The sequence below is a fragment of the Petaurus breviceps genome, unplaced genomic scaffold (assembly GCF_028583685.1).
Source record: "Petaurus breviceps papuanus isolate PSGF00001 unplaced genomic scaffold, PetGlider_PUasm1.0 90417, whole genome shotgun sequence".
Taxonomy (NCBI): Eukaryota; Metazoa; Chordata; class Mammalia; order Diprotodontia; family Petauridae; genus Petaurus; species Petaurus breviceps.
In genome coordinates this window covers 869,587-937,170 of record NW_027187245.1, presented here as the reverse complement: position 1 = coordinate 937,170, position 67,584 = coordinate 869,587, and the positions used below count along the sequence as shown (strand labels likewise).

General features: G+C 37.5%; 1 pseudogene; it reads left to right on the top strand.

The window, feature by feature from the left end:
• The first annotated feature begins 6,869 nt into the window (after positions 1-6,869).
• On the top strand, positions 6,870-66,234 carry LOC138177485 (m-AAA protease-interacting protein 1, mitochondrial-like; annotated as a pseudogene).
• Positions 66,235-67,584: the final 1,350 nt, after the last annotated feature.

Here is a 67,584-nt window from a genome sequence, read left to right as displayed (position 1 = left end):
TCTGTCTCTCTCTCTCTCTCTCTCTCTCTCTCTCTCTCTCTCTCTCTCTCTCTCTCACACACACACACACACACACACACATACACACAAACACACCACACATGGTATATAGATATATTTATAGAGAGTTTGCCCATCATATATGCATATATGTATTCAAAATTTCTTTGATATTTAATTGCGTTTTTAAAATTTGTTGGCTTTTTAGAAGTTTTTTTTTTTTAATTTCAAGCCCAATTCATTGATCTCCTCTCTTTTGTTGATGAAAGTCTAGACATATAAATTCTTTCCTAAGGATCATTTTGGCTACATCCTCCAGATTCTGGTATGCTATCTCATTGTTGTCATTATCTTTACTGAAGTTATCTATTATAATTATACACACATAAATTATACATACATATACATATATATATATGAATGATACAGATAAGCTATATAAGTTGTCCACTTAATTGTTTGCCATGATTTGGACATAAACACCTATACACATACATACACAGTATATGCTGTATTTATGGATGTATATACATATAAATACATGCATATACTTAGATGTACATGTATCCATACATATTTGTATTCATTAAACTATATAGGCTTTACATTTAATTGCACACCATGACCTGGACAATAGATATTTTTCATCCACTTTTCTTTTCCTGCATAAGTTATTAAATCATATTATTTTCTTGAGTTATCACAGATTTCTTTGAAGAGATTCTTAAATGCTTTTCATATAACTAGTGTGATGTCATCACAATGATAATAATACCACAAAGAATGCTAACATTAATCCAAAAGCACAGTAACACTAATATGCAATAAAACAGACAGCAGAGCTAGTGGATGGATGGTTAAGTGAACCTGATACCAGGAAATCATGGGTGTAAATCCTGCTTCTCATGCATTTTAGCCATGTGATAAATGCCAAGTTTCTCTTTCTTACTATTTTTCTTTCTTGGTACATTTTTTTTCTCTTTTTATCTCTAAGATAAGCAGATGTTTCTTTTTTTTTCTTACTCTCCTATACTCCCTCCTCTCTCTCTCTCTCTGTCTCTCTCTCCCCCTCCTTCCCTCCCTCCCTCTCTCTGTCTCTTCTGAAAGTGTCATGTAAGTTCTAGTGTTATACAAATGCCAGGTACAAAGTTATTACTTATCCCTTCCCCCCACCTGCTTCAAGAGATCTTCCCCTGATCCCTTCAGTTATTAGTGACTCCCCCCCCCAAAAAAAAAACCCTAAGTTATTCTGTATTATAGAAGGAGAGATGGTTCAGTATATAAAGAGGTGAATATGAAGGCAAGAAGATGTGGTTTTCCTCCCTCCATTAGCTGCACGGCACCTACTTCACAAGGTGGCTGTAAGGATTAAGTCAGATAATATTTATAAAGCACTTGGTAAACCCTGAAGTATACGGAAATGTTACTTTTAATTATTATTACTACTACTACTGATTTTGTGTATTTCTTTTATTTACTCATTTGTGAACATGTTTTATTTTTATATCTCTATTACCTGAGATTTTTCAAAGATATGTACAATGTCTGGAGTATTAAAGCTCAAAACGAGGAGAAGCTGATAAGGAAGCCCATGAAAGCAATAAGAGTGAATTCTGTTCCTTTCAGAATGATTTTTTTTTTCTTTTTCTTTGCCATTTGGAGGAAAAGAGCTGGCTTAAAACAGGGATGGGACCATGGCTTAGAGTATCTAGGATATACTAAGTGGATTTCAGTAAGGCATTCTGAAGCCATTCCACATTGAAAGGGGCAGCTGCTCAGGCCTCCAACCCTTGATCAAGATGTCACAAAGGTAAAATGAAGTGTCAAGGTTAGAAGGGAGAAGGACTTCACTGAAGTCCTCTGGGGCTCATGGCATATATTTCATTGCAGTTCTCCATTTCTTCCAGAATTTTTTCTTACAGAAACACTTTTATGGCCCAAAAAGTACAAACCTTGTTTGTTTGTGACATAGACTGTAAATTCCAGTGGGAGTTAAGGGGTAGGATATGAGCCCGCTATCAGAAGTATCAAACATGCTGCCTGCAGACAGCATCCACTGTACTTTCAAGTAGGCCCGAACCAGACTGAAATGTAATTAGGAAATATTTAACAAAATAAATAAAATTCAACAAAACAAAGATAATATATTTTAAAACTCAGGCAATATGCAGGTGGGGGGAATCTTTATGTAGGGATTAGAAGCCCCCTTTTTCTCTGAGTTTGACATAATTGACCCAGATGGTCCTGAATATACAATTAATATTTAGCAAATGCATACTGAATTGAACTGAAATGAACGTGCATAAAAAGTGCATATGGATGGGGTCTTGAAATTTCACAAGAGAAGGCCAAAGAACTACCTGCTGAAAAGGACAAATTCTCTTATGGAGTTTCTTTTCTACTTGAATGGCAATGTTGAGTTCCTACAGATCTGAGGACTATGCATCACTGACTTATTCTTGTAAGAAGCCAAGATATGCCATTAGGAAATAGCTCTTTTTCAATCTTAGCTATTTTTCCTGTGTTCTGCATTTTGCATTTGATAAAATTTAATAACAAAATGGAATTTTTAAATTGGTGATAAATTTTGCACTAATAACTTTTAAGTTATAATGAAAGGTACATAAAACATAAACAGGTTACAGGATAATAAATTGAGTTACAGAGAAATGTAGTTGTAATATTAAGTAAGATTTAGTTATTTTTAAGTTTAAATGAGGTAGCCCCTTAATTGCAGCAATTTTGAATTCATGCTAATTAAAAAGGTTCTATAGTACTAGCAAGTAGACTCAGGAATGCTGATTAATAGAAAATAAAGTCCAGAGAAAATTTTCATCCATAAGTGACATAGAACTTGAAAATAAGGTTTTGAAGAAGGGGTTAACTATGCCTTATTGCCATTTTTAGCGTGACAAATCTTTGAGCCAGTTAGAATTAAGAATGTCTAGGTATACCAGGGATTGTTCTCTTGACTTCTCAGTTAAAAGGGATGGTTGTTTATTTGTTTTGCTCTTCCTTTTTTTGTTAGGAGGGATGTTTTAGACATTTCATCCTGGTTTCCATTAAGCATCTGTAGGAATAGATGAAGCATATGCACTAAAACATTCTGAGAACCCCTTCATTAACACCAAAGGAAGAGAAAAAATTCCAGCCACCTGTCTTCTGTATGTCAGAGCCCCACGATCCAGGCATGAAACCTTCACATTCTTCCCTGAAATTGTTACCAGCCTAAGGTAGTGGTACCCTTTGCCTGTGATTACACAACAAATACACAATTATTTGAAACATGAAGATTTTAATTAAATTCACATGGAATTTTTTTTATCTCTGCAATGCTCATTCAATAAATCAATCAATAAACATTTATTAAGTTCCTACTATGTGCTATGCACTGTGCTAAGCATTAGGTAGCGTTTATTTTTTTAATTTTTCAGTAAACTGAGCACATATTTTTCTTGCATTGTATAAACATTCAGTGTTCCAGGTTACATATATTACACATATCATATACATATATCATATATACATATATATATACACATACATATATCAGATATTGCTTTTTGGTTCATTCTGGCTCAGTTATAGGAATGGCCATAACTTCCATATCGAATATTTCTTTTTGGTTCATTATGGCTCAGTTATAGGAATGGCCATAACTTACATATCGAATATTGCTTTTTGGTTCATTCTGGCTCAGTTATAGAAATGGCCATAACTTACATATCGAATATTTCTTTTTGGTTCATTCTGGGTCAGTTACAGGAATGGCCACAACTTACTCAGACTCCTATAAGTAGGAAAACTAGCTATCTATTTTGCCATTGATTTATACAGGAATTTATGATTCCAGGAGAAGCAGAGTTAGACTTTAAAGTAATTTCATATTAAAGTTTGGAATTTAATTTTTATATTGTTGTTTTCTAATTAATTTTCACACTGTAAATTACAAGAAGAAAACAAACCAAAACTTTCTGACCATTTATGTGACAAAAAGAAAAAAAAAACTATGCAGAGGCAGTACTTGAGGATGGAGGTATTACTGAGTCACTTATAAGAATTTTTTGGTATTATTATTTTTTCTTATTATTGTCCAAGGGTCCCCTAAGTCATACATAAAGTGATCCCCATTACAGGGGTCAGAGAGATAGAGTAGATTGAACATCTGATTTTGTACCAGAACACTCAGGTTTCACCTCAGCTCCACCATTTCCTAGCTGTGCAGGCATGGATACTTAACTATTTTGCATCTCACTCTATGCGGGGTGTCCCAAGCCTTAAACCTTCAACTATATGAAGACTTTGGGGATACCATACAGAAACATAGGCTGTTTTTTCCAAAACATGACAAACTTATAAGATTAGTTAAACAAAGATATAACTTGTGTTTCCTCAAGATTAATGACATCTATCTTGAGCATTTTAAGGTGTTTTTACATGAGTTTTTGGGGGCAAGTGGAATACTTTTACCTGGGATCTATATTTTGTTATACTATACATTTATTAACATATCTATAACATAGGCTTTTTGTCTTTAACTTTTTCATACACATATTTTTTGCAGTAGAAGATGAAAAATCTGAAGACCTTTTCATATTTCCAATCCATTATCTAAACAGCAAATAGCTAAAGAATGCTCACATTTCTATGAATTATTCATAACTTTATGAAATACCTCAAAATGTAAAATGTATAAGGTTGATGCAAGATGTAACTTATTTCTAAAGTAGAAATTAATTAGCTACTAAGTTCAATTTCAAAACTCTTTTAGCAGTAATAGCAAACTTATGCTCTAGATACAGAGGTTCCCAAACTTATTTGAACTACCGTCCCCTTTAAAAAAATAATTACTCAGCACCCCCCTGGAAACTGATTTTCCTTAACCCTTTACTTTTTTTTGTTTTTTTGTTTTTTTTTACTTTTTTTTGTTTTTTTTTTTGTTTTTGTTTACTTTTTTTTGTTTGTTTTTCGTTTTTAAATTTGCATCATTTCAAACTACTACCACCCCCCAGGAGGTGGTACGGACCACTTTGGGAACCTGTGCGTCTAGAATGTGATGTTCTTCTTGAAGTTGTTTTAATAGGAAATCTTCACTTAAGTCAATAACCAAAGTCAATACATGTTGATGAACTAAACTGTTCCTCACATGAGTAAGTCCATAGAACTCTTCTGGGCCGTATGATGACAGCAAACTGCTCGAGGAAATGATGTCTTGTTTTGTCCTTACTCTCAAAACTGAAAACATGAGTCTGAGCATAAGGAAAGTTCAAGTCAATGTAAAACATGCAACTCCAAACAACTCTTAAATGTGTAAACTGTTCAAAACAAGTCAGGAAAATTTTCACTTACATCAAACTACGATGAATATTTTGGATTGATAGGTGTGGACGTTGGAAGGGACCTCACTTTCAATTTTCTCTCCCTGTGCCCTATTCTTCTGTTCCAGGATGGCAGGTCTTAACAGGGCCCTACCCACTGTTTGGGTGGTTGGATGCAGAGTTAGTGTCTGGGGCTGGCACTTCCACCTGAGTTTCTTCTGGGACCTTGAGCACAATGAAAAACTGCTCTCCGAAGGGCTGGACAGACTGGATGGCTTGGAAATTCACAGGGTTCTCAACGATGCTGGCTAGGTTTTCTGTTGTGTCTGAGATTGGGTTATCCCGGTACTTCTCACTGGCCTCCAGCTTTGTCAACTGGGTGATCTGTTTTGAGGCACCCAAGGTCTCTGGGTCAGGCCCCACCCACTGCACAATGTTCTTGTCCTTCTTCTCCAGGAGGTCAACACCAGCTAGCACGTTGGTGATGTCATACACCCGCCGCTTGTTGATATTCAGCATAGATGCCACATCATTGAGGTCCAGCATCCCTTGAGGGGCTGATTTGAAGAGCTTTGTGAATTTCTGGGTCAGGTGCAAAAGGGATCTATTTGTCTGGTTTCTCTTGACTGGAATCTTTCTCTTGGCCTTTTGCTGCTTTGGAAAATCACGCTGTGGCACAGGCCTCTGCTGATGCCCAGGCTGCAGCACAGGTTCTTCTTTCAGCCTGGACTGTATCAAAACCCCTTGCACCTGCCCAGGCCGTGGCAAAAGCTCCTCCAACTGCCCAGGCTCCATCACAAAGCCCTCCTGGTACCAGGGCTCCAGCACAAGCTCCTCCAGCTGCCTGGGCTCTAGCATGGGCACCTGCATCTGCCAAGGCTCCAGCTTAGTCACCTCTATCTGCTCAAGCCCTTCTATGCTGCTGCTTCTAGCACTGGCCTCCACACTCGGCAGCCAAATCACAGAGGAGGGCAAGACGCCCTTTTTTCCACATTGGGCCACATCACAGTTGGCTATATTGTGGCTACCTAGGTTGCAAGGGCCCAGCTTGCAGTCGTCTACGTTGCAGCTGCCCATAACACAAGCACCCGTATCACTAGAGTCCATAGCGCTAGCCTCCATAGCGCGAGCGCAAGCACAAGCGTCCATAGCGCAAGCACAAGCGTCCATAGCGCAAGCACCAGCATCACAAGGGCTCACCACTCCGCTGCTGGCCAAGTTGCCACTGGTCAGCCCACTGGTAGCCTGGTCACTGCTAGCCAGGTTGCAGGTGGTCAGGCTTAAGCTGCCCACATTACTGCCTTGTGAGATCAGGGTCTCACACGTGGTCTCGGGAACGCGTCCTGCCGGAGAATCCCCGGGGCTTGTGGGGGGGGTACTGAGTTCAGTCTCCGGCACATATATTTTCCCAGTGGGTTGGTAACTCATTGTGCCAAAGCAAAGGGTAACTGGGGTTTAGGGCCCTTGAAGGATTATTAAGGGGATAGTACCTTGGTCTCTGATCACCGCCTGGCAAGGTTGCTTCCTTCTTGGTATTAGCGCCTTCTCGGGATGACGGTCTTCCCCAAGGCTCCGGATCTCGAGTTCTCGGCTCCCAGGACCAGCGGCTTTTTCTCGATTCTCAGGACCCCCAGGCTCATTGGCTCCCGGGCAATGGAGTCAGCAGCCGAACAGCCGAGCAGCCGGGCAGCCAGTCCTCCCCTAACCGTTACCCTTTCACCAGAGCTTTCCCAGACTGCCCCGGGCACAATGCGGAGGCACAACGCTGCTTGCTATAGGGTCTTTGGCGCCCTTTCTCCGCCCCCAGGCTCCCCGAGGAGGATCCGCCCACCACCCCTAACTTCTGTAGAACCTACTCAGCGGTCTTGCATCTCCAAGCTGCATTTGCTTTTGCAAATGTTAGCACCCCTGCTTGCCGGCTCTTTTGCCCATCCATATATAATAGCAGTGTGCCACTTTCACTGACCATTCAAATGCATGCAATAATTTTTGCATTCCAATACTTGAAAAGCACAAAGCAACCCCTCTGGCACAGGGGAAAGAAAATGAGGTAGCTGCATACCGTGTTTCCCCGATAATAAGACACTGTCTTATTATATTTTTTTGGACAGAAAAACACCAGAGGGTTTATTTTCAGGGGAGGGCTTATTTTAATGAACATTGACAGCAATTTTAATAAACAGGTAAATGTGAACAAAAAAAATGTACCTTTATTCAATAAGCAAATCACTAGGGAAGAACAGGATGACGCACTGACTGCTGCAGCTCTGATTGGATGCAGCTCGGAGCGCGGTGTGCGTTTCACCGGAGGGGGGGGGAGACGGTGCATACAGAGGGTACCGTAATGTAGCGTGTAGCGCAGCGGATCACCTTCACTACAGTAGCAGTCTCAATAGGGCTTATTTTCGGGCGAGGGCTTATTTTAGAGGAATCTTACACAGTAAGGGGAGGGCTTGTTTTCCGGATAGGTCTTATTATCGGGGAAACACGGTAGTTCTGTAAACTTTCACACAGAGAAGTTTACTTCCAAACTTATAATCACAAATATTCCAACTTGATTTTTCATGTGGGCTTCTTGACTTATGAAGATTGATGGGTTTGGTATCAGAGAGTCTGGGTTCAAATCTCATCTTTTCCATTTACTATTTGCACAACATTGGGCACTCAGTTTCTCATTTTTTTTTAAAGCAATTGGGGTTAAGTAACTTGCTCGAGGTTACACAGCCAATTATTTCTGGGTATAGTGTTAAGTATCTAAGCCCAGATTTGGTCCCAGGTCATCCCAACTCTGGGACTGGTACTCTTACTCACTGTGCCACCTGGCTGCCCCAGGTTTCTCATCTTTAAGTTGAAGAAGCTGGACTAGATCTCCTTTGAGTACCCGTTCTCCTCCAAGTCTCTATCACAGATCCCATTTTACCGATGAATAGAGGTACTAAGGTCTGTCCGAGGAACCTTGCCTATAGCTACAAAGGTCTGAAATACCAGAGGTGGGGATATAAAACTGGGTTCCTGACAGCCAATCTAGCACCATCCATTGCACCACAATGAGATAGAAGGGGAGGGCAGTACAATATGATTATTTAATCAAAGGAACTGAAATCCAAGAATCAAAAACTTTCAGGAATCCCTGGGATTACTGGAGGAAACTTCCAAGTGTGGTCCTCCAATTGAGACCAGCATTTACACAAACTAGATCTGTCTTCTCAAATTACATCCAATTTATATGATTAATCAAACCCTAAGATAAAATCTAATGCTCCTTGTAAGATGAAGTTCTAGGATTTCACCATCTCTGATCTCATACACCTTTCTGGCCCTCCTACCTCTCACTCTTCTTCCCACCTGGTCAAAAGCTTTATCTCTTGAAAGGCTTTGTCCCCCATTCCACTCTCAGCCCTCCACAGTGTTCCTGTCAAATGTCAGGACCCATAATATAGATTTGCAATGCTTCAAGAGTCCTGCCTTATGAAGACTCTGTCTTCAGGGCTGTTTCACTCTGCAGGGCGGTGTTCATTGGAAGTTTTGTCATTCAGTCAATTTCAGTCACATCTGACTCTCTGTGACCCCATTTGGGGTTTTTCTTGCCAAAGATCCTTCCTAGAGTGGTTTGCCATTTCCTTCTCCAGCTCATTTTACAGATGAGGAAAGTGAGGCAAACAGGGTTAAGTGACTTGCCCAGGGTCACACAGCTAGTAAGTGCTTGAGGAAAAATCTGAAGTCAGGAAGATAAGTCTTCCTGACTTCAAGCCAAGCACTCTATCTACTGTATCACCATTGGAAGTAGACACCACAAATAAAAATATGACAAAAGTTAGATAAGTAGCAAAATATTATTTAAGCCAATATGGAGGGAAACTGCCCAAGCAAATTTGCATCTGGAAAGCTTTTGTTTTTGCGGTTCAAAAAGAATGACAATTTACTTTGATATGATGAAAAGGAGAATGATCAATATATTCTCAGTAAATAAACTATTTCGAACTCAGCTCCCATCTTGGTTATGGCTGCCGTCTCTTCATCCCTGCTCCAAGGCAGGGTCTGGGCAGTTACACTGCTTTCATGCAGATGGCTGCCTCTTCCTGGGAGTCTCTCGGCGAGGCAACTTTCAGCTATAAGTTTTTCAGCACTTCATCTGCACATGACCAGTGAGGCTATGAGAGCCAGTCAGGAAGATTTTGAAAGGGTAAAGGGGCAATTGAAACTCCTGACGAAGGATGCAGGAAATAAAGTGAAATTAAAACTCTATCTATGTACTATTTAAAGAGGCTACTGAAGGGCCATGTACCTCACCTAAGCCAGGTATGCTCAACTTTGTCTATGCAAAATGGGATGCATGGAATGCTCTGGGCAGCTTGCCAAAGGACACTGCCAGGCAGAATTATGTGGATTTAGTGGCAGGTCTGGTTTCCTCTCAATCCTTAAAACAAGAAGAGACTTGTTCTAATTATAGGAAATCTGAATATAAAAACCTGGTAGTCACCAGGGAAGGCAATATTACAAAGATCATGTTAAACCACCCCACCAAGAAAAAAATCCTATTAATGTTAAGATGTATAATGAAATTATGCTAGCCCTTAAAGCTTAAGGCAAGGATGATTCATTCCTAATCATTATCACAAGAACTAAAAGAAAAGCTCAAACTTTGAAGATTGTAGATGATCTACCCTACCTGTTAATAAAATAAAAACTGAGCATCTTCTCTGTGGAATAGGACATGCTGGATGTCAAAGGAAACAAAAAGGGAATGAGCCCCTCCCCCAAGAAGCTTACAGTTTAGTAGGGGAGATGAGGCATAGCATTACATACTATTCATATATATATATATATATATATATATATATATATATATATGTGTGTGTGTGTGTGTGTGTGTGTGTGTATGTTTGTGTATATATATGTATGTATGTATATTAACATAACTAAATAAACTATTTAATATGTACCATAAGAGTGGATCTCTGGGGAAAGGAGGGAGAAGAATATAGAAGCAAATGTAGTTAAGATAGATACTAATAGATACCAATAAAAATTTATTCCAAAACAAAAAATGTAGGCATTAGACAAGCTAGAGATCTCTGCTGGTAGGGGGAGAGGTCTTTGAACCAGGCCTTGGGAGATGGGCAAGATTTAGACAGGAGGAGCCCTGGGGAAGTGCACAGAAGGAGTGTAAGAGAAAAGTACAAGAAGGCCCAGTCCATGTTTAGGACATGACTGGTGTTCTGGATGTGCAGAAGACAGGTAGTATTGAGAGATAAGACTAGAAAATGAAGATGGGACCAGATTATGGGAATATTAGGTTTAGGAATCTGGACTATGATTAATGGACAGTGAAGAACCAGTAAAGGTTTGTAAGAGACACTATTAAGATATTTAGTTAGAAAAAAATCACCTGGCAGAAGTATAGGGGGTAAATAGGAGGCAGGCAATGAGGCAGAATGCTCTTGTCGCCTTGGGTTAAGTACGCTATAATATGAACTTAAATTCAAGTGAAAGCTGTAGGAACAGAAAGGAGAGGAGGCAAGAGAGAAACAATTACAAAGGAGGAATTGGCGGGACTTGGGAACTATTTAGCTAGAGGAAACAAGGGAAAAGGAAGGGTCAAAAATGACTTAAGTACTGAATCTGGGTAGTTAGAAGAATGGAGGTCCCGTTGACAGAAGTATTTGAAGTAGATTTTCTTTGGGAATATGGGAGGAAGAGGTAGTGATAAGAGGAAAGATGATGAGGTCAGTTTTAGGTCTTCTGTTTTTGAGATGCTAAACTGGAATTCGAAAGAGAGGACTGGTTAAAGACAGATTTGAGGATCATGCACGTGGTAGTAGTATACTGAAAGTTATGGGAGTACATAAGATCACTGAGTAGAGAGAGAGAAAAAAACCACTAAGGACAGGATTTTCAGGAAATAGGTACATTTTAGGGCTAGGCAAAGGAAAAAGATCTATCAAAGAAAACATTAAAAAAACAGTCAATGAGGTTAGGAGATCCAAGATCATGCAGTGTCATAGAAAAAAAGGCAAAGATTTTGGAGAAGAGGGTGATCAGTAACCAGTTCTAGAAAGATTAATTTTTCTTTTATATGTTACCACCTTAGTTTGCATAGAACATAGTATAATGGGCCCACTTTTAAAAATCTATTAGAACAAGTTTTGGCATATGATTGTGATGGAGTACTACTAATAATAATATTTCTGAGATTCTCTCAGAAAAACCTGGAAAGACATACATGAATTGATACAGAATAAAATAAGCAGAACCAGGAGAACATTGTACATAGTAACTGCAATACTGTACAATGATCAACTATGACTGATGTAACTATTCTGAACAATACAATGATCCAAGACAAATCTAAAGGATTTATCACGAAAAAAATGTCATCCATCTCCAGAGAAAGAATTGATAAAGGCTGAATGCAGATCAGAGCATACTTTTTCTACTTTATTTTTCTTGGGTTGCTGGTGGTTTTTTGGTCTATGTTTTCTTTCACAACAAGCCTAATATGGAAATATGTTTTGTATAACTGCATATATATAACGTATATAAAATTATTTAACTTTTAAATGAGGAGGTAGGGAAGGGAGAAAGAGAATTCGGAAATCAAAATTTTCTAAAACAAATGTTAAAATTGCTTTTATATATTTAATTTGGGGGAAAATAAAGTATTATGTAAAATTTTTTTAAATATAAAAAATAAACTATTTCAATAGGATACATACATTAACGCTGGGGGCAACAGGATTCCATAGAGTGCTTCCTGAAAGAGTTTCCCAAATTTGAAGACAACACACATCACACACACACACACACACACACTACACACACACACACACGGAAAAGAACTAAAGGCTAAAAACTAAATCTGGTAATTTAATAACTGATTTGTGCTATCCAATTAATTATGGCATATAAGTCAGCTTAACAAAAACAAAGAAACAAACAAAATCTAACCAAATATCATGCCTTTGATAGCCTGTATAAAACAATATCATTCACTGTGAGGATCACTCTGAAGATTCCTTTTAAGGAGAATACTACCTAAGCAGGCTTTTTTACCAAACAGCAAAAATCTTCCATTCGTCCAACTTTGGCTAATGGCAACCAGAGAAATGCAGTTAGTTAATTCATTAATTGGGAGGGGTTTCTAGTTTTATTATGAAGGATAATAATTCATTAGCTCAAATCAGATAATAAAGAGTTTGGGAGGAGGTGGGCCTGAGAAGTGGAAAGTGCTGAACTTGGAGTCAAGAAAAGTAAGTTGGAATTCTACTTCTGAAATTTATTAGCTGTGTAACCCTGGGCAAGTCACATAAAGTTTGTGTGCCTCAAGCAACGTCCTAGGACTTATTTACTAAGTCACTGATGGGTTGAGATCTACTCTACTGAGAAAAGGAATGAGGGAGAAAGCATTTATAAACTGCCTACTAAGTGCTGGATACAAATACAAAAGTAAAATCATACATCCTTCCAAGCTTATTATATCAGCCTGGTTTGAATTTGTTTGTAATTTAAAAGTGACAAAAAATTTCTCCTTCACTGTTCTTTTCATTCATGATATGTCTTTTTACATCTAGACCACATACTTAATTGGAACCTATTAGGATAGACCATATGATTTCTCAGTTTAGACCTTATTTCCAACTAACTGCTTTCCAGTTTTCCCAAATATTTTTGTCAAATAAGGAGTCCTTAACAAGTAATTGAGGGCTTTGGTTTTTAAACTGAACACTGTGCTACTATGTTAGTTTCTATAAATTATGTACATTTCTGTACCTATATATACTATGTACTTGTTTATTGTGTTCCACTGATTGATCTCCTTATTAGCCACTAGCAAATCATTTATATGATTACTGATTTATAATACAAACTGAGACCTGGTATTGGTAGGCCCCCTTCTTGTCTATCTTTGTGCATTATTTAGGTTGAGATTCTTAATGTTTTTTTTTTCCTCCAGATTAATTTTATTGTTATTTTTCTAGGCTCATAAAATAAGCCTTAGATAGTTTGATTGGTATGGCACTGAATAAGCAAATTAATTTGATAGTATTGTCATTTGCTTTACATTATGATAGCCCAACTATTCAGAATTAATACTTCTTTTATTATTTAGTTTTGTTGTTATTTCTTTAAAGTGCATTGTAGTTGTATTAAAAAAGTTCTTCTATGTCCTCTTATTGTGATTCATCCTTCATTCTAAAAAAGGGTCAATGGCATCAGGAGGGTGATGTTTCGATTTGAAAGTGAACTGGATTTGAATGAGGCAGAGCTATGCAAACTCATCAGCCTCACTCTCTCCCCCAGTGTCATTGGAGTACAGGGGCAAGACATAAGTCAAGATGACGGACCATGGCCCAACTATGTCTTAAGAACTCTCATATATTTTACACATTCTGCATTTATTTTGAATGGAATTTCTCTGGCTCTTCCTGCTGGGTTTTGTTGGCAATAGATAGAAATATCTCATGATTTTTGTGGGTTTATTTTTTGTGGCAGTTAGATGGCACAGTGGATAGAGCACTGGGTCTGGAGCCAAGAAGACCTCTGTTCAAATACAGCCTCAGACTCCCACTTAGTTGTGTGACCATGGGTTTAAGCCTGTTTGCCTCAGTCTCCTCAACTGTGAAGTGAGCAGGAGAAAGAAAAGGCAAAGCACTCCAGGATATTTGCCAAGAAAACCCTAAATGGGGTCAAGAAGAGGGAGACGCAACTGAAATGAATAAACAACAATAACTGTGCTAGAGATGTTCAATTCTAATTGAATCTTACAGGGCCCTCCCTATACATTGATGACCATATTATCTACAAAAACAATAATTTTGTTTCCTCTTCATTTCTGCTTATTTCTTCAATTTTTTTTGTTTTACTGCTATAGCTAGTATTTCTAAAGCTATATAGAAAACAGGTGTCATAATGGGCATCTTTACACCTCATCTCACTGAAAAAAAGACTCCAGCATTTCTCAGTTACATATGTCAACTATTGCTTCACTGAGAGTATTTAGCATATTAAGGAAATGTCCATGTATTCCTTTGTTTTCTTTTAAGAGAACTGTTTATTTGATGTACTTATTCCCTTTGTTGTTCTTCAGTCATGTCCAAATCTTCATGGTCTCATATGGGGTTTTCTTGGCAAAGATATATATTGGAGTGCTTTGCTATTGTCTTCTCTTGCTCACTTTATTGATGAGAAAACTGAGGCAAACACTGCTAACTGACTTGCCCAGGATCACACAGCTAATAAGTGTCTGAAGCTAGATTTGAACTCAGGAAGATGAATCTTTCTGAATCCAGCCCTGGAACTCTGTCCACTTAACCACCTAGCTGCCCCATATTTATAGATATAATCATATAATTTGTTTCTTTTTTAAATACAATTATGTCCATTGCTTTCCATATATATATATATATATATATATATATATATATATATATATATATATACTGCTTTTTGGAGAGGGGAAGGTAGGGCAGTTGGGGTTAAGTGACTTGCCCAAGGTCACACAGCTAGTAAGTGTTAAGTGTCTGAGGCCACATTTGAACTCAGGTCCTCCTGACTCCAGGGCCAGTGCTGCACCACCTAGCTGCCCCTAGCTAATATTGAAACAACCTTGAAATGAGGTAACAAAGTTAATCCGCTCATAGTGTATAATTGTTCAAATATGTTGTTGCAGCCTCTTTGCTAATAATTTGTGTTAATAATAGGCAGCTATATGCACATGGAATACACGACTGGACTTGGGGTCAAGAAGACCTGAGTTCCAATCCTGCTTCAGACATAGGATAGCTGTGTGATTCTGGATATGTTACTTAACCTTTCAGACTCAGTTTTATCTGTAAAGTGAGAGGAAAACAGCATTTACCTCACAAGATTACTGAGGATCAAATGAAATAATATACCTAAAGTGCTTTGCAAAACCTAGAATGCTATATAGGTTCTACCATTAATATTTTTGCAGTGATATTCATTGAGAATATTTATAGTTTTCTTTCTCTGTTTTGACATTCCTTGATTTAGGTATCAAGACTATATTTGTATCACAGAAGGAATTTAGTAGGTGATCTTTTCTTATTTTAGCAAGGTTTATATAATATTGGGCTGAGCTGTTCTTTGTTAGTCTCTCACTTCATTACTTTCAGGTATTCATGTATACTTGTGGCCTGGCCTTTTTCTTTTCTGAGATTCTGTTTGCATTTGTTACATTTCTGTTATCCTCTTTTGCAAAAGGCTCAGTATGATACAATGGAAAAGGGCTATGGATTTGGAGCAGAGGACATGGGGTTCGAAGACTACCTCTATCATCTATCTGTGTGACCATTGATATGTCACTTAACTACTCCAGAACTCAACTGCTTCATCTATAAAATAAGAAGAATTTACTAGATTACCTCAATTCCCCTTCAGCTCTAAATCTATGATCTTATAAGAAAAGATGCCAAGTTTGGGTAAAAGATAGTAGGAAGGAAGGAAATAAGCATTTATCAAGCACCTATTATAGGCCAGGCACTGTGCTAAGTGCTTTAGAAATATGAACTCATTTGATCCTCACAACAAACCCAAGAGAGACGTGCTCTTATTATCTTGGTTTTACATTTAAGGAAACTAAGGCAGTCAGGGGCTAAGTGACTTGCTGAGGATTACACCATAGCTGGGAAACATCTGAGGCTGTATCTGAACCCAAGTCTTCCTGACTCCAGGTCTAGCATTCTATAGACTGTGTCACTGCACTGCCTAGATCAGCTTTGCTGTAATACAGTGGTATCAAACTCAAATATAAACAGATTTGGGCCACATATTGACTCAGAAAACCACAAATTAACATTATTTGTGTTTTATTTACTTTTCTGTGTTATCTATTATGTTATTATTTTATTTTATTTATTTTATTAAACATTTCCCAATTGCATTTTAATCTGTTTGGGTCAATTACAGACTTTTGAAGGCACAGCCTGTAGGCTGCAAATTTGACGTCTCTTTAGAGTTCAAGGAGTTAAACGATATGCAAAATGCCTGGAAAGGTAGTCTGGAGTCAGAGTGTGAAGGGCTTTTAAATGATAAACAAAGGGATTTATATGTTATCCAAAATTCAACAGGGAGCCAGTGAAGCTTCTTTAACAGAGAAGTGACGGTCACACTTGTGCTATAAGAAGATGATTACTTTGGCACTTTTGTGGAGGAGAGATTGGAAAGAGAAAGAGCTTGGAAGTTGAGAGTCCTATGAGGAGACTGCAACAGTCCAGGTGAAAGGTGACAAGGGACCAAAATACAGTGGTTCCCATGTGAATGGAGGAGGCTGACCACAAGGGACACTGTAGAGATAGAATCAATAAGACTTGAAAACTGGTTATAGGGGACAGGGTGGGGGGTGGTGAAAGATACTGGGATCGCAAACCTGGGTAACTAGAAGCATGGGAGTACCTTTGATGGGAATGGCTGAGGGAAGGCTTAAGTAGGAAGACAATGAGTTCTGTTTTGGACACTGATTTTGAGATGCTTACAGGACATCCCTTTGCAGAAACTTAGGTACATAGGCAAAATCATTTTTAGAAATCCCAGTCTCTATCTGACTATCTCTCTCACACATACATATACATGCAAAGCACCCTCATAGATATGTCCATTCAGTTGAGTTTCCTCCTTAATGATACTTTAACCAAAGCATGACCATAATATTACCAGAGCACACTGACAGTTGGATGGATGGTGCAATAACATGCGGCAGAAGCTTTTTCACATGTGATCCAAAGAATGGATAATCTTCAGATAGATATTCCAGAATTGAATATAATTCCAAATTATATCTCTCCCTTGATGGTGCTATTTTCAGATTTCAAAATTATTTTTCATTGTACATAGCTGATTCCCTTCCCCCAAAGTCACTATTTCCTAAGTATTCTTTTAGAAAATGACAATATATGCAATAACTACATGATCATTATTCACAATTAGTATGAGTTAATCATACAAATATGTAAAGGATTTGTGACTTTGTCAGTGTGGGGGAATCCCCTTCTACCAATGCACATCACAACTCATTTGTGACTCACATAAACAAAAGACACCTCATTTGTAAAGTGCTTAGCATAGCAGGTGATAGAGAGCCAGTGTTATCTAAATGGTAGTCATCATCATCCTCATCATTTCAGAGCTGGAAGGGATCACAGAGGCCTTTTAGTTCAATTCACACCTGGAAAAGGGTCCCTACCTCCACTAACAAGTAGTCTTCTAGACTTGGCATGGAGAACTCAAATGAAGAGAAGCCTGTTATAGCCAACATCAGACATTACATTGTTAGCTCTAATTGTTAGGAATTTTTTTTCCTTATATATAAAAACGTACACCAATTCGTAGCAATAGAAAAACTAGTCAAAATGAATGTTTTCCAATCTCACAAGGAATTTTCAGAAGAGCAGTTACAGAATTAAATAGAAATATCAAAGAAATGAAGGCAGTAATTAGAATTCTTTAAGAAAATCAGTTTGACAAGAGACTAGGGAGTTTAGAAAAAAGACAGAGATTCTATGTACGAGTAGGTTTTCTGAAAAAGAAAATGGCAAAACTGGAATAAAAATATAGAGAATGAAGGGAAAATAATGGAGTAGGAAAAAGATGGGAATAACATATAGGAGTTCTACAAAATAAGGATGCTGATCTTGAAGACAGACTCTAAAGAGATATTCTAAGGATTATAGACTCTGAAAAAAGGATCACTATTAAAGAAAACCTAAGTACTCTACTTTGAGAAGTCTAACAGAAAGATTACCCAGAGATTGAAAGCAGATGACAATTTCCTTACCAAGAGTATTCTCAGAACATCAAAAGAAAGAAACTTACTTTAAATCACTAAAAATCATCATAGTCAAACTTCAAAATTATACCATTAATGAACACATTGTGCAGACAGCAAGGACAATTCTTGATCATTCCAAGAAAAATCATTAGGAATAACACTGTATTGTTTTATTTTCATACAAGTCTCAAAATATTATATTCCAAAGACCCAAACAGGAAAGGGATGTCTCATGTGGGAATGAATTAATTCTATATCAATGTGATCTTCTCGCAAAGATGGCTATGCTGTAGAGTGGCACTTGTTTAGGTACCAATTGCACTCCAAACATAGGTGGGGAACCTGTTGCTTCGAGGTCACATGTGGCCTTCTAGGTCCTTGGGTGTGGCATTTTGACTAAATCCAAGTTTAACAGAACAAATCCTTTAATTAAGGGGATTTGTTCTGTGAAGTTTGGATTCAGTCAAAGGGCCATATGTGGCCTCAAAGCTGCAGGTTACCTACCCATGTCGAGATTACACCATCCTTCAATCTCAAAAATTCTGTGATTAGGTGATTCTTCTGAATGATAAAATATAGAACATTAAAAAATAGGATATATGGTATTCAGTTTCTGTCTTACCTGGTCCATGACACTTTCTTCTTTGATTCCAACTATCACTGAACTGTTTTTAATTCCTAGATTGCTTGGAATTTATGGTACAATTTTACCTTTTATTTTGACTGTAGCTTATAGTCTCAAGGAGATGCCTAAAATACTTAGAGGTTAAATAGTTTATCCAAGGACACACAGCTAGCATATATCAGAAACAAAACTTGAATTCAAGTTTTGATGACTCCAAGCAAACCTATGATCCATTGTGCCACACTGTCAATCTCTGTGAGCTTAAAGAAATATATCATATATCATATATATATATATACATATATATATATATATGCTGTTGGATCCTTCATTGTAAATGGAGGGGTCATTGTTCTCTCTGGAAAAATAGGGGATTTGTCCTTGTAATTGACCCTTTTCAAACTCTTTCTTAGTCACAGAGATTCTTACAAGTCAATGATAAATAACACTCAGTAAACACAAGTGGCTGTCTTTTGCCTAGATTGTAAAAGGAAGTGAACTAGACCTGGAGACCCAGAAGTGATGAGGGCAAAGGCAACTGAACACAAAGAAATAGCAAAATGTAATAAACGTTTCCCAACTTCCATACATGATCTACAGACCTTTAGTTCGAAAATACTTTGTACCAATGCTATAATTGACTTCATTGTACTTGAAAACTTCTGTTGTAAGTCAGCCTGGCTGACTACACAGCCCCTGCCATCAGAAAAATAACACTAGAAAAAGCTAATTGCTGAATGAAATTTCTAACAGCAGTTTAATTCCAGAGATCATATTCTTGTCTTCAACACTTAAAGAACTGCAACAGATTTGAATAGAAAAATAGATGTCACAAAGTCCAAGTCTGTCTAGTCCCAAGTTTAAGAACATAGGCATGGTGACATGCAGACAAATTCTACATTTAATGGTGTCCATATTTCCTATAAGGCAGTTTCTAAATAATGTGACTTTTCACACTTTGGGTACCAGGATGGAGTAGTCCAGCCATTGAGCACTGGACTTGGGAATCAAGGAGATCTGAGTTAAAATCCAGCCCTAGAGACTCAATAGCTATAAGACCCTGGACAACCCACTAAATCTTTCACCTTGTTTCTTTATCCTTAAAATGCAGGTGATAATAGTACCTACCTCCCAGTTTAATTTTGAGGATCAAAAAAGAAAATCTAAGTAAAGAGCTTTGTAAACACTAAAGTACTAAATAAATTTTAGTTATTATTATTAAAATAATTTTGACAAGAACAACAACAAACAATATTGTGAGGCAGTTAGGTGGTACAATGGATAGAGCACTAGGCCTGGAGTCAGAAAAATCTGAGTTCAAATCCAGCCTAAGACACTTACTATCTGTGTGATTTTGGATAAGTCATTTAATCTCTGTTTGCTTCCATTTCTTCATTTGTGAAATAAGGATAATAATAGCACCTACCTTCCATGGTTGATGAGAGGAGCAAATAAAATAATAAGTTTATATCACTCAGAACACTGCCTGACTCTTAGTAAGTTCTATATAAATGTTAGCTAATATTTTATTCCAAATTGCAAATGATTCAGTAACTTACAGATTCAGATTCAGGAGTCTGAATTCTTAGGCTATTTATGAAAAATAAAAATCAAACTAATGTGTAATGAGCTAGTCTTAAAACCAGTAATATATAGGTTGAAGTCCTACCTGAAACACAGGTCAAACACAGTGACCCTGGGCAAGTCATTTAATTTGTCAATACTACAAGTTACTGTAGGTTACAGTGATGTTGTTGACTTGCATTCATTATTAAGTTCCATGTCTGGGAGTTTTCTCTTTTTTTCTTTTTCTTTCATTTTATTTTTAACCTTCACTTTAAAAAAAATTTGAGTTCCAAATTATCTTACTCCAGTCTCTACTCTACTCATTGAGAAGATATAGAAGAATAATAAGGTATTCATTACATATGTGAAGTCAAGCAAAACATACTTGCACATTAGCCATGTTGCAAAAAACAAATAAAGCAAGAAAAATTAAAGAGTGAGAAATAATAACCTTCAATATGCATTCAAAGTTCATCAATTCTCACTCTGGAGGTGGACAGAATTTTTTATCCTGGGTTCTTTGGCATTTTCTTGGATCATTTGTTTTTGTTTCTTTTTTTTAAGCAATCGGGGTTAAGTAACTTGCTCAAGGTTACACGGCCAGGTGTTTCTGGGTGGGTGCTAAGAGTCTGAGCCCGGGATTCGATCTCCAGGTCATCCCGACTCTGGGGCCGGTGCTCTTACTCGCTGTGCTACCTTGCCGCCCCGGATCATTTGTATTGATCAGAGTAGCAAAGTCTTTCACAGTTGATCATCATTATAACATTGCTGTTACCATGTACAACATTCTTCTGGTTTTGCTCTCTTTACTTAGTACCACTTCATATAATTCTTCCAAGGCTTTTATGAAACCATACCCCTCATCATCACTTATTGTACAATAACAGCACTCCATGAAAATTATATACCATAACTTGCTCAGTCATTTTCCCACTGATGGGCATCCCCACAATTTCTAATTATTTGCTGCTAAAAACAGAGCTGCTATAAATATTTTTTGCAAATGATTCTTTTTCCTTTTCCTTTGATCACTTCAAGATACAGACCTAGTAGTGACATTGCTGGGTAAAAGGGTATGCACAATTTTATTGTCCTTTGGCCATAGTTCCAAAATGCTTTCCAGAATGATTATACCACTCCACAGCTCTACCAATAGTGCATTAGTGAACCTATTCTTTCACATCTCCTCTAGAACTTTTCATTTTACTTTTCTGTCATGCTAGCAATTTTTTTTGGTCTTTTTGGAGGGCAATTGGGGTTAAGTAACTTGCCCAAGGTTACATGGCTAGTGTGTGTGTGTGTGTGTGTGTGTGTGTGTGTGTGTGTGTGTTAAGTGTCTGAGGCCAGAACCGAACTCAGGTCCTCCTAACTCCAGGGACAGTGCTTTACTCACTGTGCTACCTAGTCGCCCCCATGCTAGCAAATCTAATAGGTATGAGGTGGTACCTCATTGTTATTTTAATTTGCATTTCTCTAATGATTATGATTTACAGTATTTTTTCACATAAATATTGATAGCTTTAATTTCTTCTTCTGAAAACTGCCAATTCATATCCTTTGACCATTTATCTATCAATTAGGAAATGGCTCTTATTTTTATAGATTTGGGGGGAAGCTAGGTGGTACAGTGGATAGAGTGCCAGGACTACCCGAAGTTCAGGAACTCAGTAAGACCTGAGTGCAAATCCCACCTCACACATTTATTAGCTGTGTGAACCTGAGTAAGTTACTTAACCTACTTGCCTCACTTCCTCACCTACAAAATGAGCTGGAAAAGGAAATGGCAAACTACTCCAGTATCTTTGCCAAGAAAACCCCAAATGGGGTCATAGAGAGTTGGACACAGCTGGAGAACAACAACAAAAAAAACATATAAAATCATTAGTTAAATAAAATAAAAAATAGATTTGGCTCAATTCCGTTTATATTTGAGCAATGACGCCTTTATCAGAGAAATTTGCAGTAATTTTCCCCCGTTTCCCTGCCTTCCTTCTAATTTTGGCAGCATTAGTTTCTGGGAGTTTTCTTTACTAATGAAATTACAGGTCCAGTCCCTATCCATATTCCTATACTCTCCTGCAGCGTCCATCCTAAGCTACCAGAGAGTCATACTTGTCACAGTCACCTAACCCTAGCATTTTGATTCTGCTTTCCACATCACATCAGAGAAGAAAAGAAAGAATTCTGTGCAATGGAGAGAATGTTTGATGCAAAATTGCAACGGCCTCTGGAAAATCTCAGTGCAATGGGAAGCAGCAGGTGAAAAAGACAATGAAAGTGAACAGAATTGTAGATAGAGTTGCAACTAGGACAAGAAAATTAGAACTTTGCTCTAGGGTTCCAAAACTTAGAGGGCATTAACAGACCCTCTCTTCCTTTAGCAGGTAAACCAAATGGACTTAACACTTAGTTAACAAGAATAATTGGTTAGAATAGTAAGCTACCAAATAGCCACTTCTACTTCTCCCCATTCTTCTCTGGATACTCCATTCCAATATTCATTCCTTGCTGGCTCTGCCCCTTCTACCATTTGCAGTGGCCTGATAATGTTTAAATGATTCCCTATCCCACCAAGACCTTTGTGTCCTACTCAGGTATACTTCATGGTGCCAGGGTTACTCATTATGGCCTTGGTTATCAAAATATATTGCTCACTATACTCTGAAATGAGTAGCTTTGATTTTTTTTCTTGCTTCAGAGCTGCCCCTCTGATAGCTGCTGGCGAGTATACAAATTTTTTCCTGTTCATATTTATCACTTCATCTCCCGATTACGAAGTTTAATACTCAAATTATGTGGCAATTCATTTTGGGGTGGAACATTCAAAATCCATCCTTTCTTTTCTCTGCTGCCAAATCCATCAACAGTATCTAGATGTCTGACCTCTCTCTCTCTCTCTCATCTCTGATTTCCCTTCATTTTGCTCTCTTCTATTTCAATAAAAGTGTCCCTGATTGCAAAATGAATGGGAAACCTTTCAATTTAATAAAGACTAATGCTTATAAACAAAGCTTCAATTTTTTTTCATTTTCCCTAGTGCCTGTTGCTTTGAGACTGTAGCCTGTTGATTATATCTTGAAAAGCCTAGGTTTTCTAATTCCATAGAAAAATAAATGCCTAATTTCAGCTTTAACACTTTTCTTGATTTATTAAGTTAAAAAGAAATGCTCTAACATTTCAAGCATTTTGGTTTTTTCTGTAATCTTACTATTTAAATTCCCTAACTATTCTAATCAAAATCATTTAGGCAAAAAGCTAGCAGAGAACTTTCAACAAACTCCACAAATTCAAGGGAGTATCTTAAATGAGAACATTGCATTGTTCTACTATATGAATTGCTTGTGTAGGGTGTGTGTGTGTTGCTGACATGGGTAATATATACATACACACACACACACATATATATATGCCCATATGGATTGCCTAAATGGAGCTCCTGGAGAGGCACTAATAATTGGCTATGCAATCTTGCTCACTCCTCTCCAAGAGAAAGGATCACATGTATAGCCATTGCTAGTCCAGGGGAAGGTTTTTGTTTGTTTGTATCTTTGTTTCATTCTGTTTTTATTTATTTATTTTTTAAGCAATTGGGGTTAAGTAACTTGCTCAAAGTTACACGGCCAGGTGTTTCTGGGTGGGTGCTAAGTGTTTGAGCCCGGATTCGATCCCAGGTCATCTCGACTCTGGGGCCAGTGCTCTTACTTGCTGTGCTACCTGGCTGCCCCTCGTTCTGTTTTCAAATGAAAGTTCAAGTTGTTTTCCTGATCACTATTCCTTAAACAGATAGAGGTACCCTAACTTTATGTCCATAGACTTTACTCCTACCTACTAAATACTATTTACACAAAAGACCAATACAAATAGTGAGTCATGACAAAACCAATTCATCCAAGCAGAAAGAGAACAGAAAATGGAGAAGTTACACAGTTTAGAATATGCCAGGAAATACAGAATGAATGCACTTTTCCACTGGGGATGATATATCTCAACTCAAGAGAGAGAGAAATTGACAGAGACCCTTATCTCATCCCTGGAAAAATACTCCAAAGTCTCTAGGGAGGCAAACTAGAAATCAGAGACATAATGAGAAACAAGCTTACCCCTACATGTCTGCCTTCCAAAGAATCTTGTGAAATTATTCAGGAACTACATATATTCTCCCTGAAGGCAGGAATGAAAAAAAAATGTCTCCCTTTCCAAAGCTCTCACATCAACTTACCTCCTCACCCTGGCTTGTAGTATTGAGTCATCACTTTCTCTACCAATATGGAGAGTTTTATGCAAATGTTCCAGGCTTGAAACCTGGGTTATGCTTGAAAAATATAATATAGTAATAGAACAGAAATACTGTCTTAATGTTCATAATCAAATTATAAAATGAGAATTTCCTTCTATAAAGCTATACTGTATCTATCATTATGAGGTTTCCAAAGATATAGATAGCATCACTATCCTTCCTGGAGGAAAGTTGGGTTGTTGATAATGTTGTTAGGCACAATGATAAGTACAGCCTACACAGACAAGAGTTGATGAAAATAGGCGAACTGTCTTCTGTTTTTTTAATACCCAACTATAAATCACTTAAAACTTGGCAATTCACTGGGGATTATGTCATATGTCAAGAGTTCAATAAATTCCCCATGAAAAACATAAAGCCTGCAAGAAGCAATTTGTCAACTGGTAGAAGCACAAAAAAGGTGTGTATCGTATATTTAGCTCATTTTGAATTAATTTAAAAAATAATATCAGTTCAAATGTGGATTTCATTGAAGTAATTTTATAGAGTAATTATGTGCAGGCAACATTTTACATGCTGACTTTCTCAGTGACATGCCAATAGGAACAATGTGAATATTTAAGGATACTAATAAACAAAAAATAGTGAAACAAGGACTATCTTATTTGGTCCACCTACTTTTGGCCTGTATATTATTTTCAATGGTTTTATTTTTATAAAAGAAGTTAAATTACTTTTTAAAAATTCTGACAAGCACATATTAAGTGTCCACTATGTGATACCTCAGGATTGTTCTAAGTTATTCAATAAGTCTCCTGTTGCTAGATGTATAATCATAATAAATATATCTGCATATATAAAATGCTATGCTCTTTCATCCTCAGCAATACAATTTTTCAATGAAAAAAATTCCTTGTATTACATTACTTACGGTAGGACTATCATTTCTTAGTTCTATAAACAATAAATGGTTACCATTAAAGAGTGAGAAATATTACAATAGAGGGGATAGATGAAGACGTGAAGTTAGTAAATCTGAGTTCAAATCATTTGAACACATTTCTAACACATATTGACTGCATGACAATGGGGAAGACACTTAACCTCTCAATGTTTTGAGAAACTCTAAGAATAATTTAAGTTTCACTTGTTGATATACATTAGTGAAAAGAATTTCCACACCAGGAGTTTCCTCAACAAAGGAATCATGGTTCTGGATTTTTTTTAATGGAAGGAGAAGGTGAAATGAGGAAGGAAAGAGAAGGTGAAATGAGGAAGGAAGGAAAAAAAGAAACGGAGTGAGGGAAGGAAAAAAGACAATACTTCTATCTCTTTTTAGTGGCAGCCATAATGGAATAATGTAAACAGCAACCAGGAGATATTCAAAAGAAGTTATATAAAAATCACCAGTTTTCAATTATAGCATTTGATTTATTTTCTTCAATTACTAAGAATTTATTTTCTCTCACTCCAAAACACCCTGTCTATGAAGGGAGGGGGAAAGGCAGGAAACCCTTGTAGCAAATATGTATAGTCAAGAAAAGCCAATTTACACATTGGCCATATTAAAAAAATAATGTATGTCTTATTCTGTATCTTGAGACCATCATGTCTCTAGTGGGAAGTGAGTAGCATTATTTATCATAAATCCTTGGTCCCAGCATTAATTAGCATTAATGAGTCTTTCAAAACTGTCTTTACAGAGCTGTTATTAAATAAGTAGTTATTCTAGTTCTGCTCATTTCACACCATGTAAGTTCTAGGCTTCTCTGAACCCATTCCTTTCATCAATTATTACTGCACAAGAGTACTCTTCCTACATCATAACTTACGTATCAGTCATTCTTTAACTGATGGACACCACTACAATTTCCAGTTCTTTGCTACAATGAAATGAAAGGCTATACATATTTTTGTACTATCACTTTCTTCTTTCTTTGTTCTCTCTGGAGCAGTGGTGTCAAAAGCAAATACAACCAGATCCATGTAGTCCACATAAAGACTCAGAAAACTGCAAATTAACATTATCTATGTTGCACTGTATTTTCATTTATTTTGTTAAACACTTTCCAATTATATTTTAATCTGGCTCAGGTCATATTTGGGAGTTTTTCTGCTGTGAAATATAGGCCTAATAGTGGTATTACAATTCTTTTTTAGAGAACTGGTAATAAGTGGTTATATTCTTTTACCAATTATCTGTTCTAGAATAGTTCTTAGTTATGTGTGTGTATGTACGTATGTACCCCCATATACTGTGTCACATTTTTATTAAAGCTATTTGATGTAAATATTTTCTCATTTGTTTTTCTTCTTTTCCTAGCTTCTCTGATACTGTTCCTAAACAATAAGAATACTATTAATAATAACTGACATTTACAAAGCTCTCTACAAATATTATCTCATTTGATTTGTACAACAACACTTTGAGGTAGGTGCTCCTATTACCTCTATTTTACATATGAGGAAACTGAGGTTGAGATATTAAGTGACTCACCCAGTGTCACATAGCTACTAAGTTTCTGAGGTAGGATTTGAACTCAGGTCTTCTTGACTTTAAACTCCTAAGTCTAACTACTATACCAGAGGTGTCAAACTCTCAACCAGAGGACCTCAAGGAGCCTGGAAAACTCTTGAGTGCCACAGGAAACAGATTAAAATGTAACTGGGAAATGTTTAATAAAATAGAAGACAACACAGATCATGTTGATTTGTTATTTTCTAAGTCAATATGTGACTAGTAAGGATTTTTTTCTCTTTGACAACCACAACTGTACCATACCATCTAGCTATCTCAAAAACATAAGATTATGATTATCATTTTTGGTTCAGATTTGTGATTTCAATGGCATAAGAACTTCTGATAAGGAAACTCCCTCTGTGAATAAAGATTAGCAATCATTATGTGACTTATAGTCTTCGAGACTTGCCCCAGGAATTGAGATGTTAAGTGATTTGCCCAGAGTCACATGGCTAGAATGTACTGTGCATTCTGCTCTTCTTGGTTTACTCTGTCTACTAGGTTGTGCTTCCTTTACATTATAAATTTTGTGTAATCAAAACTACCTGTCATCAAAATTTCTCATTTGATTAAGAATCCACAGTTGTGAAAGGTACCTTCTTGCATCTAATAAGTCATTATGACATGTGGTATACGATGTTGGTCAAAAACTATTACCTTCCCCAACTGCTTCCTAATTTTCCTAGCAGGTGTCAAAGAAGGAATCCTTTCCTAAGGAGTTCAGGGTCTTGGGTCAGTCTGACTTCCTCTCACTCATGCTTATCTATACTGTGCCAATGATTTATTCCTCTAATTCTGTTATCATGTGCTGAATAATTACTGCCTGATAACTGGTTGTAGTCCTTCGTGCTTGAATAGGACTAAAATGACTTCACAATGTTGAGGTCAAGGTAGAATGTGTCCAACTGGGGCTGATCAGATCAATATGAGGGCAGAAGTTTCTATCACAGGTGTAAGTAAAAATTGTAAAATGATATGGGCCGTGTCTTTTGACTTACACATAAATTGGATTTAAGTGAGGCAGAACTGGATGAAGTCACTGGCCTCACTGTCTCTTCCAGCGTCATCAAAGTTCAGAGGCCAGACAAGTCAAGATGACTGGTGATATCTTGGGATGTAGTAGATGACACTGGCATTTCTGGTCTGACCAAGCTCTAAATACAACACAGAGCATGTGGCTTCATGGCTGGTGGAACAAATTGTTCTCATCTGTCCATTCTGCAGAGGGAAGTCTTCACATACTTGGGGTAGACACCCCAGTAACCCTCCAACAGGTCTGAGGTCTGTCAGTTACCCTCAGTCTGGGTTTAGCCCTCTGCTGAAACAGGTTAACCAGGGTGTGGCTGCTGCACAGGCTACAGCTTCTTTTTTTTTAAAAAAAGCAATCGGAATTGGAAATTAAGGGGGTGCCCATCAATTGGGGAATGGCTGAACAAGTTGTGGTATATGCATGTTACAGAATACTATTGTGCTATAAAAACGAGGAGCAGATGGACTTCATATTTACCTGGAGAGGCTTATGCAAACTGATGCTGAGTGAGAAGAGGAGAACCAGGAGAAATTTGTACACAATTACAGACACAACGTATGTGTGATGACCAACTTTGATAGACTGGACCCTTCTCAGCAATGCAGTGATATAAGTCAATCCAAAAAGACTCATGATGGAGAGAAATATGTGCATCCAGAGAAAGAACTAGAAAGAACGAAGTTTATATCCAGGTGGAAGCAAAATACCTGATCTTTTTCCTTCTCCTATTTGGTTTTATGTCCTCTTTACCATTTTTCATTCCAGCTGATACAATCCATCCTTATAACCTGACTAATGTATAATGTGAAAGTATTTACAGATCCTATACTTGACTATAAGCCACCATGGGGGGGAGGGGAGGGAGGGGGACAAAATGTGAAACTCAAGGAATTGTGGAATTGAATCCTGTAAACTAAAAGGAAACAAACAAATTAATAAAAAAAAAATTAAAAAAAAGCAATCAGGGTTAAGTAACTTGCTCAAGGTTACATGGCCAGTTATTTCTGGGTGTGGTGCTAAGTATCTGAGCCCAGATTTGATCCCAGGTCATCCTGACAGTGGAGCCAGTGTTCTTATTCGCTGAGCCACCTGGACGCCCCAAAGGCTACAGCTTCTTGGAGTCAAAGGAGAGAGCACAGTGAAAATGAACACCCAAGGTGGATGAGAAGCCCTGAAAAGGCCCAGAGGTGCTAGTACTCCCTGAACACTCAGCCTTTCTCTTTCCTTCATTCATTTCTGGGGGATCTCAGTAATTCCTTTCTTTATGGTACCCAGTGAAAAGACTGGAATCTCTGACCTTGAGAGTTTCAAAGGGTTGGAGGAGCAAACCAGAGGAATCTGGGAGTCCTATCCCACGTCAAGTATTGAAGCCAGCACAGAATAGATGCCCTGAAGGGCAAGAAGTAATCTTAAGGAGGAATATCAGGTTCCCTGTCCAGGGTAAGCTGAGAGATGAGGACTCCTCTAATCAGAGATGCTGACTTTGGACATGAACTTAGTGGGATCAGTGTACGAAAGGAGATACATTGGGCCTATTCTCTCCCAGAGAACAAGGTAGTGTAGGGGAAAGTATACCCTGAAGATGTTAAGGGATATATTTCTATGTTTTTTTCTGGCTAGGTTTTGAAGTAAATATACTTTTGTAGAAGGAAATCAATGGTAAATGTTTAAATGAAACTGGGGTGTTTGTTAGTCACTGACCCTTTCATGATGTAGGAAATGTAACCTGATGGGGCTCCAGTCAATGGCAGTAGAGAAAAATCTGTTCCAAGGAGCCCTGGAACCAAGAGGAGAGATTTTATCCTGCTTGGTCTGAAAAGAGGAAGCTTCAATAATGAAACTATTTTCAATTTACTTTAGAAAGATAATTTTGCTAAGCCTAAGCTTCCTCATCTACATGATGGAAAATATCCTTAATATAAGTTTCTTACATGCTGTTGTAAGAAAAATGCTTTGTAAACCTTAAAGTACTAGATAAATTTAAATTATTGTGATTTGGTGAAATATTAGTGTATTATTAGGAAGATAATATGCCTTAAAGCTAAGAATGTTTGGGTTTTGACTTTTTGCTATCTTGGTATGCAATGCTGGGCAAATCACTATGCCAACCGCTATCATTCACCTTGTAGTCAGAAAAAATCTACTAATGAGGATAGATTTAATGATGGACCTATAACTTCATCAGTATAGAGAGGGCTCTCACAATGCAGGTAGGCAACTTATCTATAGATTACATTCTTAGAAAGTTTCTTAGAGCATGAGCAGTGATATTACTTATCAAGGTTCATAGAAACAGTAAAAGGATGGGTCCTGAACACAGTTTCTCCTGACCTCTAGACCAGCTCTCTATTCACTATGCCATATTGTTTCTCATTATTAATATTTTCTTACTGATAATAATACCTAATATGTACTGAGCACATTAAAATTTAGAAGACACTTTACAGAAATTATTTGCTCTTCACAATAACTTTATTATTAGGTAGGTACCATAGGCACTGTATACTCATCTGACAGATTAGGAAAGTAAGACCAAGAAAGGTTAAGTGACTTGCCCAAATATCAGCTAAGTGCCAGGGACAAGATTTAAATCCAGGTATGACTCATGTCAGGTTCAGTACTCCACTGACTGCCACACTCATCTTCATGCCTCTGCTGGAAATACCCAGTGTCCACTCACCCATGGCAGCCTTCTAGTTTCCCTCTGTTTCCCCAACATAGAAGAGTATCCACCAAATTAATTTGTCTTTACAATATCTTACTATATTAACTTTTCTAAAATAAAACCATCCTCAAAAAGGGACATACACACAAGCAGAGTCATAAGGACAGCAAATAAAAATTATAAACACAGGAATAACATTTATCTTCAAATAGCAAATCCAAAGATAATCTAGCCTAATAACATAGGCTTATCAATTTTATAGACCTCATCCTGAAGATTTCTCAAACAATATTTGAATTAAGGGGTGCTAAAGACATCCTATCATGATAATTCTACTCACCTAGATCATCTATTTAAAACATTACATATTAAGGAGAATATAAAACTTTCTGTCTACTCAACGACGACAAAAACATAATATTCATGGAACCAAATCAACATTATTAATACCACTAACCATTAAGAAAGACTTCTATAAAATTCAGAATCTGTGTAATTCACAGGATGTTTCAGGTTACAGGTTATAAAGTACAGTCTGATAAAAAGAAAGGTAACGGCCTGGGAGTGAGTGTCCCCATCACTAAATTGAGAAAATAATCTGATCCTTGTGAAGTTCTTGAAGGATCATTAAAATACTTTTTGGGAAGTCTTCAGCAAAAAGGGAACTAAATACATATAGAACCATGAGATGATAGAATGAGTAGGATAATAGGACCATGGATTTATTAAAAGAAGGAAGCCTAAAAGTCATCTAGTCCAACTCCTTCATTTTATAGATGAGGAAAGTGAGGTTTACAGCAAAATCGCTTACAAAAGTTTTATAGGTAGTAAGTACCAGAACTGGGATACAAACTCAAATCTTGTGACTCAAACATAAAACAGTTTAACCTCCCTCATTTTACAAATGAAAAAAACTGATTCCCAGAGTGGGGAGATGACTTTGCCCAAGATTATACTGCTAGTAAATAATAATAACTAGCATTTATATTGTACTTTTCATGTTATATCATTTGATCCTCCTATCAACCTTGCAAACAAGAAAGAAAAACAGCTTTCTGATGAGATGTTACAAATAGCTTAGGAAAGGACAGCAAAAAGTGATAGAGAAAGGGAAAGATATAGCCAACTGAATTCAGAATTCCAGAGAATAACAAAGAAAGATAAGAAGGTTTTCTTAAATAAGCAATGCAGAGAAATAGAAGAAAAAATAGAATGGGAAATATAGGAAATCTCAAGAAAATTAGAGATATCAAAGGAACATTTCATGCAGAAATGTGCATGATAAAAGACTAACATAGCATGGACTTAGCAGAAGCAGAAGAGATTAATGAGAGGTGTCAAGAACACACAAAAGAACTATATAAGAAATATCTTAATATCACCAATCACCATGATGGTATTGTTACTTATCTAGAGCCAGACATCCTGGAGAATGAAGTCAAGTGGGCCTTGGGAAGCGTTACTAACAATAAGGCTAGTGGAGGGGACAGAATTCCAGTTGAGCTATTTAAAACCCTTAAAAATGATATCATTAAAGTTCTGTACTCAATATACCAGGAAATCTAAAAAACTCAACAGTGGCCACTGGATAGGAAAAGAAGAGTTTATGTCCTTTAATCCTAAAGAAGGCAATGCCAAAGAATGTTCAAATTACCAAACAACTGCATTCATTTCACACACCAGCAAGGTTATGCTTAAGATTCTGCAAGCTAGGCTTCAGCAGTATGTGAATGAGAATTACCAAAAGAGAAGACTGGTTTTCAAAGAGGTAGAGGAACTAGAGACCAAATTGCCAACATTCACCAGATAATAGAGAAAGCAAGGGAGTTCTAGAAAAAACATTCTACTTCTGCTTCATTGACTACACTAAAGCCTTTGACTGTGTATGCATCACAACAAAATGTGGCAAGTCCTCAAAGAGATGGTAGCACCAGATCATCTTACTAGTCTCCTGAGGAAACTGTATGTGGGCCAAGAAGCAACAGTTAGAACTGAACATGGAACAACTGATTGGTTCAGGTCTGGAAAAGGAGTATGACAAGGCTGTATATTGTTTATTGCCTATACCAGACTAGATGGTTGCTTTCCACCATAAATTCTATGGACTGATCCTCATACCAGCTTATTAAAAACAAATTACTGAAATAAATTTTATAGAAACAAAATATTCCAATGTGTTTTCAGTACTGAGCAAAATGTTTTTTGCATTAGTAGATTATCCACATCACTATTATACTCCTCTCGCATGCTCTCCCTTTCTCTCTCTCTCCCTTTCTGTCTCTCTCTCTCTCCTCTCTCTCTCTCTCTCTCTCTCTCTCTCTCTCTCTCTCTCTCTCTGTATAGGCACAATAAAAACTTTTTGAGAGTTGACAGTTTTTTGCCAAGGTTTCACTAAAGATCATGCAATTCTGATGAGGCTAGTCCCCAGTTTTCTTATTCTTTAGTCTAGCTTAAGGGACAAGCAAGTTGCACAAAGGAACTTTCAGTTGAACCAGAGGAGGTAAGAGCTGAACACTATTCCATGGTGGTAAATAGAGATCCTGGGACACTGGCATGAGGCTATCGCTAAAAAAATCTTAGTCCAGGAATAATGGGAATCACCTCAGTCCCAACATCTAGTAACTTTGTATTTAACTAATTATTCTTGCTTCCTTGGCTCTATTGGGTAGTGTCTGAAGCCTCAACATTCAGCACCTCTTAAAGTTAGTGCCCTGAGACAAAGTGCCAATTGTTCCACCCTAGTTAATTCTCTGCCTTTGACACATGTTTCAAACTCAATGGAAAAAACAAATATTAAAAACAAAAACCAAAAAACTACCTCTCCAGGGCTGAAAGAAGTTTCACAATACTTCAGAAAATGGAACATGTCTTCTGATCACTCATGCCTCAGATCAAAGAGGAGTAAACTCATTTAAATTTTCTGTTGCTAGGCACAACAACCTGTTTGAAATATCTATTTCATCTAATAATTCAATCAATTAAGTAGTTCAAATTAAAAGAGTGACTATGACCTTTAGCCTGCAAATGTGTTTAAAAGTCAGTTCATTGTTCCAAATAACATCTGCTATAAAGTAGGTTATGCCATGAAAGTTGAGTCTACACTCCTCAGAGCTATAAAATGTGTTATGACTAGATAGAATAGCAGCAGGATGTTATATTTGTGTTTGAATCTGTCTTTCTCAGACTGCTATTCTGTAGTTATAAATTTCCCAAGCGATGACAGCTTAAACTAAGACATTAATTCAAGGAAAATCTCATGGTTTAGACAGTTCTCTTCTTCACACATCACAGAAATCCTACAAGTTAGTGGTGACAGCCCCAAATTAAATAAGTTATACGGGTAGAGCTTTAAAAATGGGGGGGGACAAAGGAAATTCACAGATCAAGTGTAGAAATGTGTTAAGTTAAAATGCATAGCGGAAATGAAGGTGACATTCTAATATTATTTTAAATAAAAATGGGCAGACTCCCAAATATGAGGGTGAATTCTTTTCCATTCAATATGTTATTTGATTTTTACATCTCCTCTCATTGAGAATTCAAGGCTATTTGTAATCTTTTGACAGTTATCTTCACACTCTATGGTAAACAGAGACAGGTACTGATATCTAGGAAATTACTTACCCCAAACCATAAAAAGCTATTTCTCATTGTTAAAGATCCATTGGCTAGCTTCTCAATTTTCTCAGGCAACTTGTGACTATATGTGTTTACATGAGACCAAGACACTCCGATGGTTATCCTGGGTGGTTCTTGTCCATAACCTCCTATAAGCTTGTCGCTCAATTTGCTGGGGACTCCTTTACTTTCTTTTGATATTTTGAGGATATCAGTGGAATATAGGAATATATAGGCTGTCCACTAATTATCCCTGGCTCCTGCCATGTGAGCAGTCCATCTTCTTTTTCACAAAACATTTCTTTGCTAATATCTTTTCTTTCACTTGTCCCTCATAATTTCCACTTTGTTACATGCTGCAGCTTGTACTCACTCACCATGCACTTGTCCATTGCCCTCCAGGTAATACTTTCATTTTGGAGGAAAGTGAACTCATGGGCATATAATAACTGGTTGAGAGGTGAAACTGAAAAAAAAAAATGAACACTTGTGGATTTTATTTTCTTTACTCAATCCACTAGTTGTCTGGGAATATGTAAATAATATTACATCTATAGGCCTGCTAATAGCTAAAAGTGGCATCATTATTGTCTCTTAGCTGATTTAAAATTACTCCTGTTAAGGTCAATATAAAATAATGGATAGAGGTCAATCCTAAAGTCAGGAAGATGTGGATTCAACTCCTGTGTCCAAAACATTCTGGTTGAGTGGCCATAAACAAGTAACTCAACCTTGCTATTCCTCTAAGCAATTTTCTAACAATATAAATTAGATTTTGTTTGCCAATTAGCATTTTGGAGGATTTTTCAACACTGTGAAGTCTCTACACTGATAAATTCACAAGTTTGGAAAAAACAGAAAACAAAAAAATAAATAAATTATCAAAAAGTTAAAAATGAATGTACCTTGAGGGAACAAGCTCCTGTTAGAAGATGATCAAAAGTTATTTGACCAAGAAATTGTCACTGGGGGCCATAAAGAAAGGCACTATTGGGCAGACTGGTTTCAGCAAAATTACATTTAATGATCAGTGTATATGGCATGGGATTTCAGAAGGCAGGCCTATGGCACAGACCACCTAAGGTGAGAATCCAATGAATACATAAGGAAGGCAGAGCCCAGTTTGGCCCAGGCTGATCCAAATTTTGAGGGTTAGGTTCACCCTATCATGTCATCATTTCTCCTCCTTTTCTGGCCTCTCTCCCATATTCACATCTATCTACCGCCATTCCCCTCCCAGAGACTACCACCCTTTACCCCAAGGTCAGCACTCTAGACAGCAAACGCCACTGACAGTGTCAAAACTCAAAGTTTTGGGAAATAGAAACGTACCTGAAAAGAATGCCCACTTTGACCTGGTGCTATCATAGAGAAAGAAAAGTTCCATAATAATCTTCCACTCTCACATTTTTCTGAATGGTGTTATCCTACAGAGAGAAAAAGGTTGACAACTGAGATCCACACTCAAGACGAAACGCCACACTGAATATCATCCTCTCAGTATCCAAAGATTTTCCTGGCCCTTAATGTCCGATTTGAAAAAATGTAATTTTATGATTTCCTTAAAAACAGATCTACATAGTTATGCCTCAACCAGCTTTTATTAGCACCCTGCTTTAAGATATACTGCTAGAATCCAGTATGCAATGGGATAGTTTGGAATGTTTCGATCTCTTTAGAGCTTTCCAATATGGAGAACTGTTTTGGGGTTCAGACCTACAATTTCATCATCATCAGAAATTCCCAATATGCAAACTCTCTCCATCCAGGCAGATAAGTAACTCTTATGTAACTTAGAGCCTTCAAGAGTTGTCTAAAGCAATGGAATATTAAGTGACTTACCTAAGACCACATAGCTAGTATCTTTTAGAGGTAGTAAATGAACTGTTTTCTCTACCATGATGCTACTCCAAGAAGTTACCTGAATATTATTATTCCCTTAACACATCACCAGAAGAGGAGAGAGCCATATATTTGCTACTGAGAAAACAAACTGCTAAGCCATGGGATTGATATTTTTCATTTCAAGGACTGGTATCCCATGGACTTGAAAATATTATGTCAATATCACTGAATTCTATTCTCTTCCACCTTTCTCTCACCTCTAAAATTGACCTTATGACTTTATTTAGTCTGAGATCTATAGTTTCAATTTGTTTTGCAAATAGTCTCTCTAGTCTTGTCTAGACCTAAAGACTCCTGACTCAAAGTATAGTGTATTATGGAGAACAATAATTTTTTAGCACGTATTGTAAATTTCCACATCCAGAGTTTCATGTCAATAGCTTCTAGTAAACCAAGGGAAGAATTTAAAAGCATATTTAGGTGAGGAGACCCTACTTGGAGCTAAAAATAATGTTTGTTCAGAAAATGAGTATGTTCAGGCATGTACAATATAACAAATCAAGAATATTTATGAAAGACTGAACCCCATATTTTTCTCTAGTATTACAGGGAAGTCTCTGCCTCTCCCTTGCTGAATGTTGTTAAGGCTAACAGGCCAATGGCATAAACTGGAATCTAGTTTTTGATAGTATAGTCTGATACAATTCATGTTAAGAAGGAATACTTTGAAGGAGGCAATGTGGTTTAGTGGATAGAGTACTGGATGTGGCATCAGGTTGACCTGGGTTCAAATCCCACTTACTAACTGTGGGGCCCTGGGCAAGTCACATAACTTCTTTGCACCTCAGTTTCCTCATCTATTAAAAGGGTTGGATTTAATGGCTTCTAAGGCTGTTTTTAGCTCTAAATTGATGATTTTATGAAAGAAGAATAAGCCTAAAATTTTTGGGAAGATCTGGCATTATTCCCTTCAGTCATTTTCCCAGGGTCTCATATCTACAGTTCTCCTGGAAAGGAAGTAGAACAGTGGTGATATGTTTTCTCTTGGTCTCTGCCTCTCTCTCAGACTGGGAATTCAGGGAACAATCATTCATCCAGCTTGAACAGAATGTGGAGTACATGTGAAAGAGCAATAGACAATAAGGCTGTAAAGATATGTTAGAGGTGGGCTGTAGAAGGCCTAATTGCTAGGGTGAAGTGGCAATAAGGAGCAGGGAGAGAGCTATCAGCAGATTTGTGTTTTAAGAAAATGAATAATACTGTGTCTACAGCATCCCCACATTCCATAAGTAAAGCACCAAGAAAGGAAATGAGCTAATGTGTTAACTGCCTCACATTCAGAAGCCACCAGAATTCACACAATCACTATTTTAATAATGTACTCTATAACATTGCCAGAAAATGAACTCACTAGTTCATGGCTTCCTGACTACCCTCTTACTTTCTTTTGAAAACTGGAATATTTGCCTTCTTCCAGTCCTACAACAACTTTCTCATTCTACAGAGTCTCTCAAATATCAAAGAAAGCAGTGCAAAAATGAAATTGGAAAGTTCTTTCATTACCTTGGGAAGCAGTATGTCTGGGCCCAGCGTAACTTGAATTGTTTATAAAAGAATTAAAAAGCAATTATTAAGTACTTCTGATGCATTGAACAATGTGGATATAACTAGAGAAGCAAGACAAAGAGTTGATATTCTAATGGGGGTAAGCAGTACATATGGGAGAGTGGAGGCCAGGGAGGAGTTTTAGTCTAACAAAAGTAGAGGAATTGATAGTTTTTCATTGACATTTCAAGACCTACCCAAGATTCTTTATCCTAACATATTTTTCAACATAGGATTGCAAAGTCCTATTCCCAAGCAGGCTAAAGTGTCTTATTTTTTGTAATTGCATGTAGTGCCTAGCTAATGTATACTCAGATCTCAATCAATATTTTCTAACTGTACTCTGTAGATCTCTCAGTGTGATCACTTCTCTTTATTACCTGTCATAGGTGTGCACACAGAATATGAGGTTCCTCTACAGGCAAGGGCTGGCACTCCTGGCTCATGCTCTATGGATACCTGTAATGTCTGCCTATGTATCCAATGTCACCAAAATGTATTAAAATTTACAGAACCTATGTTCACTTGACAACTTACACTAATCATCATTTATTGTATAAGCTAGATTTTCACTAAAGTGATTGTGAAACAAGCACAAAAATCCAAGCCCTTGAGGTGAAATGGAGCCATACCTTAGGTTAGCAATAAGGGCAGCCATTTCTTTCTTTTCTTTTTTTTACATTAAAAATAATTATTTTAAATAATTTTTCTCACAATTACAAATTTAAAAAAAATTTAATGTTCACTTTTACAAGAATTTGAGTTCCATTTTTTCCCTCCCTCCCCTTCCCTCTTCTGAAAATAGTAGGCAGTTTGATATAGTTTATACATATGCTATCATGTAAAATATATTTCCATATTCATTATGGTTGTACAAGAAGAAACAGGTACTAGTTTTTGAACCACTCTGCTATCTGATTCTATTTCATGAGAGAGTTCATCTCATTCACCACTATGATTACTACTTGTGTATTTCCCTCCATCCTTTTCTTCCTCCTGTTTGTCTTCTCTCTCCGTTCACCCTTTCCCATATCGCCAATGTTTTCCTTCTGTCTACCAACTCCCCTGATCTTCCCTCCCTTCTGTCAGTCCCCACACCCTCTTTATTTAATCTCCTCCCCTCCTACTTCCCTGTCGGGTAAGATAGATTTCTACATTCATCTGGTTGTATATATTATTGCGTATATTATTCCCTCTTTGAGCCAATACTGATGAGAGTAAGGTTCAAGCAATGCCTCCCCCATCTTCCCCTCCACCTCTTCATGTGACATAATTTAACCCATTCTACCTCTATCTTCCTTCTGTACTCATTTCACTCCTCTTTGTCATCCCTTATTTTTTTATACCATTCCCTTCACTACACCTTATACCCATACCCTTTGTCTATGTTTATTCCTTCTATCTATACTATTAGTGGTATAATTTTTAAGAGTTACAAGTATCATCTTTCCCTGCAGGGAAGTAAACAGTTTAGCTCTATTGAATACCTTCTGTTTTCTTTTTCTTTTTGACCTGTTTATACTACTCTTGGTTCTTGATATTGGAGGCAAAATTTTTGGTTTAGTTCTGGTCTTTTCCTTATGAAGGCTTGAAATCTTCTATTTCATTGAATGCCAATTTTTCCTTTGCTGTATTATGCTTGATTTTAACAGGTAAGTGATTTGTGGCTGTAGTCCTAGCTCCTTTATTTTCTGGAATATCATGTTTCATGACCTCCTGAATATTGAAGCTGCCAAGTCCTGTGTGATGCTGATTGTGACTCCCTGATATTTGAATTGTTTCTTCCCAGTCATTTGTACCATTTTTTCCTTGACCTGATATTTCTGAAATTTGTCTATAATGTTCCTTGTGGTTTTTATTTTGGAATCTCTTTTCTGAGGTGATTGGTGGATTTTTTCAATGCCTATTTTGCCCTCAGGTCCAGGACATCTGGCCAGTTTCCCTTGATATGCTATCCAGGTCCTCCTTTTGATTATGACTTTCAGGTAATCCAACAATTGTGACACTGTCTCTCTTGGATCTATTTTCCAGATCAGTTGTTTTTCCCCATGATGTATTTTACATTTTCTTCCATTTTTTTAATTCTTTTGAATTTGTTTGATTTATGATGTGTCATAGAGTCATAAGCTTCCACTTGCCCAATTCTAACTTTTAAGGTGTTTTCCTCAATTAGTTTTTGTATTTTCTTTTCCATTTGGACAACTGTACTCTTTTTTTTCCCAAATGATTTATTAACTTCTGATTTACATCATTCATTTCTACCAGATTTTGACTTACAAATTTTCTCCCCGTTTTTCCCCTACCCACCTCCCCAAAATAACAGTCCCACAGGATATCCCCTCCTCCAATCTGCTCTCTAACATATCGTCTCCCATACCCTTTTTGACTTTTCCAGGGGATCTCAATACCTCAGTGCCTGTATATCTTATTTCCCAATTACATGTAAAATAGTATTAATAATAGTATACAAATATATATATATACATATATATATATATATATTTAAACATTTGATTTTAAAACTTTGAATTCTAGATTCATTCTCTTCCTCCTTGTCACCCACCCTTACTGGGAAGATTAGCAGTTCAGTATAGGTTGTACATATGTAGCTAATGCAAAACAACATAGTAGATATATTGTAAAAGACTGACTATATTTCCCTCCCTCCTATGCCACCTCCCACTTGTTCTATTCTCTACTTTGATCCCGTCCCTTTTCAAAAGTGGGTGCTACTAAATTCCCTCCCCCCACCAGGCTGCCCTCCTTTCCATCATCCTCCCTCTCATCCCCTTCCCCCCTACTCTCATGCAGGGTGAGATACCCTATTTAGTGTGTATTTCATTCACTCCTCAAGCCCCAATGGGAATAAGGTTAACCCATTTCCTTTTGCCTTCCTATTCTTCCCCTCCATTGTAACCATTTTCCCTTGCCTCTTCTATATGAGATAGTTTACCCCATTCTGTCTCTCCCCATCTCTTCTCATTATATTCCTCTCTCACCTCTTAATTTCACCTTTTAAGTATAATCCCTTCCTGTTAAATTGGTCCTATGCCCTCTATGTATGTAAAATTGTAAACATATATACATACATTCACATATGTATTCATATTCCCATATACCCTCATATATAGACATATATATATATGTATATAGATATTCCCTTCAACTACTGAGAAAGGTTTCATAAGTTACAATTATTGTTTTTCCATGTAGGAATGTTAATAGGTCAACTTTGATAAGTTCCTTATGATTTCTTTTCCCTGTTTACCTTCTCATGATTCTCTTGCTTCTTGTATCTGAATGTCAAATTTTCTATTCAACTCTGGTTTTTTCAACAAGAATTCTTGAAAGTCCTCTATTCCACTGAACGACCATATTTTCCCCTGAAACATGATATTCAGTTTTGCTGGGTAGGTGACTCTTGGTTTTAATCCCAGCTCCTTTGACCTCCGGAATATCATATTCCAAGCCCTTTGATCCCTCAGTGTAGAAGCTGACAGATCCTGTCTTATCCTGGTTGTGTTTTCACAATATTCAAATTGTTTCTTCCTGGCTGCTTGTAATATTCTCTCCTTAATCTGGGAATTCCGGAACCTGGCTATAATATTCCTAGGAGTTTTCTTTTTGCGATCTTTTTGAGGAGGTGATAGGTGGATTCTTTCAACCTCTATTTTGCCCTCTGGTTCCAAAACATCAGGGCAGTTTTCTTTGAGAACTTCCTGGAGGATTTCTAGGTTCTTACTTTGATCATGGCTTTCAGGTAGCTCAATAATTTTTAAATGATCTCTCCTGGTTCTATTTTCCAGGTCAGTGGTTTTTCCCATGAGATATTTCACATTGCCTTCTATTCTTTCATTTGTCTGGATCTGTTTAACAGCATCTTGATTTCTCATAAAGTCATTAGCTTCCATTTACTCCAATCTAATTCTGAAGCAATGATTCTCCTTATTGAGCTTTTGAGATTCTTTTTCCATCTGGCAAATTCAGCTTTTTAAGGCATTCTTCTCCTCCTTGCCTTTTTGAGCCTCTTTTGCCACTTGAGTTAGTCTATTTTTTAAGGTATTATTTTCCTCAGTCAGGCTGTTGACTCTCATTTTGTAATTTTCTTGCATTGTTCTAATTTCTCTTCCCAATTTTTCCTCCACTTCTCTTATCTGCTTCTTAAGGTCCTCTACGGTCTGTAACTAGTTCATATTTTCCTTTGAAGCTTTCGATGCAGGAGTTCCGACTTCACTGCCTTCCTCCTGTTCCATGCTTTGCTCCTTTTTGTCCCCAAAATAGGAGTGTAATGTTGGAATCTTCTGTCTGATTTGTTTCCTTTGCCTGGTCATGTTGCCCCTCTGTCACTTGACCCCTGGGCTTTTTGCCACAGTAGGACTCTGCCACCAGACGGGGGAGCTTTCGTCCCAAACGCTGGGATTTTCTCAGCTGCTGGAGGTATTAGATGGATGCCCTCTCTGAGGCCTCCACATGCTCTGGCAAGCTGGACACATGCCCCAGGACCTCCACCCTAGACTGTAATCCAGATCCAAGAAGATTACCTCTCAGACTGGTGCTTGGTCTCCCTACACTCTGCAGGCCAGGAGCTGAAGCTGGACGTGGTGCTGGCTAGCTGTTTCGGTGTGTCAGCGGCTTCTCACCCTGGGGGCAAAAGCCAAGCACTCCCACTTACTGGGTCCCAAAGTTCATGCTGCACTGACTTCTCACTTTGTCCTTCCATCTATGTTGATAAATGTGGAAACGGCCACAGCTGCTGGTGATCTGGAGTCCCTCCAGCGGGCAGCTGGTCAGGCCCGCCCTGGGGCTAAAGCCTTGGAGTGGGGCTAGTCTCGGCTCCCAGAGAGCTGCACTGGCCAATTCCTGCCCACCTGCCGGGCTGTCCTCAGAGGAGGTTAGCTTCTGTGTGTCATTTTGTGGGTTCCGCAGCTCCAAAGTTTGTTTAGAGTCCCCTTTTTACATGGATTGGGGAAGGTGGAAGCTGGAGCAGAGGGGGGGTCCTGCTTCTACTCTGCCATCTTGACTCCGCCCCCAACTGTACTCTTTAAGGAGCTGTTTTCTTCAGTGGATTTTTGTATTTCCTTTTCCATTGGGACATTTTCACTTTTCAAGCACTTTTCCAAGCTGTCGAGTCTTTTTTTTTTATAATTTTCTTATATCACTCCTATTTCTTTTCCCATTTTTTCATTTACCTCTCTTATATGATTTTAAAGCTCCTTTTTTAGTTCTTCCATGAGTTCTTTCTGGGCTTGGAATCACTTCCCAATGGGGGGAGGTGGGCAGTGTGCCCATAGGTGTTTCAACACCTCTTCTGAGTTTATGCCTCAGTTTTACCTGCCACCACAAAACTCTCTATGGTCAGATTCTTTTTTTAGCTGTTTTTTGATCATCTTTTGTGTGTATGTATGGGGGGGTGGTTTCCTTTCTTTTAAATTTGAGCTCTTCTGTGAGGGTGGAAAGGGTACTGTCTCAAAATTCTTGTGCCAGTGGCTGTAGGCCCTGGTTGTTTACCTGGTGTCATGCTAATGTTGCCCTGAGATCCCTGGGGAACCCTCATATCTGGTGCTGAGTTAAGAGGGTGGGGTGTGGGGTGGCTGGTGTTCCTGAAGACTGTAGGGTTCTGGAAACCTACCTGGTGCTGAGTTGGAGTCCTAGTGGTGGTGTTTGGCATGTGCTGGGGCCCAGTGGCATTTTCCTGAATTTCCCCAGGCCTGCACTGAAGCATTTGGAGGTCTAGCACCTAGAAGATGCCTGTTTGCCCTGAACTGTGCTGAAACATGCCAGGATCCTATCACTGGAGTACAACTGCCCAGAGCTATGCAGAAGCAGATGGAGGTCCAGCTGCCATAGGATGGCCACTTGGGGCAACACTGGAGCACTCAGAGGCCCAGCCACTCCAGAAAACCTGTCTGTCAGGGGTTGTACTGAAGCACATGGTAGTTCTTGGAGCTAGTTCCTCTGCTTATGCTCAGGCATGTGAGGGTCCTGGTGTTGACATTTGCCTGCTCTATCATCCTGGGGCACGGGATAACCCACTGGTTTGCTGCTGGGATGCTTCCTCTCCTGGACTATGCTCCCCTTTTACTCTTGTGAGATGGAAATTTTTGCTGATCCTGCAAGTCTCTTGGCCTAAAAGACTCCTCCACCCCATCTTTCTGCTGTCTCTGCTCTTCCAGGATTTGGTCTGGGGTGCTATTTTATGGTTGTTTGGAGATGAATATGGGAGAGTGACAGGGATTTACTGCTTACTCCACCATCTTGAGGGCAGCTATTTCTATTAACGCTGTAATAATAATAAAACCCTAAGAAAGTGACGTAACAAGCCAGAGAAGCTTACCTGGATACTGCCTTGAGCAATAATCATTCATTCATTCATTCATTTGATCAATCAATCAACAAAAACTGTGTAAGCACATTTATACAATGTACCAGGCATTGTGCTAGGTGCTAGGGATACAAAGACAAAAAAAGGCAGCACAAAGAATGAGCCCTCAAGGAGCTTACAGTATACTCTCTCAGGGCAGAATCATGAATAAGTATTCATTAGTTTAAGGAATTTTGCCAAGGATCCAAGATTTTATTAGTAAGAGGAAACTCTTGATATAGGAATTCCCTCTACTAACTCAGATAGCAACCTATCTATGACTGAGGACAGGATTTCTTAAACTTTTGTCTACTTGTGACCCCTTCAGTACTTCTTGAACTGTGAGTTGCAACCCATGGGGTAACAACCCACAATTTAAGAAGTGCTGACTTAGGAGATGAGTTCTAGGGAGTTAGATGTCTGAGATGTATAATGGTTAGATGACTTGCTCAGGGTCATGAAGCTAACAAGCATGATGTGGTATTTGAAGCCAGGTCTTGCCAGTACTCCATTCACTCCACTACACTGCCTCAGCTTAAAGGCCATGCCAGTGGTCAAATAGTTTTAACTGAAGCCACACTGTAACGAAATTCAACTTTTAATGTCTTAAACCGTCTTTCTTGTAGTCAAATTGTGCAGTGCCCCTGAAAGAGTTAAATAGTTTAAGAGGGGAAAAAACAGTTTTTGGAGAGACGCCCCAGGTCCTTTAAGTCCAAGGTAACAATCCTAGGATACTTCCAGGGTCCACTATAGCTTTTTCATTGTTTTGAGTTGCTTTTTCCTTCTTGGCGTGGGAAATTCACAAAAGAGTGCCTCATTCTGATGGGGCTTTTGCTGCTGGGTCTTAGGTGTTGATGCAATTCAATGACTATGTCCTGTCTTAGTGATCTGCTTTAGATCAAACAGTCAGTATCACAGATGGTTTTTAATGGGGAAAAATACAGTAATTAGAATGTACATTTCTCTTCCTAATTAAAGAGAGGAATTTACTTTAGTAGACTTGGGAATTTCTGCATGGTTATACATTTTCAGTCTGTATTCTCACTGTTTGGGTTTCTATACGCTATATGCAATTAGATTTACACATATTAACAAGGCAATGTAAAGAATTAAACTTATTTTACAAAAGTGAAATAATTTCAGTGTATTAATAGTACTGTGAAGTCCCCAACTCCACTCCCTCTGCTCTACCCCCCAAGCAAAAATATTGAAGGGGAATTCAATGTAGAAGAATCTTTCACTTGGTAGCTTGTGTGGAATTAACATAAAACATTCTAAAAATTATTTGTGACTACTTAGAATTTGAAGGCCAAACATCAAAAAAGAAGACAAGGGAGAACATGAAATTCTTGGATCAGTAATGTTCATTTGCATATTTGCAGTGGTTTCTTTGACTAAATAGTATCACTGCTCTCTGGAACCATAACTAAAAATTCTTGCTGCTTGGAGACAAAATATTGGGAGGAAGGAATGATTGGGGAGAGATGTTGATGGAGTAGAAAAGCACTGGATTTTAGCACACAAGTATTTATGAGAGGAGAGATCCTGTCTTATGGGAGAGAGGAAGACAACAGAACAGAGACATTCCAACTCCCCAAACCCCCACCCCTGCAGAGGCAGTGCAAAACTGCTGTTCCAGAGGAACGGAAATGCTGGAAGATGGAGTAAGACAGACCAAGTAAGGGATGAGCTTTCCTGAGTTGTGGTTCCTGGGAAGAAGAATGTGTCTTTTGGTAGCTTCATCTTTAAATTTATTATTCTAGCTAACTAGGTACTTAAGTTCACTTGTTTCTGTCAACAGAAGGATAGCACACAGTCAAGTTCTCTAAACATTAGCACTCTAGGGGCAATCACCAAGTGTCCTACCTTAGTTGGCGCTACCCTGGTGAATGAAATCTCAGTTATCTACCAAGCTCCAGCCTATACTGGCCACAGGAGAGCAACTATGGTTTTATTGTGTTACTATGAACTCCAATGTAAGTTGGGCTCTCTGAGCATACTCAGTTCTAATAAGGAGCCCTGCTGCATCTGCTACCATGTGGGTATGAGTTGGCTCCTCTCTTTGGCTGCCTATGTCTTTAAAACAGGTGAGACTGAGCTCTTCTACTCTTGCACGGCAACCTTGGAGCCAGGATTGCAGACAGGGTGGTGCAGCAGCCAGGTGGGCATAGAAACTCTGAGAAAACAAGATGCCCAAGACTTGAACTTCCAGTCTCGTGAAGTTCACCTCTAACATCTGAAACTAAGAAGGACAAATAACACAGAAAAGAAGAAAACACACCCAGGCCCACTTCTAGTCAGTCAAAGGAGGCTATCCCCACCTATGTAGTAGGGGATAGGGCAGAGCTCCATGGGAGAACTGAGCATATTCAGAGATCCTAGGAGATATAAATACAAGTATTATTCACAAAGCTGTTACAGAATCCCTAAATGACATCCTTGATGTCATAGGCCAGCAATACCAGGCAAAGGAAATTCTAGGATTCTTTGGTCTGATTATATGAAACCAGAATGGAATACAAGCTCAATGAGTCATTTCTCTACCAGGACAAAGAGGGATCAAATGCAGAGAATTGAGGCAATTGTTTTAATTGCCAGTGCAGGGCCTAATGGCAAGAGCCTAAGGAACGCAGGCTGGTAGGAAATGAAAAAGTGGCTGGCCTGAGCACTCTCCTTAAATGGAGGTTCAGGAAAGAGCTCTATAATTAAACACTCTCTAATCAGAGGGAGGGGCCCCTAGGACAGGGGGTACTGAAGAGGTGTGAGCTCCAGGGTTGAAATGATCTTGGCGGATAATGAGCTACCTGGGGTATGATGGTAAAGTCAAAAGGAGTGATGCTGGGTGGCAAATGAAATGTGCATGCAGGCACACGTAAATAATTTTTAGAGCATGAATTGACACTCTTTTCAATTTACAGGAACTAAAAGAACAGGCATGGAAATAAAACCTTTTTTAGAACTAATGTCCTCTGTGTTGCTTGGTAACCCTTTGCCGTAGCATGATGGTCATCCGAAATAGCTGTTCTTGCTGACTTATGGACTTGAAGACCAAATGGCAGAGCTGTGGGTTTAAGGTAGGACCTCCTCTTTAATCTTAATGTTCCTTCACATCTTGTTTAATCTTTCTGAGAATTTACAACCAATAAAGTTTACAAAGACATCCTTTAAAATCATACATTTCACATTGTTTTTTTGGGTTTTTTTACAAAATCATCTTTCGGTGGTCCCTGTTTGGGCCAAGTGAGATACCTATAATTGAGAGAATATTACCTGAGATTTTTCCCCCTTAAATGGCAGGTAAGCTTAGTATACAGGCCTCAACAGGCAGAAGGCTTGCCTGAGGCTACCTTCCATGTGGTGACACTCCTCTTATCCTATATCAATATATTATATCAGAAATGCCTTCCTTCTACAGCAATATGTACTAAAGACATCTCTAAATAGATTTGACCAGGAATACATAGCAGTACTATAAGGTTACTTGAGTTCACAGGTGACATTCCATTTATTGATTAGAAAAGAGTGAGCTAGTATGAAAACACAAAGAAAATACTAGAAGGATATCCTCCTAAACCAATATAAACACAGTCCAAACATAAAACTTAAGGTGTACTTACAAGTATCCTACAGGAGAAAGTTGAGGGGTAGAAGTGGAATGGTATAGGGGGCTCATTTCAATCTCTTCATGCCTCTAAAGTTCAAGTAATGCTCCTTTACAATCAGTTTTTTTACTGTAAATTATAAATGGGGCTTTTCCTATTTAATCAAGGTAATAATTTTCTATAGAAGGCAATGTACATAGTAGTCAGAGAGTTAGCCTCTAAATCAGGAAGACTTGGGTTCAAGTCACTTCTGACATATTCTGGCTATGTGACCATGAGCAAGTCATTAGTCCTCTAGGATACTTTCTAAGGCTATAAATTGGAGAGGATTGCCAACCTGTATTGGTAGAGGTAGTTTTTCTACCTACGAGTTCCTTACAGTAATTGAATAATACATCTAGTCTCTATCCCTTTCTCATCTTAATCTAATATCAAATCTAGGTTTTTAAGAAAGGTCTGCTGGAGCCAAGTCACTTTGGAATTTGTGGCAGTTTGCTTTCTTATGGATTTAAAAACATGAGTCAAATTAGCATTGTATCTAGTATTTGACTTACCTTCAAAACATACTGAAAAAAATACACAGAAATATCTCTTCTTTATTTTACTTTAGTTACTTATTCAATTACTAACATATACTAACCCTGAGAATCTCTCTGTTTAGGCTCTTTCACATTGGAGGAAGCAAGGCCTTGTGAAGAGGACAATGGACTTAGAGTCAGGCAAACTTGATATCCAATTCCACCTCAGACCTTTTCAGCAACATGACCCTGGGCTCCAATAGCAGGGCCTTTAGAGTTTAACTAAGTATCTAGACTTGAATTAAATTCAGAAGTGTCCATTCTCCTAATTGGATGAATGTAAGCAAGACAAGATAGGTGAATGAATGGATGAACGGAAAAAGTATATTAAAGGCTTAGTATGAGCCAACCAATGTTCTATGTACTGAAGATACAAAAACAAAAGCAATGGCCCTATCTTCAGGATCTTACATTCTACTAGGTACAGACAATATAGATAATGAAACAGTAGTCAGGAGGGAAAACTGTAGTTATGGGGCGAAGCTAAGCAGTGCAGTGAATAAAGCACTGGCCTGGAATCAGGAGGACCTGAGTTCAAAACCAACTTCAGATATTTGACATACTTACTAGCTGCGTGACCTTGGGCAAGTCACTTAACACCAATTGCCTTGCCTTCCCCCTTCCAAAAAAAAGTTATAGGGATGGTAAGGGGAGCCATAAGGGAGTAGATTGAGATTTGCTTTTTTGGGACAAGGACAGAACAAATTTGATTATGGTTCCAGAACTGGAAGGAAAGGAGTTGGCCAGGGGCAAATGGTCATTATATGCATGGAAACACGGAGGCTGGTTAGCTGGATGGGGAGTCAAATTGATGGAGCCATCCCTAGATGTAGTGAGTAAATGGAGTAATCAACAATTAGCACTGTGGGTCCTTAGGGTGGAATTTCTGGATATGAATGGGTTATGCCTTCCAACACTTAGTTTCTAGTTTAGGAAGCATGAAATCTGGTGAAACAGCCAGGGAGCAAAGTCCTTTAATAATTTCCACAATTTCAAGCTGGGTCTGTGACGATACAGAGGTGAGAGGAAATAAGGCTTATGGAACTGAGTAGAAATTTTATTGAAAATAAGGCCAAAATTTTGTTCTTAAGTATTTCCACAAGTCAATTTTCACATACAACAGCTAAAATATAGGCTCTCAATTAAGTCAGAATAAGAAGTTTGTATTCTTTCTATCTTTGTTATGTAATCTCTATCTCAAAGTTAAACAAAGTCCAGTAAGCAGCAGCATGTCACCTGTACTTACTTTGAGCTCATATATTTAGAACTAGAAGAGACTTGAGACATCATGTAGTCCAACTCCTTCCTTTTACAGATGAGGAAAAAGAGCCAGGGAAGCGTAAGTGTCCCTGTGTCACAGCGGTAGTTAAGTGGCAGAGCCAAGACACAACCCCGGGTCTTCTGACTCCAAAGCTAGACCTTTTTCCACTGGCCATTTAATATTTCAGGAATCTGGCATTTTATCAATGCATCCTTCCCCCACCAATGCAGATCCTAATCCTTCCCAAACTCAGTAGATGGTCTCTGAGAGTTGCCAAAATGAGTCATTTTTTTCCCACTTGAGGCCAGAGATACAAAGCACACCTATAGGTAAGTAGCACAAAACATTCCAACAGATTCACTTTTTATGACAAATTGAAAAGGAAAATGGGTTGGCTTTCATGGCCTCATATACAGTAAGTGAGCTCCTGGGGAGACTGCTGTCTAGTAAGGAGGCAGGGCCAGACTAGAGTACTGTGGCAGAGAGAGGAAAGGGGAAGCATGTATTTGTCAATTCCATTGAACTAATTTTTCTTGCTAACTAAGTATTAAGCTCAGTTGCTTCTATGCTGCTTAAGGACTATACATATTTTCAAAGTGCCATCTATATTTCAGAAGCCTGGGGCAAAGTCTCAGTTCTCCTACCTAAGTTACAATTGTCAGAGTTGTGAATGAAAACGACATAATTTGTGAACAAACTTGTAATGATGCATCTCTAGTCTTAGCTAGGCTGGTTGTCACACAAAAAAGATTTAGTACATTAACGGGCACCTGCACAACTTATTTAAATACATTTTTTTCAATTGTCAAATATTTATTTTCTCTCAATCTCATTCTACCATTTGAAAAAAAAGAAAATCTTTTTAATAAATGTGAAGCAAAAGAAATTCTGACACTATGTATAAACAGGTAGTTCTCACTCTGTGTCTTGAATTGACCACCTCTTTGTCACCAATGATCAGAGCTTTTATTACTTTCAAACTCTTCCCAGGTTTCTCTGAAAACATACCTTTCATCATGGCTCATGGAACAATAGTATTCCATTACATCCATACACCATAATTTGTTTATCCATTCCTCAATTAATAGGTACCACCTTAATTTCCAGGTATTTTGGGGCTACTACAAAAAGACATATTATAAAATGTTTTGTGTATATGTGTCCTTTTTATTTCTTTGATCTTTTTGACTACATCAACACCAATTTGGCAAAGATGACAAATTAAAAAATGGCAAATGGAGGAGGGGCTGTGGGAAAACAGGCACATTATGATATACTGGTAGAGATATGAATTTGTCTAGCCATTCTGAAAGCTAATTTGGAGCTATATCCTAAAAGTCATTAAACTATATATAATCTTTGAACTCACTTCAGATTTCCTTTAATTGGCATTTCACTAATTAACAGTGATTTTGAGTATTTTTTTCATGGGGTTACTGAAAACTTGTATTTCTTCCTTTGATAATTGACAGTTACTATCTTTTGACCATTTATCAGGTGATGAGTGTGAGTACCTGTATAATTAAGTATAGTTTAAGAAAGCATATAAAGCTAAAAAATATAATACCTACAAATCTCATCTGGATGCAAGCTTTATGATGGCAGAGACAATTCTCTTTTTTTGTTTTTGTATCCCCTGAACCTAGCACAGCACCTCGTACATAGCCAATGATTAAAACATGTTTGTTTAATAGATCATTGTTTTTTTTTTCTTTTCACAATTTTGACCTCTTTGAGGTCTTCCAAACTGTGAGATGCCATACTTATGATTTTTAAAGAATCTGGGCATTTTTCAATGATGAGGACAAAATATCTCTTTGAAAAACTCACATTTTCCCAAAGCCCTTGAAAGATATCTAAAATCATCCTAAGCAATGTGAGAACTTAATTCCAGTCTCACCCCCCACTCCACAACCTGCCAGCCCAAGCTAAAATTCATAATTAATTTTGTAGAGTACATGAACCTTTAAGTATTTACTTTGACTTTATGTATCAATTATATATATTCACCATTGATTTGGCTGCTTATATCTTTGTAACCAAGACCTTTGTGATGGTGATTATGGGGGCAGCATAACATCAAAGTTGCGTGGCACTAAGAGCCTGTTAAAAGCCATTTGATGGTCCTCCAATCATTAGAACAGAGAGTATCACTGGGGCAGAGAACACAAGTCTTTACCTAGTACCTGGGGATAATATGTGCTACCATTATGCTGAGGTCTAATGGACCCTGTGTTATATTTCACCTCAGAGCAGTTAGCACTGCATAGCGAAGGAAACACAGTTGTCAACTTGCACTCTCCAATATACATAGAAAGCAGACAGAAAGCAACAGCCTCTTTCCCAGGCCAAAGCAAACCAGGGAAGGACATTTTAAAAAACATATGGGAGGTAAGCAAGCTTAAAAGAGGGGAAAATATATTCCCCAGATGAAGCCAAGTTAGTTCTGCATGGATGCCAAAAATACACATCATCATAGTACACGGTATTGAGATCCATACACAATGCTGTGTTTTGTCTCATTGGTGATTTGGCTACCTCTTCACAGAGCTATTCGTCTGAGTTTCTATTGACATATGAGAAAAGGTATGAAAACAAGGGTACCATTTTCTTCACTTGAAGAGCCCACTTGTCTTTCAAGGTGAAAATGATATGTTGAATCATCAGTTCAAACTAAAAATACTGCACCTGGCAACTTCTTTTAACATATCTAAGGCACTCATTCCTTTTCCCTGTTTTCCTTTTGAAGTGAGGCATGCAACTGTTTATAAAGGGAGTTTCCAGTTTTACTTCCATCCTCTATACATATTTGAGCCAACCCTTCCCCCCCAAGGCTTCTGGGGCAATAGGAGTCATCATAGTGTACAACCAAGTGTGAACACACTTTACATTTCATCTTGGACCAAATTCATTCTGTATATGGTTATTCTGAAAAGGTCAAGTAGCATAAGGAAAAGAAGGAATTCAATAGGCCTAACTACAGTTAAAATATACATTGGAGGGACTTGCAAAACTGCCAAATACCTCCTGAGGTGGGATGGAAAGATGAAGAAATCATTTCTATTGGAATACAAACACCCACAGAGATTTTCAATTTTCATTGAAATGTTTAATTTCTCATATTCTTGGCCATCTTTTAGAAACTATTACACCACAAGAAGCCTAAGTGTGAACAAATACTTCAATAGCTTGAACCAGCAAAAAAGTGCAGGAAAGGGCACATTAATTATTTCTTGGCACAGGAAAAATGGCAAATAAAAATTAATTTTTGGTATTTACTAGTCAGCTTAGGAATAGTCAATGTAGTTTCATTGCCTAGTAGGCCCTGTCACCAGAATATACTTAAAAACATGTTCCCAGAAAAGGAAAAATTAAGAATATCATTTAGTATTTCCATATTAGATTATTATTGGTCAGTGTGGGTAAGTTTTGCTGTGAAGAAAGCTGCAGTTTTATTACTGTTTCTCTGAGTTACTTCTGGGAGTAATGGAGAGTAATAAAATGTTGTGTGCTGAGATAAAATTTTAGCTCAATAAAGGAAAAAAAAGTGCAAATAAATATCTTCATTTAAGAGAAACACCTGAAAAAGAGAGATAAAATGATCTTTCTCATAAATAAATACCTTACGTATGGATGGGGAAAGAGTTCCTGACAAACAAAAACTAGAGAAGATCAAGAAGATAAAAAGTACAATTTCTTACATAAAACTTAAAAGTTTTTTTGTACAAACAAAACCAATACTGCTAAGATTAGAAGAGAAAAGAGTTAACTGGGAAAAATATTTTTGCAGCAATTTTCTCAGACAAAGGTCTCCTTTCTAAGACATATATAAAGAACCAATTCTAATTTATAAGAATAAGAACCAGTATCTTATTACCAAAAGGTCAAAAGTTATGAACATGCAGTTTTCAAGGAAAGAAATCCAAATTATCAACAGCCACATGAAAAAAATATCCTAAATATCCATTAATTAGAGAATGTAAAAATAAAGCAACTCTTGAGTGTCTACCACATAACAATCAGATTGAGAAAAATGGACAATGCCAAACAGAGGGGCAGTGGGAAAAGAGACGTTAAGGCGCTATTAGTAGATTTGTAAATGTATTGCCATTCTAGAAAGCAATTTGTATCAATGTCCCAAAAGTTGCTTAATTGCTTAAACTTTAAAAAAAAACCCAGCAGTATCACTACTAGGTCTCTATCTACAAAAAGATCAAAGGAAGAGGAAAATAACCTGTGTATACAAAAATATTTATAGCACATTTTTGTAGCTAAAAAGCATTAGAAACAAAGGGAAAATTGATAAATTGGAATTGCTAAAGAAACTACAGTATAGGAATATCATGAAATACTCTTGAGTCAAAAGAAATGATGAGGAATATGTTTTCAGAGAAACCTGGGAAGGCTTGCATAAACTGATGCAGAGTTAAATAAACAGAGCCAAGAGAACAATTTAGGGTAACAATAACTTGGTAAAGACAAATAACTCAGAAACACTTCAGAACTCTGATCACTTCAATGACTAACCATAATTCCAGCAGACCAATGATGAACAAGGTAGTTCCCAACAGAGATGTGTCGAACTCTGGACAAAAAAAAATGAGTTATAAATTTTTACATGACCAATGTCAGGATTTGTTTTGAGTGGTTATATACAGATTTCCTACAAAGGTTTTTACTTTTTTCCCCTTCAGTAGCAGTGAACTGAGAGGAGGTGAAAGGAAGAAAACATCAGTATTTGTTAATTTTTTGTTCAAATAAATATCCTAGGGGCGGCTAGGTGGAGCAGTGAATACAGGACCAGTCCTGGAGTCAGGAGGACCTGAGTTCAAATCCAACTTCAGAAACTTAACACAAAACTAGCCATGTGACCTTGGGCAAGTCACTTAATCCCAATTGCACTGCCTTCCCCTCTCCAAAAAGCAAAAACAAAACAAACAAATAAATATCCTGCATTAAAGGGAAAATAAAAGATATAATATTCAGAATGCTTCAGTGAATCCATGATCTCATCAATGTGGATTCTCCCTCTAGCCAAGCAGACTGCAGTTCATCTACTCCTCCATGGTTGCCTATCCTGTGTGACTCATCCATATTCTTCCATCAACTTGCCAACGATTGGGTCTGCCCAGTGTGCTGGGGTCTTCAGAACTGTTCTGGACCTCACAAGGATATTAGTGCATGTAATGTGATTGCTGTCTGTCACTTATCCCTTCCTCTTTCCAGGTGACTAGCCTATCTTCTTCATCACTAATGCACTGCCTTGATGATATCCTTTACTGCATTTCTCCTTTGTATTTCCTCGTGATGTGTACCTCTGTTACCCTTCGGATGATCCTCCCTTTCAAATCTTCAGAGCCTCTAGGTTTCCAGGATTCACAGCTATTGGCAGAATATAGGTTTTACAAAAGTGTTTTTTAGGGAGAAACTTGGGATTACTTAATGAATTCTGAAATTCCCTAAACGCACTGACTTGCTCACCTAGAAAGAAACAAACTCAGACAACTGGACCAAAAAGAACCAAAGCTATTTTTGGTAAGGTAGTAATCTAGAATAAACTAATGAGTTATTACTTCTCTAACCAGACTATGTTACCATTTCTTGAGTCTGTGTTGAACCAGATGACCACAGAATCCCTGAGGGGCCAATGTTTGCCATGAGAGATAAATAAATTTTCATGTCAGGATGTCATTTATTGACCATGAAGCATAATCTACCAAATGGTTCCCTGGAGCCCCAGGAGAGTTGACATACCTGACTTGATTTCAGAAGATCACAGTTAATATTCTCCACCAATCTAGCATTAGAAATCCAAGATAAGGTTCAAATGATGAAGAGTATAAACATTGAGCAAAACCTCCTATGAAACTCTTGGAAATTAATTCCAAGTACTTTCACCCTCAAAAGTCAAAGTCATTTTTAAAGATCTCCCATTTGGCACAAAAAAAGAGATCAGTCATCTCACTCACTATATTCCCCATTAAAGGTTTGTTGCCTTAGCAGTTTTTTAGAGTGCTTTAGGGAAACTGCAGGGAAAGGGATGAGTGCTGATACAGTATGGCATGACTGCCTCAGTCATCAGAGTAAATTAGTTTCTTTGTTTTAGAACTAATCGTAAATGAAACACCAGATGTTGGCATCTTTTGTATGAAAAAATAAGCCTCCTGTAATGTAGAATAAATAATTTTGCATCCTTTGGGGAATCGTTTAAGACTTGCAAAAGGGTAAATGATGCCTTTGAAAAATCAAGGACCTTTTTTTCTTAACATTTGAGGGATAATTTAACACTAATTTTAAGGTAATTGGTGCAGAATGGCAAAGACTTTTTTTTATTCCAAAGGTCCAGGCTTTGGATAGGCTCATTTCCGGAATAAAAATTTAGAGGCTTTTCTGGGGTGCTATTTCAGGAAGGCCAAACTAGATGTTACTTAATTGTCTGATTCTACAGCAAAGGAATTTTAGATTGATGGTTTGGTATAAAGCAAGAAATGGTTCCCTATATTCCTTTTACAACAAAGGGTGGCTTTATTACACAACAGTGAGAATCACAGAAACAACACAACTCAAAAGGAAAAGTGTGCTTCCCAGGGGATCATTTCAGGAACTAGAAATACATAAATCAGTTGGAATAACTATAGAGAGCTGAGCTGGGCAAGTGGTGGATGGAGAGTGGGGGTGTAGAAGATCTAGTTACCATGTAAATGGCAAAAAAGGGAATGATTAAAAGTGTTCAAGAATGTAAGCTCTCAACTGTCATCTCCAGACAGAGCAGGAGCAGACTGAATGAATCTTTAATGCTGGATACTGTCTGGTTAGCTATGTGCCTTAAACTGAGTTTTAATGAATTATGAGCAATTCATGCTAAGTTTCAAACTACTTTCTGTCATCCATCTGAATGAAACAGTAACCAGTTGTTGCCAGACCACTGGGACATGGTGTACATGGGTGGAGAGCCCTTAAATCATGTTTTATTCATCCTCTAACTGGCACACCATCAACGTGCCAGGCCCAAACCTTCTACTTCCTGAGCTGTATTCAACTCCTGCTTCATAAAAGCTCTTTTGTAATATTTTACATGTACTTGGCATTTTACCCACTTCTTAGACGGAAGTTCTAGATTTTCATGCTTGCACTCAACTCAACATGGAAAACCAGTGTTTATTCACTGTCCATATGTGAATGTATTTAGCTACTGTTAGTTCTCTTCCTGATGCAAATTCCAGACCAAACCTTATTAAGCACCGAAGCTTCAGACAATACTCTGAATTGGGGCTTTATGGGAAAAAATGAAGAATGTGTCACAGGCACAAACTAGAGCAATTTGAAAACCAGGACAGGCTGATATAATGAGGACTATCTACAGCCAATGGGAGCTCCTTCATTAGCTAAGAAAGCTTTTTTTTCCCTTGAAGAGAGCACTTAGTACAAAAGGAAAGGCATAATTTATGATCCTGCTGGCGCGCTATTGCTTTACATTTTCTAAGCAGAACTACAGGTTACTCAAAAAAACTGCCTGATGTGACAACTTTGGCCATGGGGGAGCCATCTCTAAGATCCCCCCTCAGATCTCTCTGAGGTGGTAGAAGAAAGAGTTGTGATGCATTTCTTTTGAATATCAACAATATTTGATGCTAATGAAGCTTAACAACTACAGCATTTCCAAATTTGTAAACCACTTTGCATACATGATCTCATGGGAGTCTCACAATAATCCTGCTTGGTAGGTATTATTGACACTGTTGTTGTTTGTCGTTCATCCTTCATTTTGGAAGAGGACCAATGACGTCACTAGCTGAGGTCGAGACGCGCATGAATTGGCTTTAAATAAGGCAGAAGTACATAAAATTGCCAGCCTCGCTTTCTCTTCCAGAGTCATCAAAGTCCACTGACAAGACAAAAATCAAGATGCCTGGCAATGGCCCAGGGTGCAGTGGATGACTTTGGCATCTTTGAAACCTGACCAACCTCTAAGCAGTTCACAGTGCCTGCTTCCGCTGCTTTCATGGCCGTTGCAAAAAAAGAAATTGTTCTCATCTGCCCAATCCTCCAGGGAAATCTTCATGTCCTTGAGAGAATAGTCAATATTAACCCCATTTTACAGATGAGGAAACTGAGGCTGAGGAATTAAGTTATTTGCCTAGGGTAGGAAAACTAATAAATATTAGCGGTGAGATTTTCCAAGTTCAGTACTCTATCCACTATACCATGCAGAGGATAAGAAGGATTGAGCGAATTCCTATTCTGAAGCTTTCAAATAAATCTGCTCTACTTTCGGCAGTTTTTTTCACACTACTCTGGTTTCCACTATTATTTGGCATTTAGAAATGCAGAGAAGAGAGGTAAGAAGAAAAAGGATTAGGAAATCATTTTGCCTCAACACTAAAGTTATTTTTTCATACTTTGACATATTTTAATGTTCCAAGGTAAATATGTAAATAGTATTTTCTAATTTTAAGATTATGGCCAAATTCTAAGACCAAAGTGGAAAATTAAGGACCCATATATTTTCACCATAAATATCTGGATATTTATTTCTAGATCTAGCTGAAGACCTGTTAGAATGTATACACAAGGTCTAGGGTCGAAAGATTAGGGGATCAGGTCCTGATTGCTACTTCCTAAAGTATACCCCAACTAATGTTGATGAGACTAATAAATGGAGGTCTATTCTTGGCAATACAATGATCTAAGACAACTTTGAAGGACTTATGATAAAAAATGCTATCCATCCCCAAAGAAAGAAATGATGGTGTCTGAATACAGATTGAAGCATACTTTAAAAATATTCCTTTATTTGTCTTGTTTTTTGCTTTATGTTTTCTTTTACAACATGACTAATGGGAAAACATTTTGCATGACTACACATGTATATTCTATATCGAATTGCTTGCCTTCTCAATGAAGTGGGTGGGAAGGGAGTTAGGGAGAGAGTTTGGAACTCAAAGTTTTAAAAGAAATGTTAAAAATTGTTTTTAGATATAATTGAGGAAAAAGAAAATAATAAAAAAATCCTTTTGTTTATTTGTTTCATATCAATTTCTTTTGTGAGTGAGTCTCTCAGCTGCTCCTGAGATAATTTGATACAGACTGAAATGTGCCATTCTTTGTAATCACCTGCCAGGTAGCAAACATCCAAAAGCAGCATTTTCTAAATTGTATTCTGTAAATGCTTGACATATGAATAGGGAGTTTTATAAGAAAATTTAGATGTTCTTTCTATCCCCATTAAGGATGATGACACATATATCAAAAAAAGCATTTTATGTGCAGCTTACATTTTTGGTGATAAGTAGGCCAAGTATGTGGCATGAGTGAGCAATAATTGATGGATGACCCATTTACTCCATTGGCATTCATGAAAGAGGGAGTCTATTAGGTGAAATGCTTTAAAAGGTTTTATATGAGAGGTCACCAATTTTTATCCCCTTCTATTATTTTATCCATCTTTAAGCAAAAAGTTTTTACTAATATTAGGTGGTACAAGGGGTTAAAATCAATGTGACTGGCTCACCCCAGGTTAAAGCTCAACACATTAAAAAAAAAAAAACAGAGTCCAATTATACTGTGTTTGTTATCATGTACAATGAGCAGATAAGAGAGAATGAATGGCCCAGAGGCTAGGATTGAATATGCTCTCCTGGTTGGTGGTAAAAAAAAAACAACACTGATTATATTTGAATTTTTGTTTTTAAATTCAAAGGTGAATAATGATAGACTTCTCCAAATTAAAAAAAATTGCTTATGCTTGTGATTACTGACATGGTTCCCCTCTTCATTAATTATCACTTGGGGACATTAGATTTTGCAAGTGAGTCTTCTTGAATTAGAATGATAATTTTGCCAATGGAGCTTGCTTATTTTGACAAGTTTACCACCCCACTGTCTTAGCAGGTGAGTATAGTCTAGGCATGGTGTTAACTTATGGTAAATCCCATTCCAACCTGCAATGAAGGAAATATCTGTTTAATTTATTGCTTTCTAATGTAGACTGTACTTTTAGGTAGAGAATTCATTTTCAAAATTTCTACAGATGCCCCTTCCCTTTTAAAAATAAATGTATCTGTAAAGATTACTGAGTAGAAAGTGGGTCCTCACCTTTATTATTCAACACCACTTTTATAGTATTACCCAAGTTAATGTAACCATGGAACACCTGTAAGCTTAAAAGACCAATTGGTTGAACAACCTCTACTGCTCAGATTATAACATAAAGTTGAACTGACAACCTACAGAGTTTATCCATCTGAATATAAATATAGGATAGACAATACAATGGATGATAGTTTGGACTCAATTAAACTGAAAGAAGGGAGAGGGCTGGATCACCTTCAGGAAACTGCAAAGCACCCTTAATAACCACAGGCTTCTACTAGAAATGAAGGCCTATCTTTTTAACAGCAATATTCTACCAACTAATACCAATGGTCTACCAGCATATTTGTTCAGCCATAAAACAAGGAATACCAGGGTCTCTAAAGAAACGAAAATGAATATGATACAAATGAGATTACAGAGATATATGATGAGTGTGAGCAGTCTGGAACATATACCCAATAAAGAACTTTGAAGAACAGAATTTAAAGATGTCCTCAGATAAATGTGTAACAGGAAGAGAAGATGGGCTAGTTATATGGTAAAGATGAAGTTACAGGATTAGAAGTAGATAGTCTAAGTGCTCTCCTCATAAACTGCTTCATGACTTGCTGTGGCTAAAATCATTTATTATCTGACAGTAAATTTGATCATGAGACTTTCTGAGCTGTCTGGTTCCAGAGTAAAAGACACACAAACTGTTTCTGAGTCAATATTTAAAGTCTTTCCAACTTTAAAAGAGCCTTCTAACATTTATACTTCACTGACTTAGCTTTCAAATGCCCAGGATCTTTATTAAAACTGAATTTTAGTAAAGGAACACATACATATATACAGACAGACTTACACCCATACACATACACATCTATACATATACAGATACATACATACACATGTATATAATAGATAATTAAATATGAATAATATGTGTATATACTATCTTAGAGGTTTTAATTCTTTATTTCTGTCTCTCTACATTGTGACAGTATTTCTTCTTATTTCATCATGTCATTTAGTGTCACTGAATGTAGTCTATATTACTGGCCTGATGATTTAGACAGATTCAGAAAACTATAGGAAGATCACAATCAGAGGTCGTGGAAGAGAAGAATGACTAGGAGTCACATTATTTGTCATTATCAGGGCACATATCATAGCTGAATGTTTTATTTTTATTATTAATGGGTTACTGCTTAATAAAATTGGGAAAAGTCCAGCTCCAAATAAATGCAACTAATACTCTTTGAATGTTAGAGTTGCTTGCTCTCTTGGTACTTTGGGAAATACTTGCCATAGAGTTCCAGAAACTAAGGAGAAGCCTTAAGAGTAATACTCTAGCTCATTTTCTATAATTATGGTGAAAACTTCAAACATGGAACTCCTATAATTCTCTCAAAAGAGTAAGATAGGATATTCGTCAGTACACGATTTTATTGCATTACTGTATAGAGATGACAACATTTTAACTGGCAATATGAAATTAAGTTCTTATGAGAAATTGCAACACAGAGAAAGAGTAGAGTTGCCATGGGAAAAGAAAAACAAGACAAAACACTGGAATCTGTGAACCAAGTTATTGACTATTAAAGTGATCTGTAAAATCAGAACTTTTTACTTGGGATGAATAAACATGCAAACGAATCAAACGTATAAGGATATATGCATAAGATGAATAGTTTAGCAATAATAGAAATAGTTTAAAAAAGCAGCAGCATAAAATGGTGAAGCTATTCACTCCTCTAATACTACTAATAGAACAGTCATGTACTCTGTTGGTTCGAGCCCTATTATTTGAGAATCAGTTGGTGATATGGAATCCATTACTCTCCATGATCATATTCAAAGTCAAAACAATTTCATATGGTTAACTCTGAATTATCCAATAATAGCAGTCAAATTTCCAGTGGTTCACAATAGTGCCTATATATTTCTTTATATAGCTATATGTTAAATTGGTAGTAATTACAAGTCTATTCAGAATTTTCAAAAGAGAATCTAGTGATAAGAAAGGAACAGTGAAGGAAAAAGGCACAACACAGCTGGAATCAGCTGGAATAGATCTCTTCAGTTTTGTTACAGGATCCTGCTGGAAAGATTCTGCAGTAGAATTTGTGATATGTGATAGGGACAAAACTTCAGTTTCTACTGCTGTCAACCAGGCACCTAATTCACTTGAGAAAATAATAAAAGAATTCAATATGGTATCATGGCTGAAACATATTGGACTGTCAAAGAGACAAGGCTTTATGGGGAATGGTTTCCTGTGCACAAAGAAGAAAATAAAGTGTCAGAAATGGAATCAGACTTTTTAAACTCCATAGGTAACTGTGGATGGTCTCACATTAATCCTAGGCATGCTTCAGCTGCAGGCCCCCACTTTTCTATACTTCTGTAAGGCTATAGTTTCAGATACTTAAAGCAAGTCCAGCTGATCTAGAAATCTAAGAGTATTGTGGAAGGGGGCCAAAACACTGTGGTAATGCAGCCCTGAAGAAGTGAAAGAAGGAAGAAGGGCAGAGGACCATGGATAGGGAAGAGGAAAGATGGCAGCAGAAGAGGAAGCATGTCTCTTACTTCTGTCCTTGGGAAAGTAAATCACCTTTATTATCTCTCAACACAGGAAAGAGAGAAGAGACTGGTTGATTGCCCCTGGGAAAAAACAACTTCATCTACATTTTTTAAAAGATCAGGTAAACAATTCAAGTGTAAAAATCATGGAAGTAAGGGGTGGTCCTTCAAACAGATCTTATAAAATTTATTTAAAGGATAGATCGAGACAATTTGTTTTATTGCTAAATTATTCATCTTATGCATATATCCTTATATGTCTGATTTGTTTGCATACATGAAATGACAGTCCAAAATAATGGAAGAGAAAGGCTGATTTTGTAATGAAAAGCCGATAAAAAGTGCTTTATGGTTCATTGATGGACCTGCCATCTCATTAATTTCCACCTCTTGCTCTAAGGACAGTCATTAAATAAATACTAGTTGCTATTGGAAAAATTGTAACAATCTACTTCTCTGTAGCTCCCCAGAACATATAATTACCTTCCCTGGCCACCACTCCTCTGGGTATTGCCCTTCCTATTAGCTACAAGGTCAGCTAGGTGGCACAGTGGATAGAGTGCCAAGCCTGGAAGCAGGAAGACCTAAGTTCAAATGTGATCTCAGACACTAAATAGTTGTGTGACCCTAGGCAAGTCACTTGACCCTGTTTACCTCAGTTTCTTTATCTGTAAAACAAGCTGAAGAAAGAAATAACAAACCACTTCAGTATCTTTGCCAAGAAAACCCCAAATAGGGTCATAAAGAGGTTGGACTGAAAATGATGAAACAACAAAACAAGCTCTTTGAACTTGAGACAGATTGTTTCATGCTTTTACACGTATACTAAAAGCACAAAGTAGGTGCTTAATAAATGTTTTTCATTCATTCATTCATTCATCCCTCATTCTTGACACTTGACCAGGCCTTCTTCTTTGTTGTTTATTCATTTCTTTGAAGATATCCTTTACTCACTTCTTCCTAACACCTTATTTGTAATGCATTAAAACCTGCTCATAACCACCATTTTTCTCTCCAGTACCCCCTCTAAATGATGCTCATTTTAAATTTTTCCAAGATTGTAATGCTGCAGGGTTTAGATTAATACATCACTGTTAGAATCAGATAGAAAGTTTGCAACTACATTATCTGATAACCTATACCTTACTATGACCTATAAACACATTAGATAGATATAGATATATATATATATATATATATATATATATATATATATATATATATACACACACAAACTTTTCTTGGGAACTCAATAATTCGTTCCAAGCATTCCCATACACATACACACACACACACACACACACACACACACACACACACATACAATAAACAGAAAAAAATTTAGGTGAGAGAATGAATAACTATGGGGGCATGGGCTGAGAATCAAGAAAAGCCTCAGGTAGTAAGTGGCATTCTAACTAAGCCCTGAAGAACGCTAGAGATTCTAAGAGACACATGTGAGGAAGGGGTAAAATGAGGGCATGGGTGTGCAAAGGCACAAAGAAGAGAGACTGAATAGAAAGAAAACTTCAATAGAGAACAAATGAGACACTATTCGTAAAGTGCTTACTTAGCACAGTGCCTGGTACATAGTAGGTATTTAAGAAATGCTCATTTCTTTCCTTCTCCGAGTAAAATGAAAGAAAAGAGAATTAGTATAAAATACTTAGAAGGAAGAAGTGGAATTGGGACCTTAATTTTTAATTTGGGGGGTAACATTCAGTAAATGTACAAGTTTTAGGCATTTCTATCATGCCACAAACATGGATAGCATTTTTCATTGAGGGATGCATCCAGTGAATTTATTTTTTTAGGCAAACATGCTGAATAGTCAGTCATAAAGAACATTATAAAATAAAATTTTAAAATCCCCCAAATTTAACTTAATTTATTTTTAAATTAACAACAAAATTTAAAAAAATAGACTTTTTAAAAAGGCTTTTTTAAAATGAACCCTAAAATACAGAACAATTGTTTTAAAATCCTTATCTTCCTGGCTAAAAAGCCAGCTTCCAACTGATCCCTGCTTTCTTGTCCCTGCAATTTGCAATGAAAGTAGTGGAGTTTAAGAATGGGGGACCACAGGTGCACCCTTTTAAAGTGTAAAATTTTAACTTTATTTATCTTCCATGCCCATGCCTAAAAGAGCTTTAGAGTTAACATATTATGGAGGGGAGCAGTTTGACAGAAAATTAAGTGTCCTGAGTAGTCAGAAGGGTAAAAAATATCTCCTTGATTTTTTTCCTCTGATCTGGCTGCATATGGCTGGAGTCCTGGAGTAAGAAGATCAGACCTTGGGAAGATTGCTCTACTCCAGTGGACTCTGGATCCTAGCCATACCCATGGCATGGAGATAGCTGCTGGCACTTCATCATTTGTCTAAGGACACCCAGTACACCCTATAGTCCTGTCTAGAGTAGAAGTATCACATCTTTGAACAGCAAAAGCAAGAGCTATTTTCAAAGTGCTTCAGCCATGTCTTACATAGTCTATACAGCCCAGCACGTTCAGAACTATGCACCTATAAATAAAATAATTTGTCATTTCCCTCTCTGTAAATTCCAAGTTAGTATCTTGAGGAAGGATATGTGATATCTCAAAGTAATAAATACTTACAAATTAATATCCAGTGTAAGGTTCTCATCCCACTTTATAGAATATTTATCTTTTCATTCTTCAGTGATATTTTTCCCACCACTGAAACGAAGTTTCTACCTTCCTCCCCCACTTTTTCTTTTCTTTTTTCTTTTTTGCTTTTTGGAGGGGGGAAGGGAGGGAAATTGGGGTTAAGTGACTTGCCCAAGGTCACACAGCTAGTAAGTGTTAAACTCCCCTACTTTTTCAATCCTTCCCTTTATACCCTTGGCATTCACTTATAGGTTCTCTTTTTTTCTCTCATTTTTTTAAATTTACTTTTAACATTCAATTTTGATATTTGAATGGTTTCTTTCTGTTTGCTTGCAATAAATTCTCCTTGACCTGACAGTTCTTCCAGGAATTCTTTTGGGGTTTGTGTCCAATTTGAATATTTCTTTGAGGCTTTGCCTATAGCAATTTTCACACACTTTTGTGTTCTTCTGAGTTTGTGTCACCCTGGCAGCTTTGTATAGTCTGGTTCTTTTGTTGTTTGCTCATTTTTTCCAGTCAATTTCTTGATTTGGAACTTTATGTTAAAGTTGGGTTCTGTTGACCTGAGGAAATACTTCAAGCTTTAGGCTTTCTTGTTCTGCTGCATTCAGAGCTACTTCTAGAGTACTGCAAGCCTTCTGTGCTTCCAAGGTGGTATCCTAAGGGAGGTATGGTCGCTGTTTTCTTGGTATGAACTCTGGTCTTTACCCAGGAAGAGCCCCTGCTCCCTGAAGCCTCAAACGCTAGTGCCCCTCTCAGCTCTTGAACTGTGACCAGGTCTCTTGTTCCCCTGCTCCCTTGAAATTGCAAGCAATAGTGCTCCCCTCTGCCCCAGAAGGTGATGTATTTGGGGCTGTTCAACACCCTGCTCTGGCTCCATACCCATGTCTATGTTTCAACTAGGAGTTCAGCATCTCTGAGTTCTGTGAGGGAGCAAAGCAGGGTAAATTTGATCTTCTGAAAGAGCTCATCACCAAGGAGCTACTGAAAATATTGAAGGAAAATGTTACTTCACTGTTGGACAAGCATAAGAATGCAATTGCTGCTGAATTCGATGAAACAGTATATACTGCAACAGGCTATATCTCCATTTGCTATGATGATAAAGGAAGGAAGTTTGCTTACATTCTGATGTGCTTTTGGTATCTAATCAGTGCCAACCTCCCTGATGAGACGCTCAGTAGAATCAAAATATTCCAAGTTCAGCTGGGGGATCTGAATGCAGAAACTAAACAACTTCTTAGTATAAAATATGAATTTCAGAGAGTTTACATAAGGAGTTAAGCATGACTGGATGATTGCAACAGTTGGACTTCAAAATTATTAGGATAATCATCTTTCTCTCAGAAAATCAGCTTTCAAACTTTTTACAGCAGCTGTGACAAACTAAAAATTGAACCTTTTGGATCACTTGATCTCCACCTAATCTATTCAGTGGATTAATGTTCTATTGCTTTGAAATATTCAAAGTCCCTTGGTGTGAAAAAATTTAAAAAATTTCCACAGATCTTCACCACCTTACATAAAACACTTTTTAAAAACAGACTATTTCATGTTGTAAAATGATCATGCTACACATGCCATCAGGCATGGATTTCCACTACCCTTTAAAAGAGGTAATGCAGAAGGATTATAAAACCCTATAGACTTAAATATTAGGTGTCTAACTCTTTTATAGTGTTTAACTAGGTACATTATGGAGTTTTTTAAAAGCCACAAATGAAATTTAACTATCTCTTCAAAGGGCTAGTTTTGCTGAGAAATTCACATAAATTATGACTTTGAACCAAATGAATATTTTCCTGGTTACAGAGCAGACAGTGCTGCCAAGGGAAGATACATAAAGCTGAGGGTATATGGCATGTTCCATGAGGACTAGCATCTCTGTTGTGAGGGCTTGCTGAGCCCTCTTCATGGCTGCTATCCATCTTTGGTGCCCAACTTGCATCTTTGGATTCAAGAAGTTGTAGCTTGTGCAGGGGTCACAATCTAGTAAATCACCTCAGCAGACAACCTAAACCAGGTTAAGGGTAACTGACAGGCCTCAAACACCTCAGTGAGTTAGGGGTATGTCTACCCCAAATATGTGGAGATTTCCCCTGGTAGAATGGACAGATGAGAACAATGTTTTTCCAGCACCGTGAAGGTGGCTGAGGGAGGTACTATTGAGCACTCAGAGCTTGGTCAGGCATCAAATACATCAAGGTCACCCGTTACATCATGGGCAATTGTTGTCTTTAACTTTCTTTTGCCACTGGATTTCAATGACCCAGGAAGACAGTCAGGCTGATGACTTTGCACAACTCTGCCTCACTTCAATTCATAGGTAACTCATCACTCCATGATGTCACTGGTCTTCCTTGAAAATGAAGGATGAACAACAATTTGCATTTCTTTTCAATAATGATTTCAAGCATTTTTATATGACTATTGATAGTTTTGATTCCTTCCTCTAAAAACTGCCTATTCATATCCTTTGATCATTTATCAATTGAGGAATATATCTTATTTTTGTAAATTTGACTGGCTTTCTTACACATTTGAAAATGAGATCTTTCCCAGATAAACTTGTTACAATTTTTTCCTCCACTTTCCAGCTTTCCTTTTAATTTTGGCTATATGGGTTTGCTTGTGTAAAAACTTGTAAAATGTATGTAACAAAAGTATCCATTTTATT